The following is a 72089-nucleotide window of genomic DNA, read 5'->3' on the forward strand; positions in this document are numbered from 1 at the left end:
TGCCTAAAGATATAATGCTACCAAATGCATGGACAATTACCCATTCTGCATACACAAATTCAGGTTCTAAACAATGTTCTTGACGCATTGAATTCTTATGGGTTAGTTCAATAGGATCTAACATACACAAATAACGTCTCTAGAGCTTTTTGAGAATTCTCTAGGGCTTTTTTTCTATTCCACAGTTCAAGGCATCTTTGGGAAATTAATTTCCTCTAAATTTGGATTGACTTGTCAAGTGTCCATTAAAGAAGAACGAATACAATGATTCCATCATAACCCTTCTTTTATGTACTTTCATAAGGAAGCTTTGCACTTAATTAGCTACTTATGATGGAGAGAATGCTGCATTTTGAGAAATGAAAGCACAGGATATGTAAACACTTACTGAAATGAGCAATTCACTTCAGATATGAAAAATTATTGCCTTTCACTTAAGATCTTGAAGGGCACTCAATTATTATTCTACATGGCATTAATGTACTTATTGGTATAGCAAAAAATGCACTTTACTATTATTTAGATTAAACCCTTTTTCCTCTTTCTGCATGTATTTCTAGTTTTTCAGGATGTTATGAAGTCTTTTTAATGTATAAGCTCCTTCCTTAATTGTTTGTTTGAGTCTTTCAAGTCCTCACGACAGAAAAGAGAAGAAAGGAATATGAGACCAAAGCCTTAAAATACATAAGGTAAAAGCTGGAATTGAATCATTATGGTCTCTTCTGTAGTGGTTGTAGGCTGTTTAATTACTATTATTATTGACTAGTTTCCAAGTACATGCCTTTAAATGACATCTTTTTCCTTCATCATTGTATGGTAAGCAAAATTGTGGCCAAGAAAATGCACCATTGGTTATTTGTGTCACTCCCATGGATTTTAGCTGCAGTTTAGGGCAGTCTGGGCTCTGAAATTGGGACTGAAAATCCAGGCTCAAATAAGCACACTAAGAAGATGAAAAAGGATGAAGGAGATACTATTAACAGAAAAGGTTTGAGATGACTCTTCAAACGAGAACTCTCCTTGGGATCAGAAGATTTAATTCCTTTCACTGCATTTCAGTCTTTGAATGTTGGAGATGGGTGTTGATGGAAGAAGTGACTCTGAATTGTATGGGTTACATCTTTATGTCAAATGGAAAAAGTGATTGAAAGAGTAAGGAGGTGGTGGGGAAGAGGCATGTATTTGACCAATGTTCACTGTGCCCTTAACAGTGTTTCACAGGAAAATAACAGAAATTAAAAGGTAGAGGTGAATATCCACCAGCCCAGGAAAAATTCCGGATCTCTGATAGTCTTGTACTTTTTTTCATTACAGTGTTAGACCACACTATATTATATTCACAGTTTTTAGCATCTGAGACAGCTAGACAGAAGCTCATGCAATTGTTTGACTCCAGTTTTAAATTAAAACTCTTTTTGACAAGCATCACCTAAATTGTTTTTGAAAAATCTCAATCTGCAGTATTAAACAATAACTAAACCCAGTCTCCACTTGAGTTCAGTTTGATAGATATTGGATTACGCCCTTAAGATGCAGCTCTGCAGCCTCTACTTAGTTCATTAAGGGCACGATCCAATGCCCAGTGACATCAATAAGAGTTTTGGTATTGATTTCACTAGTTTTTTGATTGCACTGTAAATCCCCGATCCAAGCAAAGCTCTTAAGCCTGTGCTTAAATTCATTGCTGGATCCAGTCACTGATAAATGCCTGTTCTAGTTCTCTAGATTCTTTGTGCAGTTTGTCTTTTATTGCTGTGATTAAAATGGTGAATGAGGACAATACTTTTACAAACTCTCTGAGGTGTATAGAGATGAAAGTTACTTCCCCAACTGTTTTCCTGCAGGAAAGAGCACAGGATGGATCGTGGCAGATCTATGGACTCTCCAAGCTCAGAAAAATGTATCACAAAATATTTCATTAAGGCTGAATGTTATTTCATTTTGACTGTTTTCAGACCCCTAAATTGTTAAAAGAATTGAGGACTATATTGCACAAACTGAAAGGAAAAGAAAAAAAAATCACCACTAACCCACAAGTTGAAGAGAAGTTAGCTCAGGAAGGAAAAGCTTTAGATCTTAGGTTACAATAGAGCTGCAAATGCTGACAAATGACAAAGCATGAACTCTGAGCAGTGTTAGACTCGTCTAATTTTATAGATTTTAACATAATTATCAATGCTTTCCTTTCAGCTATTATGCCATTTTAATTGCATGCAGCTTATTTCTATGGTTTATAGAGCTATATTTGCAACAAGGAAATGAAAGAAGGAAAATGAAAATGGAAGAATTATGCTAAAGAATCTACTGAGTTCTGAATCAGTGCCTTTTACTTTATCTGTGATTCATTTTTTCTGTTTTTGACTTTATACTGATGGCTATTATAGGTCAATGAGTGTCTAGGTGTTTTTTTCTGCTGAAGAAGTCACTTTGCAAAATTTTCAAGCTTCAAAACTTCTGAAATGTCACTTGTTAAAGTTATATTTTCTGTTTCTTCATTTTTTAAAATTTGTCTAAATAAGCAAGGAAACTTTTCCATTGTCTTCTGTGTCCCTTTCATTCATGCCATGGTTTTGTGGCCACTCCCTACTCCAGATAGATGTTCAGCACTCCCCCAGGAAACTGAGAAATTTCTGAGGCCCTCTAGAAACCACCTCACTCAATGCATTTGTCTCCATTTTTTCCCCCATGCAGTAAAGTTAATTCATTTTGTTTTGCTCTATGGGAATATATTTCAAAGCAGCTGCATCTCTATTCATTTTAGTTTTGGCGTCACTGATGCTGGGGTTTACTTCTTGGGTGGAGTTCTTCCTCTCCTCTTGACTTGACACTTCAGCAGCCGACGAGCTTCATCGTAATTCATGTTATTACAAAGAGGCCAAAAGGAATTATTAATTATTTATTATTGTTTATTGCCAAACTCTGTAGGGCAAAACCATGGCCCACAATGAGTGTGCAAAGAGGAGCTCACCTTTGTCTGTCCAGGCACTACAGGGGATATACCGAATGCTATGTTACCTAACCACAATACGTGCCAGAATTTGTTCTGCCCTTGCTCCAAGCCATGCAGTTGCTGTTGAGCTATGAGCCAAAAATAATAAGCTCTGGTGGGAGGGAGGCTGAATTATCTTGGGCTGCACAACACAGAAAATCCACCACACAGCTTTTAAATTGGTGCTCGCTCGTGCCTCACGCCGCGGTCAGAACTGTCTCATACCTGCCCCAGATCAGCGAGGCAGATTGATCTTGGTACATACATAACTGTTAATAATAATGGTCTGTTTCAGTGCTTTTATTGCAACAATGTTATATTTACCCTCCAGGAGCTGCTATCAGAATCTTGTCCCCTGTTTATATGTACATGTATAAATATACTGACTGCCAGCAGGTGTGCTGAAGAAAAATAGTAGGGTTAGAAAATGTCTTGCAGATAAGAATTTCTTTTTAAATGTTAATTTTTAAGACTTCTCCCCCTCTTCCCCCAGTATATCTGACTGTAAACTTCATCTTTAAACTTTTTTTTATTGTTATTATCACTATCATAGCTACAGCACATACAGGCAGAACATCAGTTTAGTGTGACCTTTCTGAAATCATAAGCAATTCTTTCTCTTTGTCATAGTGATAATAGAATGGATCAGATACTTCCTGAAGACATTATAATAGAGTTCAGCTGTCTAAGCTGTACACTAATGAAAAATGTAAAATCCATCTCTTCTCTACAGTGGTCTCTAGTAGAACAGAAGCGCTGTCTTGCAGAGAGCTTTCCATATGGTACATTAGGAACTCTGATATTCTTGTACTGTATGGCAGATTTCACCATGGGCAGGACATTCTTTTTTCTTTCCATTCTGTATGCCACTTCTATAAAGACATGAATGTATTAACTAACAAGCTTTTATCTACCTTATCCATTCTTTGCTAACTTCCTTTGCAATAGCAAACTACAGTGGGATACATGAGACAGCAGAGGAATGTGATAAATGTGTAATTCCTTTGACTTTTCATACTAATCTAATCCTTCAGCAGGTGTAAATCAGTGAAGCTCCACTTACTTCACTACACTTCTTCAGCCACAACAGTTGAACACCTATTGTTTACTGCTTAAGGAGATTATTGGTTTGGTTTTATATTTATGTGGGGGAAAAAACAAAGGAAAGAATGTTAAACATTATGAATTAAATTTTTCGTAGGAAAAAAAAAATAAGGCCTTATATTGAAATTTCTGTAAACAAGGCTCTTTTTCCATTATTTCAACAAAGATAATATTGCTAGTAAAGATGGTTGATTTTCAAGTATTCAAGGCCAGAATGAATGGGGCTTGGAGCAAGCTGGTGTAGTGGAAGGTGTTTCTGCCCACGGCAAGGGGCTGGAACTAGAGAATCTATAGAATCCCTTTCAATTAAAATCATTCCATATATATAAGATTTTCCTCTATCTACTTAAACAAAACAAACAACAAAACAAAAAACCCACAAACAATCAAACAAACAAAGAGCATGTTCTTTCTTTTCTTTTGTCTTTCTTTTTCTTTTTAACAGAATGCCATCAATGTAGTTTCCTTCTTTTCTTTTTCACCTTTCAGTTTAGTGATTACCCAGGAAAAGAAGATAGTAAAAGATGAAGGAATATACTGTTTTAACTAAGAATTTTATTAAATAAAAATGACCAATAAGCTTTTGCATTTGGATTGAAAATAATACATTTTGTTTCATAATCTGTCCACACAGGCAGATTTTTAAAAGTTTTTCCTTCTATAATGTTCTCATTAGTTTGAATAGTTTTTGTGATTCCAAGCAGAGACTTAAAAAATACTGTTTCTTACTGGACACTCTATTTTTAGGGCAGTTCTAATTTCTGTGCTAATCTCTGGTAAAACTGCCAATAAGACTGCTGATTAGTGTCCATTTTGATGTGTTATTTCTTATCTATATCTTGATGTATTAGCTTTAAAAAAAAAGGAAAGGACACTGTTCCTGGTACACTTGTGCATATCTCACATTTCTGGAATAGCATTTAAGCAACTATTTTGTACAGCACTTCTTAGAATGTGCTTAATTATGAAAGGTGCAATGTCAAACTGGATTTTGAGATTGGATTCTCCACCTCTGCCACTAGTTTCATGTTTTATTTTGCTTGTTTCAATGGGCTTATTTTCTTTTATACCTAGTTTTTAAATTCAGCTTGTGTATCAAAAAACATCACATCAACTATGATAATACCTGGCCACTGTGGTTTCCATCTGGATTTTCTCTGTTGCTTCCTCTGAAGGCTCAGCTCTGGTTGGGCAGCATTTCTGTGATTTTGGCCAGACATTATGAGAAAAGAATATGATTGAGATCTGGTTACTGACCCTGCATGAGATAAAAGTGATCAATCTGTTACAGTCGTTTGCATGGCTAGTCAGAAAAATAACAACTCTTTTTGCAAGTCAAAGGAGCTAATGTTAGGGTAGCTGAAAAATAAGATTTTGTTTTGTGAAAAATGCAATCATATACATAGTTCAATGTGTCATTAGCTATTTCAGATTTTACACTAAAATTCCAAAATTCCCTTCAATGGTTTTGTAAAGCTCTTTCAGTTATGCTATTCATGAGACACACATTCAGAAAAAAAACCCTAAAAAATCTGGAATAAGAATTTTGTTACATGTCCACCAAAAATAAATGTCATAATGAATGTCATGATCCAGAATAACAAGTGTTCTAAAGGTCAAAAGAGTGAATTATGCCAATGAAGGCATCAGCTCACACTCCAAACCATATGGCCCTGATTTCATCTATCCAGTGAACTGCTAGAGAAACTGGACTGCTGATGGAGTGAGGAAAACTTGATAATTGCTAGTCTGTTTAATCACACATGGAAAGTCATTAATTCTCAACCAGCTCAAGTCTTAGAATCATAGAATAATAGAATAAGTGGTGTTGAGAAGGATCTACTGGAGTCACTGAGCCAAAATCCTGGCCCTGCACAGACACTCCAAGAGTCTGAGTTCAAGAAGTGTTTAGACAGTGTTCTCAGCCCGTGATGTGATTCCTGGGGTGTCCTGCATACGGCCAGGTGTTGCACTCCATTATCCTGATGGGTCCCTTCCAACTCAGTCTATTCTGTTCTATTCTATTCTATTCTATTCTATTCTATTCTATTCTATTCTATTCTATTCTATTCTATTCTATTCTATTCTATTCCCACCATGTGCCTGAGAGCATTTTCCAAACATTGCTTGAACTCTGTCAGGTTTTGTGCTGTGACCAGTGCTCTGAGGAGCCTTTTCCAGCACCCAGCCACCCTCTGGGGGAAGAACCTTCTGCTGAAATCCAAATAAAACCTCTCCTGACTCCTCTCCATCCCATTTCCTTATGTCCTGTTGTTGGTCATCACAGAGAAGCAATCAGTCTGCCTCTGCACTTTTCCTCATTTTGAAGACCCTAATGAGGTCTCCCCTCAGTCTTGTCTTCTCCAGGCTGAGCAGACCAAGTGATCTGAGCCATTCCCCAGGAATCCTCACCTCCAGGCCCTTCCCCATCCTTGTAGCCCTCCTTTGGACACTCTCCAATGGCTTAATATATTTTTTTAATATTTTGTCACCCAAAACTATCCCAGCACTTGAGGTAAGGCAGCTCCAGCCCAGAGCAGAGTGGGACAATCCCCTCCCTTGTCCCAGCTGGCAATTCTGGGTCCAATGCTCCCCCAGGACAGGGATGTCCCTCCTTGCTGCCAGGGCACTGTTGACTCATACCCAGGACTGCCACTGATCAGGACCCCCAGGTCCATTTCCAAAGCTCTGCTCCTCAGTCCCTTGTTTCCCAGTTTGCACACATAACCAAAGTTTCCCCAGGCACAGGATCTGGCACTTGCCAAATTCTTAAACTTCACATGGTTGCTGAGGCCCCATTGATCAAGGTTTCTGCCCTCAGTAGTGAACATCTCCTCACAATTTAGTGTTATTGGCAAACTTAATTAGTATTTCTTCAGGCCTCCAAGTTCCTAATGAAGATGTTGAAATGAAATGGGTTGAGGATGGAGCCCTGAGGAACCCCACCAGTGACAGGTCACCAGTCTGATGTCACCCTGTTCGCTATGACCCTTTGTGCCCAACCCATGAGCCAGCTGCTCACCCATTGTTTAACATAATTATCCAGCCATGTGCTGGATATGTCCCAGTGACAATCAGTATCAAAAACTTTACTGAAATCTAAAATATTGCATGTGCTGCTTTTCCTAGATCATTTGGATGGGTTGCCCTGTCACAGAACAAAATCAGATCTGGCAAGAAGGACTTTCCCCTCACAAAGCTGTGCTGGATGTGATCCACGCCTGTGCTGTGCTCCAGGTGTTTTTCAACACCTCCTAGAGTGAGACAGGCCAACCAAAATCATGTGAAGAAAACATGGGAAGGATTCACCCCAGCTGCTGTTTGGAGTGGAGAAGAGGTCAGTTTGTGTCCTTGTTGCCTAAATGTGCGTCATAAAGACCTTTACTTGTTTCACACACTTTTAGTAAGAAAAGACAACAGAAAAAATCACCATCAACACTAAAATTCTTACACAGGTCTCCATTGACTTGTTTTGAAAAAAAAACCAAAAAAAAAAAAAACCAAAAACAAACCAAAAACCATCAACAACAACAAAAACCAAACCAAGCAAAAAAAACCCAAAGAAAAACAAAAAAAAAACCCACCCCAAAAAAACCCCAAAAACCAAACAATAAAACAACGTTAAAAAAACTCAAAATAACCCCTAAACATAAAAAGGTCTATGTGCTTTCTGCATTGCTGCTGTTTCAGGAAAGGAAAGGAAGTCTGAATGCCCTCCTTTGCATCTGAAAAATACTGCAGGAATGAAGCATGAGAAGAAAATAAAAAATTAATTTTCTCCAGACAAAGGCAAGAGAGCATTTTTGTACTATGGAACTTTCAAAAGATAAGTCTTTATTTGCTTTTTGTTACTCCTAAGCTGCAGTAAATTCTAGGAGTAATTAAAAAGCATATCCCTCTCAGTCTGAGAAATTAATTTTGATACCATTTCCACACCTTTTATATTCTCTTTAGATAATGGTCTGATTTACAGTATCATTGATGATAGGGATTGTCACAGGGCATCTTGTCTTCCCCTCTCCCTTAAAATGGGATCAACAGCTGTGTAGATGTCTGCTTAGCTTTGCACTTACTGACTTGCATGGACCTTCTTAGAGAATCTGAGTAAAATCTGTTAGAGTGCAATATATTTCTTGTGCAAAACATGGAAAGCAAGTTTTATATTTACCTTTAAATTCACATTTTCTGTACATATTCAAAGTGTGTCTTCTCATTTTCTTTCTACAATAAACAATAGCAATTTTTTTCCCCTGATTTATTTTTTCTAGGCATCTAACAAGTCGTCTCTTCTGGGACTTGATTCATTTGTTTCTTCAAATTTGAGACTTCTACCCAGTTGAAATACTTTGGTTGGAAAACTGCCAATAACGAGAAAAACAGAAAGATTATCTGTGCATCTTGCATGTGGTAGTTTTGCGTATACATGATAATATTCTGGGCTTTTTTGGCTCAGTTTTTTAACTAAATCTGGAACTGTTGAGTCATGCAAGGAATGCGACTCACAAAAAAAGCATCAAATCTATTTTATTCAGAAATTTTACCTGATCACTGGTTCCTCAACTTGTATTTGTGCAGTTAGTTATTTTTAAATGCATATGTCCTTTTTAAACTGCATCATATTTTTCCAGACCATTTATCCAATTTGTTAAGATCATTTTACATTCTAATCCTGTACTTTAAAGTGCTTGCAGATCCTCTGCGTATTTAATAACCATAATCTCTCTTCCATTATTCAACCCTTTATTATTTCTTAAAGGACCAAGTACTGAAATTACTCTAAATTACATCTCAAAATTACAATATCTCCCAAACATCCATGTATTTACCAAAAAAAAAAAAAAAAAAAACATAAAACAACAACTTTCCATTAACTCTGAGACAATTTAGCAAAATATTACTCGTTATTAAACCACAAAAACTCCTCTTTGTCTAAAACAAACGTGTGATTACTAAAATTAACTGTTGATGCAGTTATTATTATATGTATTGAAGAAAAAATGCCTGAGTTTGAAGAATTTAAGTGGCTGAATAATTATTATCACCTCACATGTTTTGCACTATGGTAAAATCATGTGATAATTTATTAATACCATGGCAAGGAATAAAAGACAATGGGCAAACATGATCCAAGAGGCATGGTGTTGGTTTATTTGTTTAGCCTTTTTTCCTATTGTTACAATTGTAATCTTCATTTTAAATATAATAAGGACCTAAACAGTTTCAAGAGTGCAGCTAAAAAGAACGAATATCTCATACGTACATACATATATACATATATATATATATATATATATACACTGAAATTCTTCCACTTTTGCTAAGTTCTTTTTGTGTACCTGCAGTAATGACCTTCAGTTATCTTTACAGCTCAGATGTCTTTTGGTTTGCTTTAGATATTGAGCAGCTAACTAACCCTAACCCTACAGTAGTTCTGGCACTGGTGCTCTCAGGTTGATGTTTTTTTAACCTTGAAGATTTTTTTTTTCCCCCCCAGTTCGTATATTTTTCCCCTTAGAATGTAGAAAAAGAAAACTGTAGCAAGCAATCTTTCACACTTAAAGTAAATAAACCAATCTGTACTTCTTTGTTCAGGGAAGAAAAATATATCCATGAGCTGTGTGAAATTCTCTCTCCTCTAGAAAAGGATTTTCCTTGGCTTTTTAGAGTATTTTTTATTTCATAGGTAAAATTCCATGCATGGTTTCTCTTTTTTTATTTTTTTGGTATGGTTTTTTTTTTCTGCTCAATGAAGTTGGCACTATGAAAAAAAATATAATAAATAGCTTAGGGATTGTTATTGCAGAGATAGGAAAGAAAAAGAAAACATAAGCTACTGTACTAGGACAATTGCAGTACATGTTTTAATTTCTCAAATTGTGAATATTAGAATAGAAAAGCATTAGATACTGCGTCAGCCATTGTTGAGGGTGAGCCAGGCAGAAAGCAGCTTGACAACAAAAAATGCCAGTTCTTGGTGGGAAACAAGCTGAGCATAAGTCAGCAATTCTCCTTGCAGCAAAAGGGTCAGACCCATCCTGAGCAGCACGACCAACAACACAACCAACATCTCCTGGGAAATGTTTCTTTTCCCTCTATTTGACCCACCTGAAACCTCATAAAGATGTTTACAATGTCCAGCTTTGTGAACTCCAGAAAAGCAAGATGTGGAGAAACTGAAGCAGGCCCAGGGTGGGCCAGAGGCTGGAGCTCACCGTGTACACCATGCTTGGTTATTCAGTGTTCACCAGGGAATTTCACTGGGGAGACCTCACTGGAGGGAAAGGCAAAAATGAAAACAAGCCCATTCTAGAAAGTGCACAACACAAGGGGAAAACCCAACCTCTCATAACGAAGGTCCACTTAGATACAAGTGCGTAATTTATTATTATTTTCTTCTCCTTCACCTGAAGATAGTCAAATGCTGGATCAGGAGGGCTCAGAGAAGGGGTAGAACTACATCCTTGAGAGACACCTAGGAATCATCTGGATCATGCCTGAAAACTCTGCTCTGACTGGCTCAGATTTGAGCAGGATTTTGGGCTACAGGATGTGCCTACAAAAGTACAGGATTCAGTAGTATTTTTGTTTTATACTTTGTTCTTATTTTGGGTGTACTACAAGTGAGAAAAGTCAACAGAAACCTGGGAGAGCCTATACAATACTAAGAATTGTGTAAGACAGTGGCAAAATTGTTTTACAGAGTTGATCAATGTTGGAAAAAAATTCTGAAAACATTGCCACGCTAATAGAAAGTTGTTTCCATGAGTAGGAAATAAAGCTTTCATTCATTAATCTTTTTGAGAAGATATTGCTCCTCCTACACAATGCCTTATAATTTCTGGGCTGTAAGTTATATAGAGTGGCTAAATAAGAAAATTTCTGTGTACCAAGTACTAATATTCTGTGTGGAAAAAAAAAATCCCGTTCTTTTGTTTTTTGTTTTGTTTTGTTTTGTTTTAGTTTGTTGTTTTGTGGTTTTTTTGGGTTTTGTTGTTTTTTTTTTTTTTTTTGTTTGTTTGGGTTTTTTGGTGGTTTTTTTTTTTGTTTGGTTGGTTGGATTTTTTCTTTATTTTTGTTTTGTTTTGTCTTGGGTTTTTTTGTTCTTTTTTTTTTTTTTTTTTTTTTTCTGTGATGATTCCAGGGCAATATCATTGCAGTATCTCATTCCTAGGAAAAAAAAATTCCCTATGTGTTGGGCCTCCCATGTGTATTTTTTCATCTTTAGTCTACCTATGGTACAAATAAGAATGAAGTTTCTAACTTACTTCCTAATTAAGTTAGAAAAAAAAATTAAGAGAAAAGGAACTTGAAATTCCAAAATCAATAAATACTACTTGCACGTTACTCAAGGTGTTCCTAAGTCCTGCAAACTGCAATGATCAATATTTAGGCACCATGCAAAGAAACTCCCTGGATTTGGCCTGAGGCACTTCAGCAAATGGTATCCAATTCCCTGGCACATTTTATACTAGGATCCCACCTATAAACAGTTTACAAAGAACTAAAACATGATTGCTAGAAGCTACAGATGTAAGAAATCTTGTTATGGATGGCTGGAGGGACATGAGCGAAATGTGTTATAGATTGTTATGAGCCAACTATTGACCTTTTAGCCTCCAAAACCTACTCTAACCATTTATCAAAATCTCTATTAATCATTTATTAACCATTTAGAAGCTATAAAAGAAACCATAATACAAACTGTGGCTTCTGTGTTTCTACATCTTCTGCCAGGGGGGACATAGTGGCAACAAAAAAGACATATTGACCATGGCAAGGATTCCTGTTTCCTGAATAATAAATATGTGTTCTAAGCCCTTAGCTGGGATTTAGGACAAAAAAGATACATTTTTCTTTTGCTGTTCTCTATTCAGAAGTCCATTCTGTCCTCAGTTGCAATTTGGAAATGTATTGAAAACTGGCAGTTTTCTTTCTGAGAAGAGGGGAAACAAATTGATGTCACGTTAAATATAAAACTAGAAAAAATCATGCAGTTCTCACATGAGCTTCTCAGAGAACAGGGCTTTAGCTGTGAGTTCTGTATCCAGCCAGAATGTGAAGGCGCAGCAGCAGAAACATGCTGTGGTTTTGCTCTTTTTGTGGCTCTAGTAGGGATGCCAGGTACCAGCAGCCTGACGAGGGTTGTGGCAGGCCGGTGACACTCTGGTGCAGCTGAGGGTGATCAGATGGGATCTCACTGGGGTGAAACTCCAACTAAAGTGAAGTCTGTGTTCTCAAAATCTGTGAATATATCATAAATGTTAATGTAGTAAAGCTGGGAACATTGCTGCCAGGTGAGGGGATGCTCCCATACAGGTATTTCAGATTTGGGAGCTGATATTAAAAATAACAGGAAGAATCAAAGCCACCTGCCCATACAGCTGTGACACCTAAGTGTAAAAACTGTGAAACCTAACAGTTTTGATCAGTGTCATATTGTCAGTGAGTAGGGCTGACAAAGTCAGGGATCTTAGATGAATGTGCACATATTTCCTTAACTAGGTATGGTTGTTTCATTCTGCACCATTTATCTCTCCTTTGAACGCAGACACAACTAATGAACATAAGGAGTATGATGTAAACGTTTTACTAGTCTCGAGGTTTGACATCAGACCATCCTTCCTTCTCCTCACATATAGGAACAGTGAGAAAATTGTGCTATTAAACCATTATCAGGATATTTTCATGTCTTAAGAGTCTCCCTTAGTTACATTTGCTGCCATGTGGAGTAAGTCTTTTTCAGTCAGGTGAAATTATTGCCATTTAGGTCTTGGGAGCTAGCATAAAACAAAAATGTGATAAATAAATATGTAAGATAAAACAAGATACTAGTGAAAAAGAAAACAACAAAAAACTCCCATGTTATAAATCAATATTTCAACTCCAAATGGAGTTCAACTCCATTTGACTTGAGCTTATTCCAGACTTTGCATTTCCTTGTGTTGGTCATTTGAGATCCATTGCTTTTTTAATGATTTAATGATTTCAAGGGATAGAATTAATGCCATATATGAGTTACTTCATATCAAAAGAGATCCAAAAATTGATCAGCTTCCATTGGAAATACATATTAAAAGTACATTACTTTAAATCACTTCCATGAGTCTGTTGGAGCCTTCCAATAGGTAGGAAAAAATAAGTAAAATAATGTCTTCTGATTTGCAGTGAAGTAGCTTTAAAAGTAGGCAATTGTTGTTGTGTCTCTGCTGAAAGGTTATACCTTTTAAATAGTATTTGATTTCATGACTTCTAAAGTTTTTGTCAGATACACATAATTTTCTTTCTCTTATTTCCATCTGTAACAGGTGTAATAAAAGTAACTTAAGAAATAGCTAGTAAAAAAAATCTGTTTTTTTTCCAAATAACATTTGGATACAAGAAGATGGAAAGCTGCAATGATTCAAAATAGAACAGCCATACAACAGAGCTGGCAACAAAACCAGAGCCTCCAGCTTCCCAATCAATACCATATCAAAAAGAGGGTATTTCCTACAAAAATAATTTATGTCCAAGCTTTTTCTCCGAAAAAAAGTTCTTTCTGAGACCAAAGCTGTGAAGGGAAAGGATGAGAAGCAAAGAAAATCATAAATGTAATGCTGACTTAAACATCATGCCTTATTTATCTTTCCTGTAAAAACTTTAAACGACTCAATGATATTTTATCTAAACTTTTGTATCCGAAACCTTGATAGCCCTGCAATAGATAGAAATAATACATGTTAAATTTAAAATAGGGTAATTAAAAAAAATTAAACCCAACCAAACCTGAATGTAGCATCTGTGAAAATTTGTTGAATTTAACTATATGTGTATTAGAACACTTCCAATGTTGGAAGGTGCCAATGCATATATTCCCAATAAAAAGAATGAAGGTGCTTCTTAAACTGATATTTCTTCGAAGGTGGATGGAGCAACACCTCTAAATTTGAAATCCAGAACCTTTACGTCTCTTCATAACTCTATGAGCAGACCATTTGAGAACTCTTCATTTCAAATTTAGCCACTCCTTTCCCTACATGCGTTTGTGAAACTGGAAGGTTCTTTCTGGGCCATTAAAATCAAGCTGTCTCCTCCTGTAGGCAGCCATAGTGCATAATCTCATTTACGAATTTATCAAGCTCCGTTTTTAAACTTGTTATGCTGTTTGATTTCTCTACTCCCATTGAAGGACTGTTCCAGAACTCTGCTCCTCTGATGGTAAAAAGCTCTTTCTAATTTCAAGGCTAAATTTATTCATGAGCTGTTTATATCCACTTGTTCTTGTGCCAGTATTGGCCTTTAGCTTAAAAAGCTCTTCTCTCTCCCTGATGTATATTGAACTGTTAAAATATCTGTTAAGCTGGAAATATATTAGACACTGGGTGAAAATCCACCCTTTCAAAGATTAATAAATGTCAAAGACAACAGAATTGCAATTCATAGTTGTATCTTTAACCTATAAGCTCTTCTACTGTAGGGACCAATGAAGCTTGTTTATTTTTATCCTTTCCTCTGGACCAAACCAATGCACAGTATAGTGCTGTGTCCTTGTAGAACCATATTAATAATAAATGCCAATGGTATGTCAGTTTTTCGTCATGAGAATCAAGAGATCCTGCTGGTAATTCCTTTCTTTAGCCCTATGAGTCCAGATTTAAAATTTTGATCTTACAGTTGTGCTTTAATAAAAACATAATCATGCATAATTCCCTGATGTGCACATACCTATTGTCTTCAGTGGGAATTGGCTCAGGACCTTGTTCAGTTTTAATCAGCATGATTTTCTTCTCCACACAGACTTTTGGAACTAAAACTCATTAACTGATATGGAAAATAACTTTCCTTTTTCTTTCTCTTAATTTTTTTTCCCCTTTCCTTCCTTTTTATATTTTTTTTTCTTAATAGGAGCTATTGCATTGTGTTTCCTTAATTGCACCATGTCATGTCACATTGCAATGTAAAATGACATGGTGTAACACTTTGTGACATGTGATAACTATGATGAATTACATTCAGAACAAAAACCTGCTTTGAAAGGATATATCTGATCAGGGAGAGAGCAGGTATTTCAAGCACTCCATGGATATTTTGGATTAACGGATAATTCCCCATCACATATCACAAATGTTTAATAATAAGATTATGAACATGCTGGCAGAGGATTTTTCCTGGCTTTTATCCTAACATATAAATTTTTTTATTTACTGTAGCAAATTAATAACTTATATACTTACAGTGTTTATATATATATATATATATTAAAAAATATATATATGTATGTAAAGCTAACTACTTTCAAAGAGATAATGTTCCTGTTCAATTTCTTGGAATAATCATATTAAGAAATTAAATTAATGTCAGACAGAGAAGAGAGACGAGTTTACCATAGCAGAAATATTTTCTTCAACAGAAAATATTAGGATGATTTTACTAATATATTAATAAAAAAATAACAAACAAAAATAAAGCAAGACTATCTTAATACAGACAAAAAATTAAGAAACCAAACCATCACTTGTAATTTTTTTCAGATGTCATTCAAAGTTAAGCATGAATTCTCTTCAACAGTAGTTTTAAACTAAAAAAAAGAAAAAAAAAGATATCAGAGAAATGTCTAGAAAGTGCCATTTTTAGAATCTCACAGTGACTTTCAGATCAAATGTGCCTGATTCATATCAAAACACAATTTTAATTTTTTTTTTTCCCCTTGACTGTCAGTAGTACAGCTGCAAGTTGGGATATGAAAATCAAGCCATGTTCTTCTGTCATTGAGCCATTGCCAGAAAAGAGGATCTTGCAAAGCAACCTTAGCTACTGACAATTTTGTTGGTGATGCATGAGACAGAGAAGAACCCAGCACTCTTGTCCAGGCTGGTATTGATTCTACAATGAGAATTTTATTTAAAAGGCCTTTTATTCTTGGGTTTTTTTTCTCTTTCTTCTCATTTTTTCCCCTTTCCTTCTTTTTATATACCCATTCTTTTTGGTGTTTGTTTGTTTGAGTTTGGGTTTTTTACTTTATTGAGTTTTTTTCCTCTGTTGGGTTTTTTTTCCTGAAGATGACAGATATAACTGGAAAACCAACAGAATGCAATGAGAGAACAAGTAGCTAAGTTTCCTGTACATGTTTCTCTAGTTTCAGACGTATTTTTTATTTATTTTTTGAAAAATCATTAAAGAGCTTGGTTGTATTACTTTTTTTTTTTTTTTTTTTATTGAACTTTTTATGGTTTAAGGGTAAACTGTTTTAATATCTCAATGTTATGAAATCTAGCCTATTCAAAATGAAATAAGGCTGTTATACCCTCTAACCCTCTTCAAAAGTTTTCAAAAATGTCCTTGTAAAAAAAACCAGAAAATTAATAAAAATGAAAAATAAAATGGCTATGAGAAAATTATTCTCCTGTTATGTTGATGGAAGCTCAGATGTCCTCAGATGTCTGAGACCCATTTACTTGTTAAAAGCATCACAGTCTATCAAGTGGAACATGTGGCTGAAGACATGCTCTTCTCAGATCCTTCTTCTTCCTGGAATCCTACCAGACTTTGAATCTATATAAAATCCATATGCTTCATCAGGCTGGAATTTGCTGCGTCTCCAATGAAACATTTCAATGCTCTGACACTTGGTGTTTTAGAGGTGGGATTGCACCCTAGCATTTAGATCAGCTGCCTCTCAGAAGAGCTTTTTGGTTTGGGTTGTTTTGTGTATTTTTTCTGGGCATGTTTAAGACTCAAAATGATTACTCCATTTTTGAATACTTTCCCATTTACCTCACTCGAATCACAATTCCTCCAACTTGTAGGTAGAAACGAAATTTTGGAGAAATAAGTTATCAAAAGATGTCTTCAGTTCTCTGTAAAAGAATGTGCAGAAAGAGCAAGAAAATAAGTAGCAGGTTGCTAACACGTGTGGTGGCAGCAATTAGGTGACAACCAGAGGCAAGCTGATGTCATAGAAACCAAGTTATACTCACACTCCTGCCAAAGAAGCAGCGGGAAAACCATGGGGCTTTTTTTCCACTGTTCCTTGCAATTTATTGCACAGAACAAGTATCTGCTTGGCTTAAGATATGAGATGACCTTAAGCATTGAAATCTTGAATGTGTTCCTTGCCAAAGAACCACCCACGGGCATGAGTGAGCAATCTGCTGTGGTGGAAGGGGTCCCCGCCCAAGGCAGGGCCTTGGAACTTGATCATCCTTAAGTTCCCTTCCAGACCAAGCCATTCTGTGGTTCTCTGTTAAGACATTGAAGTCATCCTCCCCCTCATGGCAAAGTCACCTCTAATCAAGACATTTCTCACAGCCCTCTTTAACTACTCCTGAAATATTCTTAGACACCTCTCAGGATGGGCACCTAACAACTTGTCCCTTTGATCTTGTCTGTCTCACAGGAGTTGGGTTCTGTTGACTAAAAAAAAAAAAGAAAAAAACAACCCAAACCTCATTAAAAAAAAAAAAAACAAACAAAAAAACAAAAAAAAAAAAACCAAACCCACAAAAACCCACTAAACCCAACACAACAAAAACTTTTAGAAATGTGCCTTGCTAATTTTGCAGAGCTGATTTAGAAGGGACTCTAACCATTTCTGAAAGATAATAAATTACACATTCTCGAGGCAGATGTACGGGAAAGGCTGCTGGACATGCTGCTCCTTTTCCACATGGGGAATTATTATAACAGAGCGCCAGCTCTGATTAACTAGAGGGGAAGATGAAAGACAGTGAGGATAATATAATCGTGTTTGCTGAACAGTGGACCCGAATGTGCTTAAGGTCAAGCATTGCTAATATGCAGTCCCTTAATAAGAAAAACTCACAACATTTTTTGGATGGAGAAACATTGTCATTATACCTGTTATGAAGAATATAATGGAATAAGGGTGGTTGGATAAATTAATAAATTAGAGGAGAGAGACATTAGGGAAGGAGGGAGGAAAAGAGGAGGAAGAAAAGAAGAGTTAGGCCGAAATCATGAAACACAACTGCAGTTCCTGGGTGCTGTTGACAGCCTCTGGGAATTATCTATTTTCCAGCTGAATTCAGTAAAGCTGTATTAAGTGGAGGAGAGATTAGCTGGAGAAGCAAAGCTGATTTGCTTTTGTAATCTGGGGATCTGTGAATCCCAGCTTTTCCTACACCCCGTGAGTATGCTAAACCTCTACTTGAAAGGATGTGGTCTGCTGAGTCATGCCAAAGCCAAAAAAATTAAGTCTTTCCTTCCTGCAGGGAAAGTCAGCAGTGAAAGGAGAAACAGGACTCATGCAGAGGTTTCATGATGTCCATACAGACACACCATGCCAGACACAAGAGGGGTAGTTGAATCCTGGGGATTTGTGCAGAGCTTTGGGCAGAGCAAGTGGGGAAAACTTGTTTTCAAACCCTACACAGAAAATGCCAGATATTTCTAGCAGAAAAAAAGATTTCATATCCCATCCTCCCCTGTGCATTTCCTGTTCCCTCAAAGTTCTTCACTATTCAAAAAGGCAGAGAATAAGTCTGTGTGCTGTGAGAGTATTGGGTCATTGCTCAAGGAGGGAAGAATTAAGGTCGGATTGACATGTACCTTAACGCTTCATTACTTGGTCTTCAGAAGATTAATTTTAGGCACTCTGTCCATTCTGGAAGGCCATTAGGTACTACTGGGCCACCTTAGCTCTATAGTAATGAAGTCTGGGTCACTTCCTTTATTTTTTTTTTCACCTGAAACAGAATAAAAGTTGTGACTTCTACGGTGTCCCTTTGGATTTCAATGATGTTATGGGGGTCAGAATAGGAACCCCTACAAAGAATAGGTGAAAACACACCACTAATGAATACTCAGAGCTTTAATTGAATCAGGATTTAATTCAATGAGCCTTATCCTGTGAGCTGTTAATTGCTGACGCCTGGTGAAGCACCTTTAAAGATATAGGTATGTTTTTTGTTATCCTGATAGAGAGTTTTGTTTGAACAGACCCAGTTTTAAACATTTCTACCTGCTACATGCATTATAAAAGACCACTGACAGCCAAGTCCTTTCTCAGTAGGATTTCCAGCTTTAGGACAGATGAGCAGTATTCCTCAATTCCACAGATTTACTTACAGCTGAAGAAACAGGGCTGAAGATTTCATACAAATTCAAAATACAGAACACACTCACACAGTAGTTTTACCATTACAGGTACAAATTAGCACCTCTCTAGTGGAGAATACCCCACATCAGTTCCTTTTATGGTACAAGTAGAATGAATATAAACAGTTCACATTGTACACAGCTGTCTACTTCCCATCCCTAAATATTTGTGAAAGGTGTATCAATATATCAATACACAACTACATACAAAATTGCAGAAGAAATTAAAATATTTGAAAGATGAGATATAGCAAAAAATTAGAAAAAAAATCTCCCCTACAAGCAGAGAAAAAATTATGACTACTATGGTATAAAATTTTTCTGTTGGTATCTGGAATTTACCGATGATCTTGTACGCTTTGAAAGTTGAGGGTTTTTCTTTTTTTTTACTTTGAGGGATTTTTTGAACAAATGTCTTCACATTAAAGAAAATGTGCAGCTGTTCCTTTAACATTTTATAATTATAAGACAGACAGAAAGTGTTGGAACAGGGAAGTGTGTGTGAATGGGGGTTAGCATGCTGAGACATTGTATTTCAGCTGTGAAAATCAATACTTGCTCCAGAGATAGGGCACTTGATCAGAAAGGATATTGCAAGATACAAAAGAGCAGATATGAAATACCATTCCTGTGAAGTTCATTTCTTGCTCTTATTACATCAGTTCAACAGAAAACATGGTGTGCATGAAACTGTGGCAGTGCCAGCAATTTATTATTGTTCTTCCAAGATTTTTTTGAAGATTTGGATGATATTTCAGCAGAATTGTGTGTTGTGCTCATTCTTTAACAATAATTAAAACCCTGGAGATCTAGATGATGCATTTGGGAAGGTTTGCTTGTATACCAGGATCTTTTTTGCCTGTTGCCATTTAACACAACTGTAGTTTGGTATGATTCTGCCCAGAAAAATAACAAACAATATTTCATCAAAAAAGAAGAAATTTTCAGGATTTTTTATTTAATTTCTACTTTTAAGGAGACTTTTTATTAGGTTTTTTAGGAGGACAAAAAAAGAAAGAGATGCAGAGTATGAAATTGACTGTTGGAAATACATTAGATTGGGATACTGTTATCACACTGGTGTTTGTAAATGGATGAGTCCCATTAATGTCTCTCATATTCTTGTTTCCGGAAGTAATTTTATCCTGAGTTTGAGAAAATATCAGAAAGTCACCATTAGACAGACAGATATAGATATAAAAAAACCCAAGATTTTAGGTGGTTTCCAACCAAAGAAGATGCTTGCTGTGGAAAAAGGATGACCCCTGGAACAGAAAAGAAGGAAATATATTTACACCAACATAAAGCATTTCACCTCTAGGTTTCCTCCTCTTGGATTGCTGTAAGGACCAGTTTCATGAGAAGGGTTACGTCTGAACTTGGCCAGTCAAACACTGTGCAACCTGGGAAGATTTTGTCCCTAGCTGCATAAATTCATTTAAATAATTTCACATTTCCATTGGCATTTTATTATTATTCTTTTCATGACGATAAAAAAGGTTTACAATAAATATGAAGTTACTTGAATTGTATGAAGAAAGCACTCTGTGTATCAAGTTGGGCTAGTTGTCTTTAAAAAAATGGAGTAGTAGCCAAGCTAAACTTAATTTTGATGTTTGTGAAAAAAATATACCTTAAGTATTGCCATAGAGAAGATTTAGCCAGGATTTTATTTGGCTTGGGTGGGTTTTTTTGGGGTAGGAAATTTACTAGTTTTCACAAACTTGTTTAGACACCTGAATTTTAACTGTAGGTCATAAATAGAAATACATTAAGATCAGTGAAGATCAGTGAGACATTGCACTGGATGTCCAAAGAAGCTGTGGATGCCCCATCCCTGGAAGAATTAATCAAATTCAATGAAGTTCTGACCAATCTGGTCCAGTGGAAGGTGTGTCCTTAGGAGGGAAAGGTTGGAACTGGGTGATCTTTAGGGTCCTTTCCAATTATTCATGAGATTCTGTGAAAATCTGGTAAATGTTTAATACCTTCAGAGCCCTGCATATTAACCCACAGACGCCTACAACACTGTACCACATTGTTCTTTCGTAGGAAATTAATCACTCTCAACTTCATCACAGGAGTGGAGCAAAATGGATAGGGGCCAAAACCCCCTGTTTCAACTTTTGATGTTCTAACTGTGCCTCATCTGGGCTATTTTCCTTGCAGTCTTTCACCAAACAAGTTCAGACATACCCCTGCTCACAAAACTGGTCCTTGCAGCAATGTAAGAGGTGAAGCCTCAGGGGTGAAATTCTTTCTGCTGTTAAAAGTGCATTTCCCTTCTTTTCCCCCATTTGTGGGTAAAACAGCATCTCTGACTCTCCTTCTCTGACAGGGCTGTGCTGGCAGAAGGCTGTGTCCTCGGCAGTTTTCAAATTGCAGCTGGTTGCTAGCCCACTCCTGCAGCAGAGCTGTGACACTGACACTTCCATGCAGCTCACAGCAAAAGATATATTTAATTTAGAATAATATCCCAGAGAGAAGGTGGAAAAGACAAGTGAAATGGCCTGTTCTGGCAATCATTCCAAAGCTGGTGTTAATGTCTTTGGATTGCAAAGTGGAGAAAAATAAATAGCTGAAGTGCTTTACCGATTAATTCAAAGCAAATAACTCTCAACAGCCAGGGTCAATGACTGTCACTGTTGCAGCTGTGATCATCACACAAACTGCCCTCACTTCATTCCTGTAATGTCCTACACCTGCATGCTGGCTGTAAAGAGTCCCCAAAGTGCCTGCTGAGTCACAACAAATGACCCTGGAATGGGAGGAGACATATCAGTTTAACTGCCCAGATAGCCATGCTTGTTGGGGCACATTTGGGTGACATCCAGAGGGCACTGACAAAAGTTTTTTGTCACCAATGCCATCGCCGCAGCTTCTCCCTTCTCACCCATCACAGGTTTCTCTAAGAGGGAAAATAAATAGCTCACTGAATTAAACCTAACAAATGGGACATTTGCCTTTTTTTTTTTTTATGCTTGTCAATAACAATATACTTTTCATGTTTCTGTTTGAGCATAATCCTAGAGATTAGTAATTAGGAGGAAATAATAGGGCCTGATCTTATGCGATATGGAAAGTGTTATTGTTAGCGCTATATAGATGGAGAGAAAATTGGAAGGGGTTCAGAAAAAGGGCTAAAAGGATAAGTCATGCCTTCTAAACATGGCTCATAGGCAGCTCTGACTACCTAGTTTATTAAAGAAAAGGCTAAGATGTGATTTGATTGTAGTCAATACATGTGGAAAATTTCTCACAGAGACTTTAGTTAGCTAGAAATCGTTTCACAAAAGCTTCAGGGGCTGGAAGACCTTCCTGGTATAAAGCACATATATAACAGAAAAGCTAAAATAACTTTGAGTCATGATGGACTCACTCATTTCATCAACATTTTATTTCCCCCCACCCCATGAAGGTCATGCTATAATTCATCCACGAGATAAGTGTTTGCTGTACAAGCTAATGAGCAAAATTCATTGGTTAAACACTATCATGGCAATACTTCTTATGTTCTTATAAATCTATCTGCACCTCACAAATGAGTTTTTCTCCCGTTTTTGTCTCTCCACCATTGATGCATTTGTTACCAAGCTCTTCTTTCAGAATATACTGAAGTTTAAGAATTTTAAAATCCCAGGTTTTAAAGTAGCCACATAAAAGGTTTTGCATGCATGCCTGACCAAGGAAGGAGAGAGATGAAAAGTATTCTGTCACCTCCAGCCATAGTTTAGACTTCTAACAGCAATTCTCTGAAGTGAGAAGCTCTGCAGTATTTTCTACTGTAAAGTCTAATATGATTTTTAGATGATAAACAAGTTAAAATGTTGGTGAAATAAAGATAAAACAGAGATAAGCCTGAGCTTACTGCCATTTAATTTTGGAGGTTATCTGCCGCCCATCTGTGTGTTACAAGACACAATATAGGGGGGAAAAAGCTTTTTTTTTTTTTTGCTTAAGCTGCAACATCTTTTGCTTTTATTGGGAACTGGAAGTTCCTGGTTCGGACGTCAGTGTCTTGGCCGAGATAGCATCTATCACATTTAGATACAGAGGCTTAATTCAGTGCATGGCCAGTCAACCATGAAGTTCATATTTGGTTCTGGATATTAAGTTCCCAGGCATTCAAGGAGGTTTGTGTCTGTGGAGTTGCTCTGGGCCCATGTCTAGTGCAATGTGAAAGAGAATAAAGCACGTTGGTGCTTGTCAGGAGCCTTCAGGCTGCCAGTCTGGCCCTTGCTGCTCACAGTTGCGTGCCACAAGCCAAAGAGGGTGCCGAACCATGAGCACCAAGAGGGAATGACAGCGAGAAATGTGGCTAGCACACAAATACCGTGAATTTCCACAGCAAACCAGCATCATGCTACTTAGCACAGGTTTTCTGTAATTGTGGTACAGTGAGAAAAATCACAGTGTTCAATGGCCCTTAAACTCTCCCTTCCATCTCTGTGATGGGGTCATCTTGCTGCTGATATGTAAGGTGCATGGGGCTGTAATACAAAGCGTACAGAAATAATGGATGGCCCAGGATCTCTTAGAGAACCTTTTTGTTTCCAATGCTGTTACTGCTTCACCTGTTTGCCCGGGTCTTTGCTGCAGCATTTATGGAAAGGAGCAGCTCCTTTGCCACTCCTGCTGTGCTACCACCAACCATTAATTTCCTTTGAGATCTGTGAAACATGGGGGTGCACCTGGCCCATTCAGCACTGCAGGATGTTGCAATGCACTGGGGCATGCTCATGCCAGGCAAATCATTAAACCTCCATGAAAAGTCTGAGAAATTTTGCATTAACTTCTGTTATGTCTGAAGAGATGAGAACAAGATTGATAGATGCTCGCTGGGAAAAGGAAAATACCCAAAGTTTTCTACTAGGCAATTTTCAGAAATCATGAGGAAAAAAGAAGTGGTTAAGAATGTGAAAATTTAGGTCAAAGCCAGCTATGAAAATGGAAAAAAGTTTTAGGCAGCCCATTTTACTGCCAAGAGAAAATAGGATTATAAAATACAGAGGGAGAAGTGGACAATGTCAGTAGAATGAACTCAGTATCTGAAAAAAAAGAGTCCAGAGAGTAAGAAGTTATGAGTACTGTTCATAACAGGCAAAGCTGGGTAGTATTTCAGTGAAAATCATAGGGCAAAAAGCACAGTTGTAAAGGGCAGAGAGAAATTGAAAATGTCAAACAGACTACGTCAATTTCTACATAAAGAAAAGATAATGAGTTTTATTCAAGAGAGATTCATGGGATGGAAGCTAGTTGGCACCTGACCTGCTCCTGAGACATGGTTCCCTAAACATTGTGCCTCTAAATCCTGCATAAATTCAAACTCACACCAAACTTTTTAGCATTTTGTTTGTGTTGCCTGGAGCACTGGAAAGATTTGCACCAGGAACCTGCATATATTCTGCTAAAACCTCTGTGATACTCTTCTTGATTATTAACATGTAATAAAATTTCTCTAATCATGAAACACCACCCTCTATCATCGCCACTGAGGTTTGAAACACGAGTGTCTGTCATAATTTTTGATGAGAGATGCTTTTTCCTAACCTTGATCTTGCCCCTGACACTTTGGATTCCTGACCGCTGTCCTGTTCTTCCCCAGAAGTCTTCAAACAAATCTGAGTTATTTCAGCCACTTTCTGGGTTCTTTTCTGTCTTTAGAGCACACCGTGGGATGTTCACAGAGCGTGTCGTGGCCACAGGACAAAATTTTGGATGTGTTTCTGTTCTCCATTACTAAGAAACTCAGAGAACTCAGCTCTCAGTTTGAAAGCACAGTGCTCTGATGAACAGCTAGAAATTACAGACATGTATGCACTTGAGGACATTGTTATGGCCTAGTTAAAGTGAAATAAATTGCACACTTCTAGACTTGCAACTTTTCTACTGGGAATACTTCACTGTAGAAGCATGTTCTAAATATTGGCCTAAATGGGAGAGTAGGACCCAAGTGAAAACCATTGATCAGCTTTGGAATGAAACATTGTTCTTTAAATATGAATGGGTTTGCAAATGAGAATTCTACAACGTGGAGCACCATTTTAGTTTTATTATTATAATAATAAGCAAACAAACAAACAAACAAACAAACCTACTGAGCACAGTAATTGAAGTATACTTCATCCTGATCTGCAAATTAATCAGAATAAGGTACAAGACACTGAATGGGGAAGTACATTTATCATTTAAAGAGACATCTACAAATGCTTCAGCAATCTGAAACTGATGTTCAACAGTCTGAAAGGGGTGAAGCGTCATTCTTGGATATGAACATACAGTTACAAGACATACTGACATAACTATCAATGTTTTGGTAAATATTACCTTTTCTGTGATAAAAACAAATTTATTTAATATATGCAGGGGTTTGTGTTTGTTCTTGTTTTTTACACAGAACTATAAAAGAAAAAGATTAAATTTTCCATTTGGGAATTTAAGAACTTGTTTTAAGCTGCAGATCCCATTTTTATCTAGCAGTTTCCAAGTGAGTTTTGCTTGTTACTGGGGAAGAGGAGAACAAACAAGTTGAAATTTCCTTCTTTTCACTCTCAATATTTTCTATCAAAAATACTGATAGAAATCTATTAAAAACACGATCCCTGTTGTAACTTTACACACACACATATTGATATGAACCACAAGAGTACACAAGTAAATTCTGTATTAACTGTACCTTTATTTTTTATTTTATTTTGTTATTCAGCTTACATAGAAAAAGTGGTCTAAAAAACAGATCTTGGGTGATAGTTGTGACCCTCAGGTTTAAAGGATTTACTCAGGGTAGTGAGTACTGATCTTTCAGTATTTAATGGTGAAAAAAATAAAGTCACAGCCACATAATAATTCAGTCAACCCATGAAAAGGGAAACAACATCCCACTCCTTATCCTTGTGCACAGGACTAAACAGATAGGTACCACACTGAATAAGGAACAAAAAAAAGGCAGCAGAAATGTTTAATAGTCACCTGAAATTCGGAACAGCTCCCCCTTAGCTGCGTTCTCCGGCTGTTGAGATTTCGTCGTTCATTTCCTTGCTGCTGGAGAAAACCAGCTGCTAACAGGTTAATCCCCCAGCACAGCATCACACCTGCAATTGCTCTGCTCTGCCCAGCTCCCACCAGACAGTCTGCAGCTCCGCTGATGTAATGCTGTTTGGCTGCGCTTTAACTTTCCTCTTTGTGCTCTCCGTATGTACCCACTTTATTACAAGGGAGAAAGATAACCCATTTCCAATCCATCTATCCCAATACCATAAGAAGCTGAGGCAATAACAATTATCTCTATCCTTACGTTTTCTCTGTTCTCTGAATAGGTCTTGTACAGTAATGAATTGTAACAGCTCCTTCACACAGATTTCTCTCCCATATAATTAATGTCCTAAGATATTCTATTTACTGGTGAAGCAGTTTGAATCAAAAAGTGATTACTTTTGAAGTAAACAGAGCTGCTAACCACATTTCACAAAGACGACAGCAGTTTCCCTTAAAAAAAAAAAAAAACAACACAAAAAAACCCCAACCAACCAAAAAACAACAACAAAATACACATCAAAAACAAAAGCACAGACAAAAGGAAAAGAAAATGGATCTTTGAAAAATCAGGCTGCGCACTGGGATATTTTTCCTTCATAAACACCCTTTACAACAACCAAAACCACAACAACCATGGGGTTTTTTTTTTTTCCTGTCGTATTTTTTATTCTACAGTTAGAACACGGAGTGTCCCAAACAGCAGGCTGGTTTTGAACTCTGGATATTCACAGGTTGAATTAGAATATGTTACTTTCCTGCAGATCAAAATGTAGCCAGATCCACAAAACATCTGAAAAACCAGTTTTCCTGAAAGACAGTTTCCCAAAAAAAAAACATCAGAGTGAACGTTTTCGGCCCTGAATGTTGTGATAATGTAGTTATGTAACTGTAGATACAAAATGAGCATGCACACAAAGTGAGATAACTGGTGATGACTGACCCTGGATTGGTAGTCCAGAACATCCCTTATAGCTCAGCACCTACAGCATAAGCAAGGGCAGAGGAGGCTCTCCATTGTATAGAGGGATTGCCTCTAAAAGCTTTGCTTGTTTTCCTGCCCAACCTAATTCCCGTCTCCTGGTTTTGAATCTCCTATAAAGGGATATGAATGTGTGTGAACGGATGTAGTAGAATTGGATAGCTGACACTTCCCATTGCAAGGGAGACACAAAAATCTCCTGTTTTGTTCCACAGATTTACAGCATAAAGTGTAATCATGCTGCTCTTTAGATGCACAAAGCCCTATCCAGATCTTTGAAAAGTTAAAGGAAATGCTCCCTTCTAGCATTTACTTTGGTAAAAGTATTTCCCTAAGAAATGTGAGCAGATCATCCATGACTCTTTTTTCTCCCTGTCAGGAATTGAAGTGTTTCATATTTTAGGCCAGCACAACCACAAGCACCAGGCCGCTGCAGTGTAAGTCATAACCTGCAGCATAAATTCTGTCATTAACTTGAACAATCGGAACTGGTCTGAATCCTGAAAGTATTACAGTGACTAAAACTCCCCACTCACTGTCCCTGAGCCTATGCTACTGCTGACAATAATTATGGTAACTTAGGAAAATTCAGTCAGCCAAGAGGAATGCTGATGTTCCTACATAGATAATAAGGGAGACATTTCACCAGCTCACCATGAATTCCACCTTCAGAGGAACCAAACATGCTCTGCCTGTGATACATACACCCTGTGCATCAAGTTTACACTCAGCATTTCAGATGCTGAGAAATCTAAATTAGGCTTCTGAAATAAACCACCAAGGTGTGGTCTGGGCATTCTAACAGGAATGGTGCTTGCTTTCTGAGACTCTACAAACTCCTGCAGAGGATCCTGCGTTAGTCCCTTCAAACACAGACTGAGGTCACAACATGGAGCTGAATCTGAAATGCCCACATTGTCATTAACTGTATTTGCTCTCTGTTTTGAGCTCTTTACATTTTCTAGGTCATATTTAATCATTTTCAATTCACCGATGGATCTCCTCAGTAAGGACATGTGCCTGTAGCAGAGGACATCATTTCACATTTATGAGAAACAAAGCACCTAGTAAGTCTTATAACATCAATAGACACTTGTGGCATTGCATCTTCCTAATCTCCTTCCCACCCCATACCCTTCACTGTCTTTCCCTACTTTGTTTACCTTTGAGGTGTTTGGAAATCCTTGACATTCACATTTAATATTCATCTCCACAGTTTAGTGTAGGGTCTACTTGTTCCAGCAGCTGATTTAAAAGGGAAAGACAACTAAAAGGAGTAACTAATAAACAGGATATCCCTACAGAGTAAGGGAAATTGAGTTGCAGCAATAATTTTAGTAAAGGTTTGCTAATAGCAAATAGATTACTTTTGCAAGTTCCCTGTGTGTTACTCAGACCTGTGCATAAGGGTCCAGTCATTTGCTCTGGATTCTCAGTTGTGAAGGTTCAACAACTGAAAAGTAGAACAAGCCTTAACAAGTGTCAGTTTTTGGACTAATGGAAGGATGTGGCCTCACAGGTTCATAAGAATATTTCTCCTTTCAAATCACTTGGGCTGGACAACACCCAACCTATGAAATTATAGTTTTATTTAAATATAGTGAAAGTCTTACAGGTGGTAGAGGTAGGAGACCCATATGTTTCCTTGCTCACACAGATGGAATGTGTAATAGACACTGAACAGCTGAGAAAGTGAAATATGGACTCCTCTCCCCCTCAATCTTTTGCAAATGCTTGCACCGTTCCACTGGCAAAAAATGTAGCGGCAACTTTGATCCAGCCTTCATCAAAATATAAATGCTAATTATGTCTCCTTTCTAACAGCCAAGTCAGACCATTATTACAGCACCAATTATCTGCTCATCCAGTATCCATGCAGTCTCAAAAATATTTACTCTTTGAAAATAATTATGTTTTCCTCTTTCTGGTGTCTATTTAAAGCTTCAGTACATAACTGGGTTTGTGTTGCATCAAGTTCAGCATAGCTTTCTTGCTCATAAGATTCATCACTATGATAAAAAAATCATCCTATTATTTTGCAACAATATCAGCTATTTATGTATTTTCAAAAGAATGACGAACAACACCGCAATTTTTTAATCATTTGTAATTGCCATTTTTTTGTAAATAATTATTCCTCCCCACAAGAATAGAAGAGTAAGAATACAAAATTATTCTTAACTACCTTTCCAGCATACTTCTCTATCAGCAGCCTTTTAAAATTATTTCTTGTACAAGGTGCATATAAAGCCATATTTGTTGTGCAAATTATACTTTTGTACAGACTCTGCTCGAGTACTGCTCTGTCTATCTCTGATAATCATGAAAAACTGGATAAAATATCTGTCTTTGTTCCAATTGCCTCTAAATAGTTTGGTACACCAGATATGATCTAGATGTTTCAAAAAATAATTTTAAAAAGTTTTTCAACATTCAGATGGCATCCGTTATTCTTAATTTTAAAGTCTATGGAGGTTTATTTTTTTATTTTTTTTTCGTCTAATGCATGGAGATTAGCTCCTCTTATTGCATGGGATATTGTATTTTCTCTTGTAAATTGTGGGGAACAGCTTTCTTGGGAGGTAAAAAAAATGAAAAAATAAGATACATAACATTGCAAGCTGTTGGAATCCAAAAAGAAGGTAAGATTTTTTTTTTTTTCAGAAGATTTTTGAATATGGAATAGTTTTATTTCCTTTCTGAATGATAGAACAATCCATTTCTGCCATGGGATGTGATTGTTAATAAATGTATGAGGCTTGTATGGAATTTGTTTGTGTTCCTATTTACTCATTTTCATTTAGAGAACACCGTAGTTCAAAGTTCAGTTAAGAGATTAGAAAGCAGGAGCACATCTGTGTACTTTTCTTTAATTTGCAATCAAATTCTTCTTCTTTTTTTTTCCCAAGGGTCCATATTGCACAATCTTAAATTAATCATAAACAAATAAGTGCATGTAAAAAGGGGAACAACATAAGTGACACTTAATGCTGGAGGCCTGTGTTCAACTTTATACAGAATATATCCTATTAAAGAAAAAACATTATGTGTCTTACCATTTGCTTACTGAAATATATTTTAAGTGCCCACAGTGCAAAAGTGCATGCAAACCTATACAATGCATTTAATCAGGGACGAGTCTGGATGAAATAAACATAAAATACTGATTTCTGTAAAACCTGTGTGAAGAATGGTGAATTGAGGAAGGACAATATAGGGTGAAGCTTCATAACTTCCCTGATTTCCTGCCCTAAGGAGAAACCTCTTCACAAAAGAAGCATTTTTCTGTCTGACCTTTAGTTTCCTAGTGGCAAATAAATTATATTATTTTGTCATTTCCCTCACTGTCATTAAATTGAGAAATTTTTCAGACTCTGACTGCCTCAATAAACGTTTATATGATGCTTAAGAATTTGGGACTGTGGTGTTCCTTGGACAGTTATTTGCACTGTAAAACAAATGAAGAATAAAGAGCAAAGCCTACTCTCAAACTTGTGGCTAGGGAAAACCTGCTCTGCAGAATCTTGCCAATATAGCCAGGAGCCATAGGTTCACTACTAACCTGTTGAGACATCCATGCACTGACCTCAGTGACAAACTCTCTGAAAATCTTGCATGATTTTAAGCTATGTGATTCACATATTTTGTCTGTGATGCATGCTTTTATCTAGTCTAGGGCAAGGTGTGCACAAAAAGACCCCAAACAAACCAAAACCAAACAAACACAACCAAACAAACAAACAAACTAAACCAAGAAACACTTCATTTTATTTTCTTTTTTAAACTGTAGCAGAGTCTTCTCTTTTTATTTTGAGATGGGGAGGGATTTATATTTTATTTTAATACTGTTCTTCTGTCCAAAAAGGAGCATCACTCCAGCTGGAGGAAGAGAACAGGAAAACACACCTGGTGCTGGAAGTCCCATCATTGTATGTCCTAAGTGTGTTTAGTGTTTCAGGTTTATGCTAGAATCTGTATTGCATTTTGATGTCAAACAAGTTGATGCTAATTTTTTTTTTTCCACTGCACTGCATTTTTTGGTCATATTTTTTTTTTAATTGTGTGAGTTCAGACTCTGAAAATCCTTTCTGACACAACCAGCCATCAAGCAGATTATGCTAAGAGACAAGGCAATTGACACAGTCTTTATCCTTAAGCTCTTTGGCTTCTCGTTCAGATTAGGTTGAGCACTTTGAGTTAGATACAAAAGATCTTTAAAAGCCATGAACTTGTTTCCTGTGAAAGACAATGTAGAGAAGAGAGACCAGTTCTGGTTTTTTTCATAGTACTAGTGGAGCTAGGGCTGAGCAAGTACACTGTGCTGGTTTTTGTGCTTGTCAGACTCCTTTGAAAGCAAACAAGAGTGTTTTTAGAATGGACATATTTACTTTTGTAAATGAAGCTGCAGGCAACTGTTCTACCAAATGATGCTAATTCTACCACCTTGGAAGGGTTTATAGCCAGCCATCAGTGGAATTGTTCAGATTTATTGACACATACAAGTTTTTCCTCCAAGAGGAGCCCAGCAGTCATCTTAGACTCAGTTTTTCATCCATAAGTATTCTACAAACACCTGACACAAATCTGCAGGTAAGATTTTCGTACCTGGAAGTTTTGTAAACTACCTTTGCTACAGCTATTTCCTGAGAAATACAAGGGTCAATTTATCCTGTTTAGGAATTCCTCCTGTGCATGGACTGTGTCAGATTAAAATGGGCTATAATCCTGCACAGGAAACAAGAACTGCAAATGCACAACACCAAAACTAAACATAAAATAAAGTTAAAATGAATTTGATTTTTCTAATTGAATGTTTTCTATTATATGTCATCAGTCAACTTGGTACTTAGGCACTAAAGCAAACCCACTGAATTAGAAGAACCCTCTGCCTTGTAGCTTTCTAGTTCAATCAATGGGACGAGTAAACACCAGATCAAGAGGAGCTTTATCCAAAACAAAGAAATACTTGCACACTTCTGCAGCCAGGCCTCTGCTCATTGCTAAAGAAAAACTTCCAATCCAGATCCCTGGATCTTTCCAAAGGGCTCTTCAAGGCATGCCATGTGGGACCCTTCTTTGGTCGTGCCAGCAAGCACCACGCTGGTGCTGCCTCAGCTGGAAGCCCCCCTCAGCACACATTGCAGCGCTGCAGCTGTGTTAATAATATTTGGTGACTCCTTTGTTTCCAATTTGAATCTAAAATGTGCAATCTGTACGGGATATGAGCTTATTTCTAAATCCCGATGGATGAATGTTCTGTATCTTAATAAATTATTTGTGGAATATAAAACCTAGTTGTAAATTAAGGCGTCTGTTCTGATGTGAGTTTATCTTGGATAATGCTGACACTTGCTGGAGGGCTCAGATAGTTGGTAATCTGTACTGGATTTGTCTCTTCCCCCCTCTAAACAGAGCAGACAAAAATTGGCATATTTGGTATTGACAGTCTGAAAGAACCATCAAAACACTCACAGTCTAGGTGATGAAGAAAAAAAATAAGGTTTAGTTCCTAAATTATTTTTTTTTTTAAATACAGAACATATGACTCAGGGAAACTGTGATCCAGCTTGTTTGCAAAATATGGTATGAAAAGGAATAGTTCAAAGGGATATAATTTCATTTTGTTGATGCTCAGTAAGGATAGGTGCTGCAGCAAGAGCCAGCACAGCTCTTGCTTTCTGATTCAAAATTTACCGAATTTCAAAATATTTTACTTACCATTTGAAAATATTCTGGATCAGATTAACTTTGGCCATAAGGGTTTGTCTACATGTCAGGGGAAGAAAATGTGATCATAGAACCAATGTTAGAGGAGGAGACAGGAACACCATCACAGGGTCGTTGAAGTTAGACAAAAGAAATCATGGGAGAGGTGCCATAGTATTTATTAATTGTGCAATTGCTGAAGTGTTCCTTATTCTCTGTAGGATCCTGGGGACATGTAACCAGGGATGGAGCAGCAAAGTGTGGAGGGAGCTGTGATTTCAAACACTCCTGGAGTTGTGTTTCCTCCAGTGAGATTAGGAAAAGGATGCAATAAGATAGGTATTTGTTTGATGATGTTTCTTGGGGTTAAAATGTTTATAAGGGCAATGTCTTGTGGTCAGCACTTTCACCAAGAGGTATTATTCTAACAAAAGAAAATAATTTATTTTATTTGGCAGAAAATCGTTCCTTCGTGTCTCATTGGATCCTCTCCATCACACTGTGAAAAACAAGCACTTCCTGCAGATTCTTTATTTTTCATTACCTTGACTTTTAAAATATTTTGTCTTTAATGTGTAAAATTTTCATTAAAAAGTTTTGTTTAACATATCCCACCTCAGTACATTTGGGGAGCTCATGCCTCAGTCTGTGTCACAATTCAAAACTCAGAGCTGCACCATGCCTTTACAAAGAACATTTGCCACAGTAGAAATAATACTACAAGAACGGAATGCCATCTTTTGTGCTGGAAGGTGCCAGCTGACCTTATAGTTTGGCCTGAAGTGGAATATTTACAACAGTTACAACAGAAACTTTTATAAAAGCATATTCAGGTAACATCTGGATGTTAACAAAATAAAAGAAAATAGTTTTCAGTTTTCTCAAGAAGATTTCCTGTGGGAATAAGAAGCAGGGGGAAAAAAACACATCATCCCTATTTATTACTATTATTTTTAGTAGCAGTTTTAATGTCCAGCACATTGTTTCTCACAGGATTTGGGAGTATCCCATCCTGTCCTGCTTGAGATCTTTAAATGCAAATGTAGTCTATAAAATGGGCAAGAAACAATAAAGCACCCATTACAGCAAGCTTTTTAGCTACTGAAATGAGATATTGATATTACAGTTTATATGCAAATGGCCTTATTGGCATCTGAAACATAACATTTGACCAGGCTCAGCAACCTGTATTTAGGCTTCAAATCTTCTCACCTTCTGGTGTTTACAAGCGCAACTGGAAATGTAGATATAAATATTGAATAGCATCTAAATGTTCAGAAAAATAAAAGGCTTAGGGGAGAGCTTTAACTATTCACACTTCATGGGAAAGATGATTTTATCAATAGAATTATAGGCTTCTGTGAGAACTGCGTCTAGGATACCCTTAATGTTTACTTTAATATTACTCAAGTGGTAATATCTAGGGATGAATTTTGAAGTGATGTATCTTGCAAGGCTGGGATTCATACCATATAGCTCTTACCACCCACTAATGAGTTGACTATTTTGTCTCTATAGATAACAAAGAAAATTTCTGAAAACTTATCCATCTCATCCTACAACTAATTTAGAATGGACAGACACATTCCAGATGAATGAAGAAAACAGATGGTTTCAAGGGTCAAAAATGGTCATAAATAAATTAAATTGTTTTACTTCATAACTACATAATATAAAGGAGATGTAAAGACAACATGTTTCAACACATTGCTGTTTTGTTCCTTAGTTATGTTTAGGAGCAATATTTAAAATATTTATTATTTATACTTTTGTTGAATTTCAGGGGTCCAGAACCCTCACTTTCCATCCCCACAGAGGCAACCACAGCCCTGATTTCAGGGTATCACTGCAGTTTGCACTTAACACAGCTGGCACTGAGCAAATTCTGGTGCTGCTATGGCTCTCAAGAAAGCAGGAGGGAGGAGGAAAGCTGTTTTTTCACACATATCCCAAGCTGTTCTTTTCCACAGACAGAGCTTTATCCATGCATTACCCTGCACTGCCTCAACCGTTCTCAAGACAGCAGGGTTGTCCCATGAATTGAGAAGTCATGTAAAAAGTCAAAATCACTTCCACAGATCCATCACTTTCCAGAGTGACCTGGAGGGAGGGAATGTCCAAGCCCCTGCCTTATTATGGCCTCTACAGTTACCCAACCAATTTTTCTCCTTCCAGATGACCAGAGATGCTTAGCAGGGGATGCTGGTGCCAGAACAAACACTTTCTTGGCAACCTAGGGCTTCTACCACAAGAAAGTTTTTCTGTTAAGGGCTCCTGTTTGAATGGAGAGCCACCTCCAATTAACAATGCTCAGCACTCAAGAATGCTCTTCCTCCTCTTCCAATCTCCTAATCATGAAAAAATGGAGGGGTCAGGGAAATGACAGTGATAGAATGTGTTGCATCCACATGGTGCTGTCATTTTAAGACCAGAGAACTCACACACCACGATTGTGGGTTATGCAGATATGCATCACAAGCATGTAACTTCACTTTTATCCAAGGTAGCATGTTGACATTAATTAAAAGGTTGAATAACTCATAACTGATAACTCATAACTCATACCTCATTCCCAAAATATTAGTCTTCATAGCTCATTCCCTTTTGCATCCATGTGCTCAGCTGTATTCAAGCTTTTATCTAAATAAGATATTTATTTATATAATGATATATCACATAAAATAATAATTGTGGTAATATAATATTTAATATATAATGTGCAATATTATATATAACACAATATACAATAAGAAATACACAAAAAATAGAATTAGATTAGGTATGTATCTTTGAACACACAGATAATGAAAGATATTATAAAAATAATAACTATAAACTGGCTGGCATGCAACTATAATGTGAGTAGAAGTAAAATTCCATGTGGGAAGGCTGACTTTTGGCTTATTGCAGCTTTTCAGATATCTTTGTCTGAGCGCTCTGGTATTTGACATTTTTAGACTAAGAACTGTAGACAAAGAAGGGCTTTAAAAGCCATAACTCTGGCCCTTATGTTCCTGTAACCCACCAATGCAAGAATTTCTCATTTCCTTCAAATAAATTGTATCTCAATGGCGAAAAGAAAAAGCACCCAATCAGTGAAGGAGGAAGTATATGGATTCATGATAATTTTTCATTTATTGAAGACACAGATGTTAATTTTATACCCAGTTTCTTTGCCTTTATGGACTCTTGTCCTGTTGCCTGTATGCTGTTTGCAAGGAAAGAAAAATGTGCAGTGTTTTCTTCTGCACTCTCCTGAAGGAATAAAATTAAGTTTAAAAGTAAATTCTTTTATAAGCAAAATAAATTATAAGTGAGTGTTGTGGAGAGGTGCATGGTAAATTGATTTCTGTGTACAAATTGTCCTTTTTTGTGATTTGTTGATAAAATTTTAATGTTAGACATGTTAGAACTGTTAAACACTTCATGAGGACATGGGAAATGTTTTCACTGAACTGTGAGTTTATATTTTTTATCCTTTCATCACTTTATTTTTAAAAGCAGTTTCTAACACAATATTGGAAATTTTGCACTTCAGGTAAGCAGAAAATAGAATCTTAGTCATTATGAAAAATACATTACAGCACAATGCAAACTTTCATATCTCAGCTATTGCAGGCTTGGATATCTGGCTATCTCACGATCAGGAGGTATAGAATTTAAAATTAGTACTAAAGCTAGAAGAGAATATTAATAGGAAAAACAACCAAACCAATACAAAGAAAAAAACCCAAAACAATAAACCAAAAAATGAACCAAACACCAAACCAGTCCTTTACGTACTGTCTCACATCTGCATGGTAAAAAATTGACTCTTAAATTGTTTTTTAAAAAGTCCCAATAGATGGGACATATTCAAACCTTCAAATATCTATGCAGGAATATAAAGAATGAATTAGGGATGTTTAATAGAATATGGAATTGAAGGTTCCTAGGAAAGTTTAGTAAAGATTTAGTAAAGTTTGAGAAAAGTAGAAGAAGGAGAAAGTAGTTCCAAATCAAAACCTACTTGTAGTAATGAGGAATACTCAAAAGACTAAACACATATAATAGCTCATTCTAGGGTTGAGTCACTGAATGAACACTTGACAAAATGAAGGCTCTTTTCTTATTTCTCAATTTGAAGTACAATTGTACCACACAGTCTGAAAGAAATTTCTGAGATCCAATGTACAGATTATTGTGGCATTTTAGTTCTAGTGGAATCAGGACAGCTGATGCACAAAAGATAAGAACGCCAGAAAATGTCTGTGCAAAAAAATTATGAAAAAAATAAAAGAGAAAAGAGAAAACAAAAAAAAAGGGATTGATCATCTTGAAAAGTTTAGAATTTTTTCTTTCTCAGTCTTTTTTCTTTTTCATTTTTAATGTCTTCCTTTCTTCCTCTCTTCCTTTCTTCTCTTCTTCTCTCTTGTCTCTTTCTCTCCTATTCTTTCTTTCTCTTTCTTTTCTTTCTTTCTTTCTTTCTTTCTTTCTTTCTTTCTTTCTTTCTTTCTTTCTTTCTTTCTTTCTTTCTTTCTTTCTTTCTTTCTTTCTTTCTTTCTTTCTTTCTTTCTTTCTTTCTTTCTTTCTTTCTTTCTTTCTTTCTTTCTTTCTTTCTTTCTTTCTTTCTTTCTTTCTTTCTTTCTTTTCTTTTCTTTCTTTCTTTCTTTTTTCCGCCACTTCCTTCCTTCCACCAATTCCTTCCGCCACTTCCTTCCTTTTTTCTTTCTCTCTTTCTTTCTCATTCAATGATCAATAAGCTTCAAAAAACTTACTCTGGATGTGATGATTTCTATAGTGTCAAACAGATTGAAAAAAGAAGGACTTCAGTGTCAAACTTTCCTTCTGACAATGAATATTCATTCACCTGTGTACTGTTCTCACAGTTTTTAAACAGGTCAAGATTCCATCTTTGTCCTTGGGATGGCTATTAAACAGAGTAGAACATATTCCCATAATAAAAGTTTTTTTTGTAGTCAGCCAATTTTTAAAATTTTACTTCATTACTTGAACAGAACACCAGTAATACTCTTCTAACCCTAATGTTTTTCATATTAAATTTTTCTCATTCTATGTCCTTATATCGGAGACAATTGTATCAGCTTAATGTTACTTCAAACCTCTCCCCTCAAATTTCTTTTTTTAGACCAGAGATAGGCTGAAAATCAAATTTCCAAAGCCAGCACAATGAAAAAGATCCTTTTCAATATCATCTGAATTTTGAATGTGGTGGATGTTAAGAAAGAGAAGAACAGTGCCTACAACAAGAGAAACAAGGACTGAACACGTAAAGAAGGAAAAGTAGAGAGAATACATTAGTGAAGGAAGGACAAGAAAAGCAAACAGCTAAGAAATCCTTTATTCCAGGTTTGTAACATCTTTCAGAGACACACTGGGTTGATTTCATTTCTACTGACCAATCCTTAATGCTTTGTTGAACTTAACTTGAAATTTCTCAAGCAGCAGGGCTTTTATTTGTTAAATTTCTTCCTTTTTTTCTTTGTTCTCCCTTGAACCACCATAAAGTATTTCTGTCTCTTTTTTGCTCCACTTTTCAAATGCCCTTGGAAATATATCTTGCTCTCCCATTCCTAGGTCCCTGTTTACTCAGGCTAAACAAATCCCAGTCTTTACATCTGAATGTCTGAATGTGAAAGAGGGGGGATGGTGACTCCAGAATTGCTTAATTCAGGGAGCAAGGTTAAAAATATATTTCTGTCTGAGTATCTTGTTCTATTAATAGTGTTTAATTGATCATGGTGAAAATGCTGTTATAGTCAAGTGGAGGAGGGTGTTACCTTCCAAAACATTTTCCAGCAAATTTACTTAATTGTTTCTGTTTACTGAATACCCATTAGTGCTCTGTCACGCATTAAAAGCAATGGGCAGGATTAATAACAGCCTGCTCACCCCCAAAACATCAGAGCTACTTTATGTATTGATGGCAAGCGATTCATTAAGTTAAAATGCATATAAGCTATAATTTTCATCACATTCTTGTATTTTTTTTTTGTTGTGAAACTCAATATAACTCTGATGGTTTAATACCTTATAGAAGTGAGGAAGATCAGAAGATTTGCCAACTCTATTTGTGAGGAAGAATGAATGCTTGGTGATACTAACACATAACACAACAACAGTTAATTAACATCTTTAACATCTTTGCTGCATTTCTATTTTACGGATTACACAGCACTTTCTGAAAGAGAATAAACACTGTCTAATAGAGGCAGTAAGAAGAACAATGTTCTCTGTTTTTTGAAGGCGTTGAAGAGCACAGAAAATTGCTTCTGCTCTGGAAAATCTACCTGCTGCTTCAGACTTGAAGTAAATAAGTTCCTACAAATCTCTGATGAAAATAAAGGGCTCAGAGAGGTCTGTAACAATCTGTACTTTGAATAACTTACATATTTTATAATAGCAAGCAAATTCTCCATGTCTGACCAAATATTCCTTTTTTCTAATGGAGAAAGTCAAGTACTGCAGAGCCAATTCATGCACCCCATCTCCCTGGTTTTCACTGATCATGGAATAAAAACCAATAGAATTACATTGTTACACACAAAAGCTTTTGTTTTTTAACTTTTTTCTTACAAGAGGAGAAATTTAGATAACTGTGTAACAGTTCCCTAGCTGGAACTGGTCTCGAGCTACATTTCTTGAATCTTCCTTGGAATCTGAAATTTGAAGATACTTCTCAAGATGTGAAGGCCTGGTTTTGACTCTTTAAAAATCTTGAAATCAGATTCAGGCTAATACTCAGGTTTTTGAAAATAATGGCTTCCAGCACAAGGTGCTTCCAGCACTGCAGGATTTTCTGAAGTCTGTATGGAGAACTTCCAAAAAAAAGCAACCTTGGAAAATGAGACTCTTCCCATACAAGTTAGTGACTATTTCAGCACTAGTAACTGAACGAGTTTTCGTAATGAACACAGATATCACTTATTCTAAAATGTTTGAGTGCCATGCAGAAAAAGCAATAGTTTAAAAGCCCAGTGGGGTTAGTTACATGTAAGATATGTGCAGTGATTAAGTGAGCCCTGTGTTGTTCTTCTGTCACTGATTAAGGGTAAAAGAAGTCACAAGACTTAATCCACTGTCTGTGCTCCATTCATCAGTAGCCCTGAATATTTCTGCTTAAAGCCTGACTTTCTTATATATCGCACTTAAATATCTGTGTCTGGTGTCCAGCTCAGAGGGGTTCTGCTTTCTTAAATGGGGTTAATCCTACTGTAATTTGATGCAACAAAAGCGAATACAGTATATATTAATATGTAGCTACACACAGAGTTATGGTCAGCAACACATTTCAACTCTTTTAGTGTAGAAACATGACTGAAAATCCTGCTTCATTCTGATTTTTCTTTCTGTTCCCATTTTTGCAAGGTGTATTTGTTTCTAGTGCAAGACTGCAAAATGTATCTGCTCATAGTGAAGCAACAGATTTCTATTTATCATCTGCTTAAGTCAGATAAGATCCTCGTTGTATATGTAATTTCTCTTTATCTGAAGATGCCTTGTGCCTCTCATTTTTCCTTTCATTTTAATGACTTTATTTTCAACTTTGATTTAATTCTCAGTATCTTTCTTAGTTATTGGATCTTTGGGACTCTCTACCCCTTAGAAAGCTAGATGATTAATTTTAAGACTCACAGAGGCAGATTCTGAAATTCATTTTATTCTGGTCACCATTCTTCAAGTTTTATGTTTTCAGCAAAATTGATAACAGAAGAAATAGCAATGGTACCAAAACAATGATATCTTTTTAGGATTTAATGTAATACCCATTGAAGCTCCTGAAGCTCTTCCCAATAATTTGATTAAAAGTAATTTTGCAGACCCAAATGGGAGAAAGATAAACACCTTTTTTTTTCCTTTTCTTTTCTTTTTTTGCTAGTGATTGTGTGCCAAAGGTCTAATTGCAGTGCTTTATCTTGCAAATTTTTAATACAAAATATTTGTTAAAGAGTTTAAGGTTATAGGAATGTTGACCTTCAGGCTTAGTAGCAAATATCCATACAAAGGAACAATACTCCTTGAGGTTTTTTTTATAAGTTAGTTCCAATTTACAGGAGTAGCTGCCTTTCAAAACATGTGTCCTTCATGTGTGCGTCCCTCTGGGCTCACAACCACATGTGTGCAATTACATACTGAGTAGTTGTGCTACTTCATAGCCCTTAGGATGAAACAGGTGTATTTGTGAGCACAGCTGATGGAGACATTGATCTAGAATTTTGTTCATTTTCAAATCACCCACTTGGTTGAAAGAATCTCCAATAAAATATGCATAAAAAATAGGAATAATAAGAAATGCAACCACAATATAGGTGCAACTCCAGTAAATGTTGAAAGGTAAAATTCTCAGCAACTTATCTAATAGAAACAAAAACACACTAAATTTCTTTGTAATTGGTTCATCTCATACTTTAAGTGATGTGAGCGAGTGTGTTAATTTAAAATTTTAAAAAATTTAAAAATTTTAAAAAAATCTAAAACATAAACAAAACAGTTGCTATAGGTCCTCTTAGACAATAAACAAACTTTTATGTACTTATTGGATTCTTTCTGAACCAGTGGTGACTGCTGTGGGGTTTTCCAACTGTGTGCTGTTACAACTTTTCTTGTAGGAGTTACTGAAAGTGTTCTTGTGTCCACATAACAGTTCTTATATTTGTGAATGTCCTGCAACACCCATTTAGCACCATGCAAGCTCTAATTTACATCCCTTATCTCTTCCTTTCAATCTGTTTTTTTATTTGTTGACACAAGGAATTATACAGGAATATATTCCATGTGAAAAATATGGCTAGCAGCACCTGGATGTGAGTTAAGCTGGTTTTGGAGTTAAACTGGTTCTCTATTTCCTAAAGAAATTTTTCATTTACCTAATTCCAGTGACACTATTCAGTAGCCCATGTCTGTAGACTGGCACCTTCCTGGAGGTTGCAGAATGGGGTTTCATTGGAATCCTTTAAAATAGTTATGAACAATCACACCCAGAGTCTTATATCAGAACACATTGTCTATACAGACTATGACTTAAGATTTAAGAATGCAAGCAAATATAGAGAAGAGGGGAATCTTTTGAGGCAACACCCTTAAACATGATGATGTGGTCTGTCTTGAGTCCAATCAGTGCTCATTACAACCTATTGGGATTTTTATTCCTCACTGCATTCTGAAATAGGCCTTCAAAAGACTTTTGCAACTAATATTAAAAATCACTTTTGAACACAAAAAAGAAATTCTCTAAGATCTTAAAATGCAAGAAATTGCTTTTGATTAATATAAACTAAGCTTCCTTACTATAGTAATTTATGAATCATAGGATTAGATTTATCTAACCGATGTCAATCTTGCTCCAGATAACTGTGAAGTTTCTCTTCTGACTCAATTCATAATTAAAAATCAAAATAATAAGATTTATGTTCATTTGTTTATTCGTTTTGTAAATCTATAGGCCATTTTGCTGGCAAAGTTTCGAGTAGAAAGATCCAAGAAATATTGATTTTCCTCCTCTTCATGACTATTTAATTGGTTAAAGTGTGCCCCATTCGCACAAGCCAGCAAGTTGATGCTGGTTACATTTTAATAAATGTACTCCTCACCCGATCAATACATCCTTGGGAAAAGAAGTGCTGCTCCATCATAAGTTAATGGGAAGAAAATCTTTTTACTATAGTCAGTCATCATGACAAACAAGAATATGAAAAGTGTTAATGAAATGACCAGTTGTCTATAAAATGAGAGACTCGCAAGACAGTTTCTTTTCTTCTTTTAACTCAATGAAATAAAATGGAAAATTACACTGGAGCTTGTTGAACAGGAGGTAATGTTCACGGTTGGAAATCAAATGCCATAAAGAAAGTCAGAACTGAACTTAATGTGCCCATGATCCAGAGAATTGAATTCACTATAGCCATGTTGACATAGAATATATTCAAATGTTCATAATAGAGCAATTCAAGCCCAGTCCCAAAGAAGGATTTTAGAGTTCTGGCTCCTATTCAGGTTTCAAGCTGCCCATTGATTTAATTGATTTCAGGGAATCAATCTGAGGTTAGGGGAGTTCTAAGCAGAATCTGAGAGCCTAAACATGTTGATAGATGTTATAATTAGAACCATATTTTTTTTCCTTTATCATTTTTACCTCATTAATATTTCCAATGCAGGCAGTGGGACAAGCTGTGTAACTTATTATGAACTTAACCTAAATATACCAAATGTCATTTAGATTTCACAGATTTAGGATTTTTAACACCACTAGAACCATTAAATAATCTAGTCTGATATCACAAACTTCTGGTATTTATCAGTTGATCCTGTTGAGTTACGTTTGCCTAATCAGATCTCCAGCAGCTGCAAAAAGAACAATTTATATTTTTTTTATTACTATTATTATTAGTTATGCATTCGCCATGCAAGTTCTATAATCCTGTTTGATTACCAAATCAAGTACACTTTTAAGGCAACAAAGCCTTAAAATCTGAATTCATATTGAAGATTAGACACAAAAAAGTATTTAGACATCTCATAACTTGAAATGAGCTGGCCAGTTCCCTGAAGTTATTTTAACTTCTAGCTTACAACGAGAAAAAAGGGTATAGGCAAGGGAGGTAAAGAATCTACAGCAGCTGATATACTGAGCATGGAAAGATGTCTATGAGGCAATAATAATCAACAAAGAGAGAGGGCTTGAAGCTTTATTTATTTTTGTGGTTCAGCCACTTGTAACAAAGGTGGTTAGGTGACCACCTTAAAGGGAGTGTTGGAAATAAAGAAACTCTTAAACATCAGGGGCCTGAATCAATCATTTAAGAACATGGAAAAGAACTGCTGGATTTTTTGTTGTGAAGCATTATTCAGGAGGTGAAAAAGATGTCTTTAATACCTTTTGTAATTTATTTCTGAAATAGGTGTTCAAGATTCTAGACCATTACGCTGAAGAGTATTTCCTTGGGGATGCAGGTAAGAATGGGAAGAAAATTCTGCAGATTGTTAACAGTTGAAACTGAGATTTCTGTTTTTTTGGTTTTATTTTCATTTTAGAGGTACTGTCTGTATTGTTGAAATGTTTGCTACCTTTCAGTTCAATGGAGAAACCCCATGTTGTTCTTCCCTTTGGTGGTTGTTCTTCTGCTCTCGTGATTTTTTTTCACGTCTCATCTAACAGCAGCCTATAATGTGTGATAGAGAGAATGTGGAGGTACACCAGCATGCCCTCAACTCAGTTCTGAGTGAATAGTACCTCTGCATCTTCCAAGTAATCTGGAATTCTTTCTCCCAGATCACAAGATGTACGACCATTTTCTTCCTTTAGAGTCACTTTTATTTGAATATTATTCTGTCAATAGTTATTCCCCCACTCCCTCAAAAAAGAAAACCAAACAAAAAACAACAACAACAAAAAAAAGAACAAAACAGATTGGGAGGATGGAACAGAATGGGGAAAATAGGAGAAAGGATTTGCTTTTAAGATCTTGAAGAACCTTCCTTCAAGCTTCTTTTAAACAACAGAAAATTTCCTACATAAAAAAATCTGAGTTTTGACTGAAAACATTATTTTTTGAAAACAGCATTAAGCACAATGAAGTCTACCCTAAGTGTAGCAAGAATCTTGACTCTATTTTTATAATAAATGTTGCCTTTATAAGAATGTGTCCTTGTGTTTCTGCTAAAATCTTTTGTTTTGTTTGTTTTTAAGGATAAAACTCTCAAAAATCTGAAAAATCTTCTCACAAAAAACCACTCTGAACAAACAAACCAAAACTCCATGCAGTCAGGTTTGACTGGCTGACATAAGAAACTGCATACAATGGCTGAATCTTTCTCTGTGCTGCTTACTTTGTCCCATTCTTTTATAACTTCTATGATCTTAACAGATGAATGCACCAATAGCTCATTTTGGTCCTAACTCAGCTCTGCCTGTCTGGTTTACTGCCATCAATATTGCAGATACAATATTGCATCTAGAACTTAAACTCAGTGAAAGCCTTCAACATTGCTCAGGTCTTGAACCAATTCTTAATGAAAAGAATCACTGAATGTGAATCTTCCCTTTGATTTCAATAGGCTCATCAGGGTCTAACTGATATGGTACATCAGAGATTACTCACCAAATTCAGTTTTAAATTCATACTGTGTGTTAGTTTATAATTCTTAACAAAAGGACATGGATAAGGAGTGTTTGTGCTCATGAAAGTGCAAAAGAAAGAAAAAAAGCTGTCTAAACAAGCAATCGTGAAATATAATAAACCAGAATATTTAAATATTCACCTGACTGAGGACTTCAAGAAGTTGATTTAGAGGACAAAAATCAATGGGGACCCACAGAGAACACAGTTTTCTGTGAGATGTTTTTGAAAACATATTTAAACTTATTTAAGTCAGGATCCTTATACACTTTATTATACACTCTGAGAAGATAGCTGTGTAAAATAGGTTCTTCCTTAATTGTCTTATTATTGCTTTTGTTTCCCTCTTTCTCTCTCCTTTACCTTTCTTTTTTTTTTTTTTTTTTTTTTTTATTTTTTCCTCTAACTGCTGCAACTTTTCAAGGAGCTCCATGGGGACTGCAGAATGCAAAACCACCTGAAAACCTCAAGAGTATCTTTAGTCCTTAAGTGATCCTTTAACCACAAGAGACATACGGGCAATTTTTTTCCACCTCTGGCAAGTGAACACAACGGAAGAACAAACCTAAAGATTGTAGCCTAAAGAGGTGGTAATTAATGAAAACAGAAAAAAAAAAGTGTCTTGGTATGTTGTGGTAAATGTGGATGTATTGGTATGGTGTGATGAATGTGGATCTTTTGGGAATTTGTCCTACTATGTGAAAGAATGGATTCCTCATTATTTTTTTCAGGAGCGCCACGATTATTTTGCAAGGCGCTGCGCGTTGGTTGGGGCAGTCCCAAGCACAAATAGAGGCTGGCTGGTAAATGGATTGAGAGCAGCTCTGAATAGAAGGACTTGGGGGTGAAAAACTGGGCAAGCACCAGCACTGTGCGTGTCCAGGCCAGAAACCAACTGAGTCTTGGGCTGCATCCAGAGAGGAGTGGGCAGCCAGTGGAGAGAGGGATCTGCCCCATTCCTCTGCCCTGGTGAGACAGACCCACATGGAGAGCCATGAACAGCTCTGGGACCACAACATGAGGAGGACCTGGCTCTCCTGGAGGGATTCTAGAGGAGGAACACAAAGGTGACCCAAGGGCTGGAGCTCCTTGCCACAGTGACAGGTTGTGGCCAGGCATTGTTCAGTCTGGAGAAGAGAAGGGTTTGGGGAGAACTTGGAGCACCTTCCTAAACAGGTACAATAGAGAGACTTTTGACAGGGTCATGGAGTGGTAGAACAAGGAATAATGGCTTCAAAGCAAAAGAAGTTAGGTTTAGATGCCGTATTTGGAAAAAATTCTGGTCTATGAGGGTGATGAGACACTGGAACAGGTTGTTAAATTATTATAGGCTGTGAAGTCAGAGAAAGTTTGGAATGAGGACATTAAAAACATCATAAAGATATGAAAGGTGAGATTAGAAAGTGACACTATGCATTATGATATCAAACTCCTTCATTCTTCCCTTTTTCTATTTTTTTTTTGCAAAGACAAACCATCAAACTGCATACAATTTTGTGCAGGGAAAAGGAGAAATGCTAAAGTGTGGAAACATATCCTGCTTGAATTTATTGTATTTAAAGTATTTAAAGTCACTTTTTTGGGAAAAATATAGACAGACTTTTTTCAATACTAATTTATTTTTTAAAAACTTTTAATATAAACTGCAGAGAGTGAGGTTTCACTATTAAGTAATTTTCTCTATTGAAAAAAAGACCTTGAGATTCTGCATCAAGAAAGAGCCTCTGAATAAGTACAGGATGTACTGAAGAATCTGTAATAATAGGCAGACATAAGAGAAAAGGAAAATTGTCTCTGCATGTTTCATCATAAAGATCATCTGGGATTTCATGTGGGAAATTCAGCACCAATGTCCCTCTATTCTGATCTAAGCTTAAAGAGAACCACAGCACCTTTTCTTTTTTTCTTTTCTCTTTTGTTTTTTGTCTTTTTAGAAGAAGACATTGTCCAGAACACCAAAATTAGGTGTATTAGAGGCAAAATGTGGGAAATACAGCTTCTTGATCTTAAAGTCTTTACGTTTTCCAGGTTAGCTAGTTAGTCTGGGAATTCTTTTTCCACAAACCAATAGTGAAATTAACTCTTTCTGACACTGGTAACTGGGTAGTAGACTCCTAAAACTTAGTGAGGGTCCCTGTAAAGGGTGATTTTTCTGTATGATTCAAGACATCCATGACAGAATCCATTACTTGCCTTCTGGATGGGTCTTTGCCTGCTCATGGAAGTAGAAGGGCTGTGGTTAAGCCACACTTAAGGGGTGATGCAGAGCTTATTGAAATGGTGTGTGATGTTCGTGCACAAATATGAGGCGCATTGGATGAGTCAGCTGGACCTGAAGGTCAGTCAACACTCTCCTTCCATGAACACTTTGTAGTGACTTTCTGTAAAATTGTCCAAATACTACATTTGCCACTTAACAAAAAGAGTCAAACAGACATTTCTTTCCAGAAAATGCTCATATCCAGAGAAATAAACTAATTGAAAGAGATCAACTTTATTCTTTAAAAAGGACAAAAAAGAAAAAAAAAATATGTTTTGAGGCCCTCAGGGTTTTTTTGTCTGTTTTGTTTATTTGTTTGCTTGTTTGATTTATTTTGTTGTTGTTCCTTTGTTGGTTGGCTGGTTTTGGCTTTTCCTCGGGGTTGTGTTGATTTGGTTTGGTTTTGGTTTTGGTTTTGTCTATTTTCTGGTTGGTTGGTTGGTTGGTTGGCTACTTTGCTGGATTGAGGGTTTTTGGTGTTTTTTAGGATTTAGGTGTTTTTTGAGTTTTGAAATTGGTTCTTAGGTCTTTCATTTTTTGGTTGATTCTGTTTTGTCTTCTTCATCAAGAACAAAATATCCACATAAATATGAGATTTTTCAGTAGCAAACAAGAAAAAAACTAGTTGACTTTTTTTTTTCTTCCCTTAGTAGAGAAAAAGTAAAAGAGAGAAATTAAGTTTCAATGAGATCTTCTATAAGATAATGACAAAAGTGATGATTTTGTTTGTTTCCATTGCATTTTCTTTAAAAATCATCATAACTAAAAGATTTCAATCTAATTAGACAGAGTTGATAGCTTGCTGCAGGTAGATTGCTTAAAAGGATCTATATAATATTATTAGCCTAATAGACAGCCAAGACTAAGGAAGAAATTATCTATTTTGTAGTTGAAGTATTATATCAGTGTGTCCCGTTGTTTACTTGTCAGCTGATAGTGTATAAAACCTGTCCTTCAGCCTTTGTGCATCTTGTAATAAGTATTTTTTCTGAATGAATCTTTATCCTGTAGTATAAATAAATTCAACTGTATAAATAAGTTAAATCCTGTTTTTGAAAGATGCATTTATTTACATCTATTCTTTTACAGCACATCACTTGGAAGTATTTAATTTGATTTGAGAAGGAGAGAGCAGACTGACTGCAAAAAACAGAATTAACGCACAGTAGCATTCTCATAAAAAGCTATCTTTTTTTGCAAATACTTGTGCATTTGTGGGAGTGCTCTGTGCAGCCAGGAAATGTCACTGCAGATGAATTTTAAATAAAGTGTTCATATTTCTTTGGGGACTTTCAGATCAGAAAAGGAAATGGAATATTTACCATTTGGTGCATAATTCATTTACTGTGGGTAACTACCAGTTTTATTTCCACCCCTAGACTCAATGCATTGAAACCTTGTTAAAAAATAAAAATCTTAAATATTCAGCTATAAATATGAAGGCTAGGTGGTAGTCGTGGTAATAATAGTAACAACTATAATTACATTAATTATTTTTCTATTTATATAGAAAAAGGAAGGAATATAAAAGGAAGGAATAGAAATCTCAACAGACGTCTTCTATAATTATTTAAGGAAGAAATACACTTAAGCAGAACGCTGCCACTTTGACATTCGTCTAGTGTACATTTTGTATAATTCTAGCTTGCATGCCTCTTATCCTAGTAAAAATTTTGCCTTGTCCTGGTACCACTGACTTCAATGGAGCTGCCTCAACTTTTCATTTGTGTAACTGAGTCACCATTGGCCATTCCACCATGGCATTCTTTGCACTGGATAGAAACAGTCTTTTTTGTGAGTTGAAGGTACAAAACTCAGTCAGCAGAGCCCTGATTTCTGGCCTCTATCCTACCTCAGCAATGATAATGCACTAATAATTAAATACCATCATATTTATACAGTTGGTTTTTTTTTGAGATGAAAGAGGAAGGGTGTGGTGTTTATGCAGAATATTCACATATTTTGTTTTCTGCTTTGGCGGGGGAAAGGTCGAGCAAAGGCCACCTCATCTCATGGCTAACCTGATGTGCAGCAGATAAAAAGTTTCAGTGTGATTTCATGCCCATCTTAGTCCCTGTATCACATTGCATTTATGGAGTATTTCAAAATTGCATTCATTTCTATCCCAGTCAGATCTCAGAGAGGGCTTTGCACTTGATAACAGAATGAGACTGCCAAGTTCCTTATAAAAGAGGAAATGGCAGGAGTGAATTTAACCTACTTTGAACAAATTGCATTGGCTGACAGTCAAATATCATATTGATTTTAGCATTTCTCACTTTATAATTTGCTCCATGGTCCTAAGTCCAGCATATCCTATTGACCTTCTCATCCCCCTGCATTTCAGGCAGCTTCAAGTTTGCTGAGGTATATTTCTAACTTTTTTTTTGGGCTTTTTTTTTTTTAATGAAGGAACGTACACTGCCCACTGCTGAAAGGCCACCAAAAAAAATTTCTCTTCTTTTTCACACCAAACTTTCAAACTTTCTTTCTTCAGACTCTGTTGTCACAAGTATTGGACATATGAATGATTTTGGCCTAAGCTTTAGTGATGCAGATAGCTCATTATCCCTTTTAGGAGTGTGAAATGTTATACCAAATAAGTTTTTGGCCTTTCAAAAAGCCTTACCACATACTTCTGAATTTGTCTCCAATGGCAAACAAATCTTGTACCTTAGTTTCACTGAGTGATCATGCTGTTAGAAGAAGTTGAAAAAGTCTTTCAGGTAATGGCTGTCTTTTGGAATGGGCTATCAAAGTACATTTGGAGATATTAATCTTGCCTAATTTCAGTCTGACCTACCAAAATAGGCTCCAACTTTAGCCTGTGCAGGTAAATCAAGGTTCTAGCAAGCCATTTATCCCTTCTCACAAGCTATCTTAGAATGACATAATTTGTGCTCTCTGCCTGCATCTCCCTCACTTACTAGATTTGTAAAAGTTATGGGAATGAGCTTAAAAGAAATTATTTTTGCCTTTAAAGCTCTCCAATAACCAAATGGAAACCAGTCCATATCTTTCAAATTAAACTGTAGAGCTTCTTGCAATATTTTGTTCTTATATTTTTTTTTTTTGATCTGATATTTTTGAGGGTTGTATTTTTTCAAAAGCTACTCTCAGTTAATGAATTTTTAAAATTGAATATGGATACATAGAATGTCAGCATACATTTTTGATTTTACTGAAAAACGACACAAAAGATAGTCCATCTCCCAAATCAGAAACTACAGTGAAACAAGTGAAGTTTTCTGGAAAACTTCACCTGTTCTAACTGCAGCTCCTTTCCTCTTTCCCTTCTCCCAGCAGACAGCGTAAAAATTGAGCACAGAGAACTTTATTCTTCTACTCTGTGATCAGAAACTCCTCTCTCTTGGACTACTTATTTGCCCTTTTTTAAACACACTGTACAGAATATCCCTTTGCATTACTAGTAGGTTAACCTCTCAGGCCTTTTTTACCTCTAACTTCTTGTCTTCCACTCTGCCAATAAAGTCACCTTTAGGAGGCTGATGGAAACTGCTGACTTGGAGCACTAAATAATATTAATCGATGACTGATCTAAGATGAGGAAGGTGCTGAGGTTTCTCCACATCACCTGTTGCATGCCTTCACTTATCAGATACCTGTGTAATCTGGCACATTTCTCTTGGGCAGATATTTTTAGGGTGACATATTACCATATTGGCGGTTAATTATGGAACAATATCCGGCGCGTTTAGCTAATTTTTCTTACCTTATACAAATTCTAAAAGGAAGAAATCTGTGGATAGTTTCAAGTACTGTTTACAGAGCCCACCTTCTGTTGGGGCACATACCTCTGAAAAGAATCCTGCTGCTTTCTGCTAGTCCTGTCTTTATTCCAAGTATTTGCCATTTGTTTGATTAAAATAACCATTTCTATTCACAGAAATCAGTACAGGCTGCTCAAGGGAGGTATTTGTGATATACAGAAAGGTCTTGTCTCATAGGCTCACCAGTGTTTCCTCCTGGCTTTTTTTTATGGTACCAGTTTTGTCTGAATTTATCTTTTTTTTCTTTTCCTTTCTCTTGGTTTACATTTTTGTGGTGCTGTTTTAGGTCAGAGCTTGCCTTTTGATCTCTGTTCAAACAGCACAAGGAAATTCCAGTTCATAGGAGCTCTTCTTATGTATTGCCACAACTACATCTGGGAAGGCAACGTGGCCATATCAATAGTGCTTAAATCAGAGAAATTATTATCCTAGGCTCCCCCTCTATTTGTGCTGAGAGACATATCTTAGAGTCCCAGAATCTCAAAAGGTTTGGGTTGCGAGGGACCTTGGGGACCACTTCTTTCCAAGCCTTTGCCATGGGCAGGGACAATTTCCACCAGACCCCTTCCAACATGGACTCGACTTTATGTTTAATAAACATAGAATAAGGGGCAGCACGGTGCAGAATATTCTAACTTAAAATTGCAATGGGCAGAAATTTAATCCTGAACAGTAAAAGTAATAGGAAAAATTATGACCCATCTTATGTGGAAGCTCTTGGATGGTTCTAGAAGAAGAATTGTCTTAATAGCAGACAGATTGGGAAGAATAGCCTTATTCTTGACATACGTAAAAGGTTAAATCAATAAAATCAAATTTTTTTTTTTTGTATTTGCACCAGGGAAAGTATTTGGTGTCTCGTCTTCTTCAGTAGATTTAAAGTCTCTTATCTAAATGCTAAATTCCTAGGGTGCTTTCAGGACTTAGTAGGAATTTCTGTAATCAGACAAAACTGATCTTTTTTTATTTTTTGTATTTTGAAGGAGGATTTGGGTTTGGTTTTTATTTGTATGTTGGGTTTTTTTTAGGGCAAGATCTGAGTGTAAGTCATTGACTTCAATTATTTTTAAAAAAATGTTTTGCTTTAATATTTATTGTGGAGGCTATATATTTGTTGTTGACTCATAAAAATTTTGTGAAAAATAGAGTCAGAGAAAGAAAAACATATTGTAATTTTATTTTGGGACTTTAAACATTTTTCATGTGTTTTTGAGAACTGTCTTTTTAATTTTTGTCCCAAATAAAAAGCTTTACAATTAAAATACAAAAGTAAACTATATTTTCAACATATTTATGCAAACACACTGAGTTTGAATTACTGCTACAGTACTTTGACAACCAGAGAAAGAAAATTTCTTAGCAATTAAATCACAGTTGCCAGCTATTCTAAAGATATTTTTAAATTATCACACTCTCCCACTTAAATCCTAACAAAGCAAATCTGTTTAGAAAATCTCCAATGATAACTCCTCATTTATCACGGCCTTCAAGTAGGTTTTTCATTTAAAGAAGCCTAAAACTTATGTCTAATTCTTTACCTGAAACAGGGCCTTATTCATGGCTCACACCATTTCTTTCCCTACCTGCACCAGCAGTGAAACATCAACCATATTTCTACTGACAATTCTTTGTGACACCATCAACACATGAACAAGATCTCTGCAGCTATTTCTTTTTCCCCTCACCTGCAAATAGTTTTCACCTAAAAGGCAAAATCAAATAACTATCTAAAATAATGCAGATATTTGTTTATCTTACCCTAAGAAGAAATAAAACACACATTTATACACTCTGGGAGACACACACAGCTGTGCTTAAGGGATGAAGCACTGCCTTCATTGCAAATGACAAAGAAACCAAATGGATTGCTAAAAGCAATAGAGCTCCTTCCCGCTCTGCCAGGGAAAAATGGCTGCAGCTCCTGCGCCTTAACTGTCGAGAAAAAACTTTATTATGCTTTCTCTCTCTTGCTCTTCCCTCTCCTCCCTCCCTCCCTTCTCCTTCTCGGTGTATCAGCTCATCACATAGCAAACACGACTTCTCCTCAATATATCTCTCTTTCAGATTTCATTGACCTATGACCTGTAATGTCCCAATTTGCTTCAAGTACCTTTATTTATGCCATTCCTAGGACCTATACATTTTGATCTAAGGAACGGTATTCTCTCCTCAGTGCCTATGGAGCACACTTTGCAGGTACCATCAGTTCAGAAAAAGCAGTCACCCAATATATGAGATTGTGACAAGGTATAATGTAATGGTAGTTATGTGAACCTCCAATAAACTAGTGGTACTTCACAGATTACTTGGAGAGAAAGTCTTTTAGCGTGCTTGAAGAAGTATGAAATGAATTTCATTTCCTTCTCATTTGCCTTGCTTTTGAAAGGTTTCATGCAAGATATGTGACCAACTATTATAGTACTAATCCATCCATGACAGAGCTCAATTTTCCCTGAGAATTTACTTCTGAATGGGCTGCAGAAAAACTTGAAAGCTGAAAATTAAAGTAACTGAACAGAGCAACCACTGAGCTGTGGGCAGCTGTCTGTCAAGAAAACCAGTCGGAACAAAAATGTAAATTAGATTTTATTTTTATTTATGATTTAAAGCAATCTGCAGAGGTAAAGTTTTACAGCCCTGTGTGTAAACAAGAGCAATGAGATGGAAGTGATGACAAGCTGCTGTTGTTGTGAGTTATTCTCATTAAAGTAAATATAAAAAAAAAAAGACCATGGTTTGTTGACAGTTTTAAAACAGAGTGCTGTTCTGTATTTAGTCACCCATTATGAGCAGAAACCCTGTGGTAATTCAGGCACTCATTTTATTTTATTTTTTTTTTCCCCTTCGTGTCACTAAACCAGATAACTTCAGCGGGTTATAGCCACAGCTCTTGAACAGGGTCCTGAGAGTGGCTGAAATGGATTTTAAAATGCGCAGCACAATTGAAGATAATGCTATATAAATAGAGTGCTCAAGTGAGCGCAGTAAGCCGGGCACAGACACGGCGCAGACAAGGCTGTGATGGAGCAGGGATGTGGCACCCACCCACCCAACCAACCCCGTGATGGAGACGGCTCTGCCACCCTGCATAGTGCAGGAACCCTCCCTCTGCTGCTCCAGGCCAGGGCAGCAGGGATGGGAAGGGACAGGGGTGGGATGTCTGCCAGGGAAAGGGACCTGCAGCCCCTCCAGCGCCAGGGAAGATGCCCCAGAACAGGATCTTAAATGTGACAGCTGTAATTGGTACCAAAAACATCAAATACTCTGGGAGCAAGGCAAATGGGAGGCTGGCTTCAGACATCTGCCCACCTGGACAATTTTTACTGGTATGGCCATATCTTTTCTTGTTCCTGACTATGGGCACTAGAATAAAAACGTTTCAATCTGAGATAGTCACAATTTCCTGGGCAAGGGAAAAAACCTGACCCTTTGAGAGCATATTTCATTGGACCCATCTAATATACGGGCCTGAGCTTAATATTGTCCCAAAAGTTCCCACCTTTTTTCCACTGGATGTGAAGGAGTTTGAGTGAGCAGCTCAGTTGGAAATGTCTACACGTAGGCAGAGCATTCTGACATGTTTCCTTACATTAACAATATAACAATTCTCTCTCTGCAACTCCCTGTACATAAGGGCTAATTTCTCCAGAAATATTGACAAATTTAATCTTGGCCTAAAAAGCTCTCTAGTATGACTGCGAAAAGAACTATTTTTGTGGCACATATGATTATATTCTACCTCTGCCCTGCAGCAAAGCTGCAAACATTTGTGAATTTGCCTGAGGCAAAAAGTTACATGTTGTCTTCAACATCTGATAATCATTGCCCTGGAGAATGAAAGGTGAAATGGAAGGATATTTGGTGAAACCAGAAAAACATGAGATTCCCTCTCTCTGAACAGAATTCCAAGTAATATGACAGATCAGTCGAGATGCAGCAATTTATGCCATTGGAGAATGTGACCCAAGCCCATTTCTTTAAATGCAATCTCTTTTTTTTCCCAACAACTGTTAGAGCTAATGTAAGCTAGAAGAGGAAAAAAGTCCATTGCCCTGCCACTGTATGAAACTGAAGAAATATTCCTGAAAATATTTTCCACTGTTTTGACAAGTACATGTTCTTGATCCCTATAGGAAGTTTTCAAGGTGTTGGGCCCCTGGAAGCTCATGACAGCTATGAAATTTTATTGATAAAAGTGACCAATAACGCTAGAACTTCATTAGATTGAGTGGAATTTCTTTGAAGGTGGCATTTGATGTGTACTGGGCCTATACAACTTTCTCACAATCAGGTTGGAATAATTGCTGGCAGTCCCATCATTGATCTCAAAATTTTTAGTTGGATTCATGACCATGCTTTTGTCTTACACAAATTACTTACATGGTGTCCTTACTTACACTGTTAAAATTTTCTATATTAAATTCTAGATATTCTTCTGTATCTAATTTCATCCTATTGTAGTTTCACCCATATACGTAGTGGCATTATTTAATTTCTTGCTTTCTTTTATTTTATCTGTTTTAATTAAAGCAAGAAAGAAAAGGGAAAATATGAAAAGCTTTTAATTAAAGAGGAAAGGTGTTTTTTACAAAAATTTCCCATTCTTTACAAATTAAGTATTTTCACAAAGATACCATCCACTTGTATTTAGAAAACTTAAGTTGTCATGAAAGTTATCAATAAATTATTGGAGAGACCAGATGTCAAAAATCCCACTTGCAAGAGTCAGAAGTCCTGGGAAAAATATTCTGTCTCCTCTTATTTGCAGAGAGATTGCATCCCTGGCAGTAAAGAATTGCTTTGTCATATGGTAAAGCATGACTTAAAGGAGGCACAGCTTGCTTGAAAAATACCATCCCTGTCTCAAAATCTTCTCTCTCCTTGCAGGACATTCTGGTCCTTTCCCTTTTAGGATGCTTTGCATTTACCTTTGCATTTTAAGTGTTGCAGGATCTCAGCTAAGAGCGCCTGTCAGTTGTCAGGGGTTTTGCTGTGAGGGAAGAGCACTGCCAGGATTTCAGGAACAACCACGTGTTCATTTTTGGGAATTGCCATGCTGGAACTCTGCTGGTACATCCAGCCCGGAGTCCTGCCTTCGTCAGTGGTTTCTGCCCGGGGCTCCAAGTGTGGTGCAAGTCCCACTGCCCTGGAAAGGGTTTCTCTGCAGTAAAAACCCTTCTGATTTCCCAAGATCTCTACTGGAAGTTTCCAGAATGACAAATTTGAATATTTCCCCCTCTTTTCTATTTATAATACAGATTGTGAAATTTCATCCTGCAGTTTTTGCTTTCGGTGCTTTTGAGGACCTGCAGACAGAGGAGAAAGGAGCTATCTTAAAAAATAACAAATACAGTAAATAATGATTCATATTTATTATTACATTAAAATAAAGCAAACACAAGTTTATACATTATGTACATTATGTTCTGGATTGTTTTACTTTTTTTTTTTTTTCACTGAAATATATTTCCATAAGGAAAGAAAAAGTAAAAGCTTAGAAATATACTGTGAGTCGGGGGGGAGGGGAATCAGAAAAACATCTATCAACTATTATGTGATTTTTGTTTGGCATTATACTATTGGATAATTATTTTGGTATGTTTGGTGGTTGGGATGAAAAATAATGGCACACAGCCCACTCAGGTATGCAGATTGCTGAGATGTTTCAAGGAAAAAAAAATCACTTGCACATGTGAGTGTCTTTGAAAATTTAGTTCTTTAATGTTTTTCTGTGTCCTGTAAAATTTCTTTGTGACCTGTAAAATGATAATTTTGTCTCTCTTGGCTTTACATGGTAACTGAGTTATTTCTGTGTTTAAGCAGCAGTTAGGACATGAGACTCTGGATTTAAGACTTGAGCTACTACTGTGATGAAAATGATTTGTAAGTAAATCCAAGTGAGAATCTGCTATAGCCATTTTCTGTCTCTTTACCTTTGATTCAACTGAAGAAGCAGATTATTTATCTTCCAGCAGGAATTTTGGGGATTCTTTTCTGCAATTTTATTTTTTTATATTTTTGCTCATACATACAAACCATGACCAGTATATTTGAACTAATCATAACAATTCCTTGAGGTCTTCTAATACTAAACATATAGCAAAAAGCAGTTATTTTGCTTGCGGGTGTTTTTTTTCTTTTTTTTCTTTTCTTTTCTTTTTTTTTCAGAAGCATTGTACAAGTGGCTAAAACTCCCAGCATGGGAAAAACAGATATTTATTGAAACATAATTTCTATGTTTGTATTGTATTTCTTATGAACTTTTAACTTTGAATCCCATATTTGTGTTTTGTCCAGAAATCTATTGGTAACCATCCATTGAAATGAGGTTAAAAAGAGAAAGAAGAACATACAAATAAATATGACAGAAACAGGGAGGTGGAAAGAGGGAGAAAACTACAAATTATCCATATAAAAATCAGCAAAAAAGAGAAAGGGCCACAGGAAATAGGCAGCTCATAGGAACTCATGCTGGGGCTTTTGTTACAGAAGGAAGAGCCTGGAAAACAAACAGAACCATAAAGTTTGTGCTCAGTATGTGCCTTTAAGCCATTGGCATTAATTAAGATTCTATGGCTTACAAACAATTATGACATAATTAAAGTGAGATTCTTTCTACAGTAAAACAATAAGAAATGACTTTTAGAAACCGTGGGAACTATTAAAATGGCACATCAGTACCAAAATGAGCAATATTTACTAGTATTAACACTATTAAAATGCCTTTTGAAGACAAACTTAGGCAATTATTACTCAGAAAAAGCTCACAGTTCGAGATATAGAACAGTGATAATTAAATCCCTTTCTCTATATATCTCTCTTTTTTGGTGTTTGACAGAATGGAGTCTTTAAGAGAATCTATTTTAATGGTCTTGAATTAGCAAGATTTTCAAACACAGAGAGTGCACTTAGCAGGAGGTTGATATCTACTGAAAGCTTCATTATTGATATTATTATATAGATTAGGGAGCTGTTTTAAGGGCCCAGCCTACAGAGGCATACACCCGTGATGTCTAAGTGCTGTAATGTCTAACAAAGTTTCAGCAATTGGGTATTGCGTGTTTAGACCCAGGTCTCACTTATTTCAGGAATTTTGGAGCACTATATGAATTCTTTTTATATTTATGAAATTAGGATTATGAGGAGAAATATTTTACCCCTATCTTTAAATAAAATCTTATTTTGCTTGGCATCACAGGCATCAAAAAAGAAAAGAAACTGCTGCAATATTGGTGAAATAAAATTTTGGGAAAGGAGAAAAATCCAAGAAAACAAACAGATAACAAAAAAAGTATTTCTTGGTCATTATCCTTTTCATTGTCCTTTACACCATGATGTTCAGCTTTGGAATGTAGTTGAATTAGAAGAGAGAAAATATTTTTCTTCATCCATTTGGAAACAACACAGAAGTTTTTTAGAAGAGCTTGGAAAGGCAACAGAGTGATCCTTTTCTGTGATTGACAGCAGATGAACATTTCTATTGCACATATTATTACAGGGGATTTGACACCTGGTGTCGTGGCCTGGTCTCTTTACAATAAAATTCAGTCCTTGGTGCTGTTTATTCATTCTGCATCAATTTAATTAAAGAGATGTGCAATAACATTTAAGCAGGGGGATGCAAATTTGGGTTATATAGAAGAGAAAAAGGTCAAAGTTTTGTATGAATAGTAATTTTTTATTATATTTAGGCATAAATGAGAATGAAAAATGTAGATAGGGATAATTTTAATAATAATTAAAAATACAAAAACGTGCTTCTGAAGTTAAACTTGATGGAATTCCTCTAGCAAAATATTTAATATGCATCACTTAAGAAAAATAATAATAAAAAAATGTTCATAAGCAAGTCTTTGGTAACACTGATTTGAATGTCCCCGTTTTTCTGAACAAAGATGAAATTATTAATTTTGTACCAGTTCAAAGTCAGAAATTACTAATCTCAGCTGCCCTGGAAACAGCTGTTGTAAAGTTCTTAAAATCTTAAAATTTTGGATGGGCTAGCATCTCCTGCTGAATTTTACATCCCATTCTGACCCTGTAGTCCCAATCATAGAATATTTACACCAGATACAGATCCAAGCCATGGTGGATACATAATGCTGAAACTTCCATTAACAATTACATTGAGTCAGGTGGGTTCTGATAAATTTTGAATTTTATATGTTTCTAAGTATTTTAAAGTTTTGACACTTCCTTTAACACAGGAACAGATATGAATACAATGAACAAAAAATGTGATTCTCAGTTTTTTTATAGTCTGCACTGTTTCAGGAAAGATATCTTTGTCATGAGAACGCCATTCTACTCAGATCAGAAGAGTGCAAGATGATGCCCTTAATCCTGTAATGGTTTTGAACTCTAATTCTGAGTGTTGTCTGGCAGAAATAGCTGTCTGAAACCCATGGAATTTAATCAAAAAGTCCTACTTCTTCAGAAAAAGCAAGATTTGCTGTGCATAAACTTCATTTGAGAGGGCTGCCCAAAACACTACAGCTCTTTCACTGCAACCCAGCAGGGCCAAGAAAATCTCTCTTTGAATTTCATGGCTAGATAACCTCAGTATTAATAAGCATCACATTGTTTGATAAGAGTTATCTCAAGCACTCGTTGATCTAGCTGGATCCCTGTGTTTGGATCCTCTAGCCATTAATGCAATACACTGGTATTACTTTCTCAAGTCAGCCCTGTCTTTCCTTAGGCACCATAGGCTCCTGAGAGCTTGTCTAGCACCAGAAATTATGTGTTTGTCTTTTCTAGATCCGAAAATTTCCATTTCAGCTCTTTTCCAGTAGAAGGTGTCTGTGTCCCTGGCATGGAGTGAGACGTCCTTTAAGGTCCCTTTGGAATGAGACATTCTTTAAGCTCCCTTCCAACCCAAACTACTGTACAATTCTGAGTTTCCATGTCTGTGAAACATGGAGTGCCCTTACTCTACCCAATAACACGGTTATACTGACATTTTCTTATTTACCACTAGGTCTCACTTATTCATTGTAACTCCTTCTAAGTGGAAATGTTAATGTGGAATAAGTAGGGGATTTAGCGTTCCTGTATTCTTTTTATTAAGAAATTTTGTAAAGTGAGCAAAAATAGTGTTCCTTGTATGAAAATTGGTCTAAAGACTACCATATGGCTTCATAGTCTTCATAATCTTATCAGCGAACTAAAAAATGTATTCTTCTTAGTTGATTTTCAATTTTTTTTCTTTCTGGCTGAAGGAACAAAGTCCAGGAACTTTCTGTAGATGGTTGCATAATTTCCCAGGTAGAGGTCTTTCCTATTGTAAAAGAGGAAAGAAAATAAAAATATTTTACAGGGTGTTCTTTAAAAAGTAGAGTTCTTTCCTATTGTAAAAGAGGAAGGAAAATGAAAACATTTTACAGGGTGTTCTTTAAAAAGTAGAATATTTATTAAAAAAAAAAACAACAAAAACATCATTCTTGTGAAGACGATCATCCAGCTAGTGACAGTGGATAGTGTCTGTATCTAAAATATGTTAATTTACAAAATCAGGCACTGGCTGTTTCTAAGGCAATGGTCATTTTTAGTAGATCACACATAGATCCTTCTCTGAAATACAGGCTTCCATTAATGGGTTGCCATTAATTAGGTATACCATAAATGTAAGTCTAAGGATCACATTTACTAAAATGTATTAAGGTTTGCTCTTCATAGCAAGACTATTCACTCTTTTCTTCTACCTAATACAATATTTTTTCAACATTTGTCTTAAGATGTATTTAATCGTGAAAAAAATCATGGTATCTCAAAGAAAGTTGGTCTTGTAAATAGAACAGGACATAAACACAATTGAGGTCTTTCCAAAACATCCCAAAAAACCCAACAAAAAGCCTTCAGCCTTTCCTTTTCACAGAATCACAGAATCACAGAAATTCTAGGTTGGAAGAAACCTTTAAGATCATCAAGTCCAACTCATGTTCTAACACCTCAACTAGATCATGGCACCAAGTGCCACATCCAGGCTTTTTTTAAACTCTTTGAGGGATGGTGACTCCACCACCTCCCTGGGTAGATGATTCCAGTATTTGACCACTCTTTCTGTGAAATACTTCCTCCTTAATTCTAATGGCAATTTACAAGAGCATAGGAGCCAGGACTTTGACACTAACAGTATTATGCAGAACAAGAGTCACATCTAGGTACAGTTTTCCCCCTTTATTTCTCTGTTCATATTTTGTATTTGAACTCTACTCGCCAAGAAGATGACTCCTCCACTCCAAGTCATTGGAAGTGTCCCATTCAGTCCCACAGATGAGTAAAAGTGAAAATGAACCATGCTGAAATTCTTCCTACAATTCTCCATTTATTTGGTGCCTAGAAAATAATTCTCTGGGGAATTTCTGCCCTTGGCTTCTGAACTTTATTCAGTACCTGGCTCATCATTCTTGTAAAGGAGTATATTAGCACATACAGAACAGGAGTACATTAGCAATCATAATTTCTTTCAGGTACTAAAGGTAGTTCATTTTGTTGGTGCAAAAAGCCTCAGGTGTAAAGTAGGTAGTATAAGAGCTGGAAAAAGAACCCATAAATAATTTAAAAAAATAATTAGGCATAGCTACATGGAGGTTTAGCAGTGATTTCTATAAATGGACACCTTGCATATTGGGTTAGCTGATGTGACTTTTTTTCCTGTGATAAACCATAAAACCTCAGATTCAACCATTTTCACAGCTAATGTTTTGCATATCCTGTAATGTAATGTATTTTTTTTAAATCACTACAGATGGGGAAATGCAATGGCTCATGAAATTGATGAGGGAATATAAGGTCTTTGGATCAAATCTGCTCTTACACAAGTATGAGCTTGTAGCTATAAGACTGAAAACTCCAATCCTCTGGAACGAGGCAAACCTTAAACCTTGCAAGAAGGTCAGTGGAAAAAAAAAAATGAAAGAAGGAATGCTCTTTCTGTCTATCCTCTCTGCATTGGAAAGCAGCAGAGCCTCAGATATTTCCAGCACAAAGCTTGGTGAGAGGTCTCTTTAGGTGGTCTGAAAAAGATGAGTCTCAGCACTAAAAGAAGCTGCTTGAAGATAGTAAAATTCCTTGTTATTTGTCCATGTACAGTGAGATTAAGATTTGGGCAAATAAGTTGGTAAGTTTGGCATGGCTGGTATTTAGATCATTAGCTTTAGGCTGAGTTAGATTGATCAGGAGTCAGACTCAATGCTTTTTTTTAGTCCCTCCCAAATCAGGATATCTCATGATCCCATGATTACCTCCAACACCCTGCAAAGGGTCACAAATACTGCAAGCCAGGAAACATGGGAAACAGATTTTCTTAATGCTGGGCTGCACCTGTATATAACTGGGTTTGCTATCATAAGAGGGAAAAGTTTTAGCTGGTTTTAAGGAAAAAAGTTGAGAGTGGACACCACGGGGGTTTTTTCGTTTTTTTTTTTCAAAACACTGCATTTCATCTGGTATTTTAGGGGTTTTTAATATTTTTTTTATCATGAGATCTAACAGAACTTCCTTCCTGCAAGAATCCCTTCATTACCAGAATTAAAGCTATGTATAAAGGCCAAATATTAATTTAAATAACCTAATAGTGTCTACTAAGTGGCCTTTATGAAATCCTTTTCACAGTCCTTTGGCTTGCAGGCAAATACTCATGTTCAAAAAATACATGCGTCTGTAATTAAATATAATTGGAGTCCTCTAACAACATGGACCTGACTGGGTCTCTTTGAAGCCAAAGGGAGTCAGAGGAACTCCAAATTCAGAGATCATGTTGTAGATCAACAGAAAATTCAGTCTGCAAGCCTTTCCATGCAGTGGTTTGCAGGACTTCCATTCCTCATGTCTGGAAACTTGTCCACCCACCCTGAGGAAAGGAGGAAACAAGCAAGTAGGTAAGTAAGAAGAGTGAGAAAGGATTAATAGAAGTAAGGTGGAGGTAATGCTGGGAAACACCAATGCACTGGTTCTCACCCATCTGAAAACAGTCTTACCTCTTCATAAAGAACATCTTGACAAGCCCACCTGAAAAAAATAAAATAAAAATAAAATTTAAAATAAATTAAAAACTAGGAGAGCAAAAGAAATAGTCTTCCTCACTTCACCTCTAAACTGGGCAATGTCCTTTGCAGTTTGGGGAAAATTTTTACATGAAGAAAAGTCTAAAAAGTTACTCCAGTGGCCCTAGACTGGACCACTGGACAAACTTATTTTTTTTTCCGCCACATTTCAGTAACATGCAGTTCAGCATCATGCAGATATCAGTAATGCACTGTTTAGAATCTTCCATTTGGTGAAGAAAAGAAAAATATAGTGGTATAGAAGTTCATTTGTCATTCCAAAGGAATTGGTTTTTTGAAATGGGGAGAGAAGTTTCCTGTTGGAGAAAAGTCACAGGAGACTTCCTCCAGCTCTGCAGATCACCATGAACCTTTCTACTGCAGAAACAGGCATTCAACACATGCTTAAAAAATAAACAAGGGGAAAAAACCAAACATATCTTAAAAGCAAAGCAAATCAGTCTAGAAGATGTTGGTCATTGTCACCAATTTGATGCATATACAACAATGCAACAGCTCATGAGATAACTGTAATTCTTTTCATTAACTCCTTTCATATATGCAGGGAAAACAGGAGATTTTCCTCTGAGAAATGCATATGCACTAATGCACACAAAAACAAGTTAACAAGACCTTAATCTGACCACAGATATTCTATTGTGACTGGTTAGGAAGAAGCTGAAGGATCAGTCTCATAATTTAGTTAAAGTAATAAGGTATAAAAACCAATTAAAATAAAATAAAATAAAATAAAATAAAATAAAATAAAATAAAATAAAATAAAATAAAATAAAATAAAATAAAATAAAATAAAATAAAATAAAATAAAATAAAATAAAATAAAATGACAGGGAAGTAGAAAGAAGAAGCTTTATTTATCCTGGTTTTAGTTGAATAAACAGGCATTGTACAAGACCATGGGATCCATGCTGTAGTCCTACACAATGCTAGGGATTGTTTCTTGAGCATCTCCATCCATCTTCAGGTGGCTGGAGGATGCTTGATATCTTACACGAGTTTTCCAGTTCCCATTTCCCCAAATGCTCAAGTCAGGTTCTACCAGCTGATGAAACCTATGAAACTACTGATGATTTTTATGGAATTGTGAGAGATCTTAGTTCAGTTTCTGCAAGCTCTGCAAGTGTCCCGGCACCAAAGCAGTGCAAACTCTGAAGTCCCTTTTGTGTCTGAATGCATATATAGTAACACAGCCTAGCCCACAACTAAGCTTCAGCAGCACAGTCAAGTCTGAAGTTTGCAGATATAAAGTCAATTTATGCTTTGGGTAGCTATATGACTGCAGGTTCATTCCCAAACTGTTTTGTCGATGTACAGCTGAACAAAGAGTGAAAAGGTGACTCTGGGTTCATGCAAAACCAAGTGCATTTCCAGCTGCACAGTGAGCTGTAAGAAAGCTGTAAGGTGCCTGACAGGGTCCAGAGCACAGCCTAACATCACCCACCTCACTGCCCTCAGTCACCCTCAGCCACACCTTGAGGCAGGCAGAGATCATAAAGTTCTCTAGTGTGGTTTCATTCTGCTTATGTTGGCCACTAAATTAATTCAGCCAGGCTGCTGGACATTTGTGAAATCTAAAATCCTACTTGGCATCCCAAAAGTGACTTCAAATGTGATGCATTTTAGCGTCGAAAAGTAAGGTTTGGCCACATTCTTGCAAAATATATGTATGGCATGTGTATGCACACTGACATAGAGACAAACAATTATAGACAGATTTAAAAATGTGAGGAATAAAGGAAGGGGGAAGATACAGCCTCAACATCTCATTTGTCTAGGAAGTAGAGGATGCATATTTTCATCCCCTTCCCCAGTACTGACTGGCTTGCTAGAAATGGTTGAATTTAGTATTATCCCATGCAGATGACAACCCATTTTTGGTGCCCCTTCACTTGTTTTCCTCAGTATCACTGCTTTAGCAAAATGAGCCTAGCTTCTAAACTTAACTTTATGTTTTCATTAGAACAAAGACCCAACTGACTGTCAGTATGAGACCACGGGATGATTGTAATCTTTAAAATGTTTGCTTTCTTAACTTAGGGAAATGAATGCACACGTGCCCCTTCACCCTTCCTCCTCTGCCTCTCTCCCTCACACAGATAGAAACCCAAAATCCTATGTTGTTAAAATAACATCATTAAGGTTGCAAAGTCAAGCCTGCAGAAATTAGAGAATGTGAAAATTAAGTTTTCCTCTGAACCTTAATTAGCTGAAGGTGGCAGGCACCCTGTGGAAAAAATAGCATGTGATCATGTAATTAAAGACTGTGCCATAATGCCCCCACACAAGGGTGCCAAATTAATGTTGCGCGGGCAAACTTAATTCAAGCATCCCCTAACTTGTTTTGAGTGCTTGACTTTGCAACCTCAGTAATGTCCCTTTAATGCAGTTTCGTGTGTGTAATTTTAGGCAGAACTATCGTAAAGAAGCTTTTGGTCTGAGATATTACTGTCACTGAATCTTATTTAGACTCTTATTATATTATCATGATTTCATGGCATTTTAATTTATATTGCATTATTGGGCTGTTAACTTACTTCCACTACTCAATTAGGTTGACAATATTGTTTCACTTCTAATATGCTTCTCTTGCTATTCAACATATTATAATTATTAGAAGGCTATTTATATTTACCTACTGCCAGTTAAATAAGGTTCTCATGAGTGTCACCATGTTAGCTACAGACCCTGATAGGAAAATCATCTTGATACAGTCATATAAACATGTTTATAAACTTTTCAAGCTCATATTAAGAATATAATAATATAAAATTACAATAGTAAGTGCAGAGTAGAACTACATTTAACATAAATAGAGTCCTGCATTGATTAGATCTTTGATTATTTAATGGCATACAGTTGAGAATATTGCATGCATGTTTTTATCAGTATCCTTATAACATCCCATAATGCCATTAACATTTAATAGAGCCTTGTCTTGAATATTTTTTATAATAAATAATATTATAATTATATGTTTTGCTAACATCTTGTTGTTTGAAGCAACACTTCTAAATTCAGAAAGCTTCACACATCAGAACTCTGTGATACATAAACTCAGAAATCTGTACTTGCATTAATGGATGTGTTTTTTTTGAAATGCTGTGAGTGGAGATATTTAAAACAACCTACACTGGCATATGCTTTTTAAAATGCTTTCTTCTATCTATTGATTACATAGGATACCAATACAATATGTTAGGTAGTAATTACTGCTGGGATCCAATCAGATCAGTCTTCTTCTGAAGATTGATTTCTAATGGACCTCATTCATTAAAAGAAGATAGTTGGGACAGCCCTATCCCATTTAATCTTTATTTAATGATTTAGACAGTGAGCAGGTCTGTCGCTAACTTTTTTTTTTTTTTTTTTTTTTTTCATCCTGGGTGAAGAATTCAAGCAATAACATGTCAAAAAAAAAAAAAAAAAAAAAAAGAAAAAATGGTTCTTTAATCTTGAATGGCTGTCTCATGACCTCAGCAGATTTAGGCAGCCTGGAACAAAGCTGAGTTCTTAACAGCAGAAAAGTGAAGAACTTTCTAGAGTGATCTCCTCCGGCTCTCCGTATTTGAAAATAATTAAGTACCTGGAAATATAATTTTCAGCTAAACCCAATTCAAATGCAGTTAGATTCATGTAAGAACAACATTTCAACATTTTATAGGATTTAGACCAAAGATTCCATGCCATGCTGTCTCAGCATCCAACGGTTTCCTTTTTAAATATTAATTTTAGTAGTGCCTCGGGATCCAAAAAGTTATTCAGTCCCTCCCTGGAGTTTAAAACCCAGAATGCATATATAGGTAGTAATATCAGGTGCCTTCCTCAGCAATCAATTAGCAAAGCTGGACCTATGTGTGGAGGTGTGTGAGAGGGAGCTTAACACACCTAATTTTGCAGAGCAAGTTAATAGCTTTCTTCCTCTAATTAATTTTGCTGCTAGTCTGAGCTCACTGTAATTGGTATATCCAAAAGCAAGGATTAGCAGAGTGAGCCAGACCACTGGCCTGTTTGCTTCAGCTGCTTGCTACCGACACAGGACATTAACAGGAATTCAGAAAGATGTTACATGAAACCCTGCAACAGACAGCTGCCATGTAATTTCCTTTAAAGCTCATATCTTCCTTAAGCTTTTTGTGTTTGCTTGCATAACATTTTGCAAGCAAGAGAGAGCTTGGATTTGCAGCAGTCCAAACACAACCAGCTCTTCACAGGAATCCAAATAAACACCTTTTTTGCAGATTATACAGCTTGAATGTGCACCTGTGCTACACATGGCTACACAGCTGATCTTTCAAAACTGGGTAATTTAAACGGAATTATTTAAGTTTGAGATAGTGTTTGCTTGGTTCTCCTTGGGAAATCCTACAGATAGGCACTCTGCTATTGCCCAGTAATTTTGTGTGATACACAAGCTTCCCAGTAGCTCCTCAATAGTGAGGTGCTAGATGGAAGCACAGGAGGGGGGATAAATGTCATTTGGGGTGCAGATTGTCCATTTACATGACAAGAGGCAATCTGTGACTGCTGTGTGTCAATATCACAAAAGGATCAGAAAGTGAATGGCTGAGGCATGTTTTATCACCTCCTTCCCACTGATAGCCATTATTTTCTGTGCTCCATCACCATTTACACTGAGAAACACCCCTTGTGATTCTTCTCATCCCATTTCCGACTTTACCTTCTGACACCTGTGTTTGACCTGAGTTTGACAAGAACTGCCAAACCTATATTTTCAGAGGTCTTCAGCAGCCTAAAGAGCAGGTATGAACACTCAGGAAAAGAAGCAAGTTGAAGGAAGATCCATAGCTCCTGACTTATAGAGCAAGCTCCTGATTTACAGGATGTTTTTTCATTCAGTCTTACTGCAGCCCTCCTCCCAGCCCCTTCCCATGGTGTCAATAAAGGAAGTTTTTCATTCCTTCCCACTAATCACCTCTGACATGAACTTGGAAATCTTGTCTAAGAGAATCAGCCTGTTATATTCTAGGACTCACGGAGGAAAATGTAGATACAGCGCCTTTGAATAGTAAGAACAAAAAGACTTGGGGGTTTTCGTTTTGTTTTAGTTTGTTTTGCTTTTTTTTTTTTTAATGTTGTTTTTATTTGCTATTTTCTTAATAGAGAAAGAATGAAGGCCAAAATCAGTGGATAAGAAAGATAATTTAGGGCACACTGATCCTTAATAAGAAAAAAAAAAAATCCTCTGTTATTTCTTAACAGTAGGAGGGAGTCTCAGCTTAAAGTTATGTGCTTCTTTACATGACAGAGCTCTCATCAGCATTCTGTAAACTGCTGGACCAAATTCTCCACTGTGATTTCACTGGGGCTGTAAGAAAGGAGAATTTAGCTCCCTGTTGATAGATGGCTGGCTGTGTACGTGGGAGGGGGCTGAGGGGAAGGCTGTTAATTAAATTTGAAGGCGAGATTCTGCTCTTTGCAGCTGAATTAAAAATAAAATACCAATTGAAGTTTAATTACTGTCTTTGCTTACTTGTGCATTCAAACTTGAAAGATGACTTCACACTCTGTTTTTAAGCTCCTGTGGCTCAGAGATGATTATGGAGTTTGAGTGCTATGTGACACACAGTCTTATCAAATACCCCATGCTACCACAGAGGCATTTATGCTGCTGATAAGGTAGTGAGCAAGTGAAGCCTCAGGGCCAAATTGAGAGGGATGTTACCCTGCAGCATGCAAATAGGAAGGGGGCCTGCTTTAGGAAACCCCAGGCTTCCCTCGGCCTCAGTTGAGGTAATGATTACTCATTAACCAGTAGCAGTTATTCATTACTGGTTAACTATGAGATAACTATTGCTGTCCTGCAGTGGGAGAAAAGATTTAATTAAGACTAAATAACAGGAAGGAAACCTGAAAGGGCTTGTGTAACACTGCCTTCTGCCCCTTCTGTCCGTGAAGCAGGGATATTTTTCATGGTAAGGACTGAAAGACTGCAGAGGAGATCAGTGCTGTTTCTATTAGGAAGAGGAGGATGTGAAAGAGCATAATTAAATGCTTTTATATTAACATTTGCCAGGTAGTTGCATTTTTGTATTTTTCTTCACTTTTGTATTCCCTGTCCTGAATCCCAAAACAGAAGACTTGTGCTACTTTTAATATCACTGAGCATTATTCCAGAATTATCCTATATAGCAATAAACAATAAAAAAAAAAAAGAATAAAGCCTTTTTTTTTTGATAAGTGTGATGAATTAAGCCAGCCCTAATTCCAAGTACCCACCAAAGAAATTCTGTCAGTCCACTTCTTATCTGGACAAGGGAGAGGAAAGAAAACAAAGTCCTGTGGCTTGAGATAAGGACAGGCAGGAATCACTCACCAGATACAGTCTCATGCAAAACAAACTCAGCTGGGGGAAATTAGTTTAATTTATTACCAATCAAATTAGAGTAGGGTAATGAGACGGAAAACCAAATCTTAAAACACCTCCACCTCTTCCTGATTTTTCCTCTGGATTTTCTTCACCTCCTCTCCCACAGTGTCAGACGGGGATGGGGAACAGGACTGTGGTCAGTTCATCAAATACTGTCCTGCAGCTTCTTCCTCCTCAGGGCTTGCACTGCACTCATCCTTCCCCATGGTTTTTTTTGGACATGGGGAGTTTCCAGCAGCTTCTCAGAGAGGCCGCCCCTGCAGCCCCTCTGTTACCAAAACCTTGCCACAACGGATGGATACAGACAATCTTACAGAGTTTTAAGCTCTCATATAAGGAGGAAAAATAGAAAAAAAAAAAAAAAAAAAAAAAAAGAGCACTAAACCCCTCCGAGTTTATTTTATGAGCACCCTACCCGAGGGTGCTGCGGTGTTTGAGTAAGGATGTCAGAGCCAGCACCACACACTTCCTTACTCCCCTGCTGCCTCTCTGCCTCTCCTTTTCAGCAATTCATTGGAAGCTTAGGTGGAGTTGGTGGCCCATAGCTATAGTAAATCAAACTAATTACATTTGCACTAAAGCTGAAAATGTCTGCAGTGCATATTTTTTCCTTTTTTTTTTTTAATTTAAAGTACAGACTATTAATATGTCTTTACTAAGTCTAAATTATACCTTTAATGTAAAGCTAAACTGAAGCAACCAGTGTTGTTCAACTGCAGCAACTGCAAAGTCCAAACCCCATTTGAAATGCTGAATTGTAAGATTACCTGTTCATCCAAGACCATAAAAATGGGGCCTGATGTCAAGCAAATGATCCTTAAAAACCTGATTCAGGAAATCTGTATCCTTCTAGAAAACCTACTAAATGCAAGGCAAGATCCACTGGGGCGTCTAAATATATGAATCATGAGGACTATTCAGTTTATCCTAAAGATCACATACATTCAGCAAGCAGAGGAGCTTTCCTGCTTTCAAAAGGAATAATTTCAAATTTTTTGAAATCATTGAAATAAAAATTCTATATTTATTGAATTATAAATATAATTTCTATTATATACACCTGCCAGGGCTGATGCAGCTGTGCACAGACAGATGTTTTGCACTACTTCAGATGTGATGTGCTGTTCTGCCTGTCCTCGGCTGGCAGTCCAGGAAATCACAGTCCTGGCGTTGTAGATGTGCCACACATCTACAGATCTACAGATCCTCTGCCAGCTGCTTGGGCAGCCTGTGCTCTCTGGGATGCTCCTTGCCAGGGCCAGGCACCCACCTGGGCAGCTGGGCTCAGCTCACCCCACACTGCTTCAGTGCTGTGGAAAACACTCAAGCGTAAAATCCCAGATCTGGAATATTTTAACTTTTGAGTTCAACCTCACCCCTCATCTGCAGAGGAATTCCTTGGCCATATTTTGGCCAGTGGACAGTCTGCTGAAAAAAACTCAAAGCGCATTCATAGAACCTGAGTTAGTGTCGACATGTTGGTAACTATTTATTATTTGCTGCCTCTGCGGAAACAACCTATTCCTGAAGTTGGCATTCTCATGTTCAAGAGATTTTGGGGGTCTGCCACCGACATCTTTTCATAAAAATATTTTCTTTAAGATTTTTCCTTCTGGGAAGCTGAGGCCCCAGAAAAAGAATGTAAACAATGGTTGTCTGCTGCTGTGGAATGCAACAGGTGGATGCATGATTGGTCTTGGGTGAATGTTTGGATTTACTGACCACTCACGGCAGAGCTGGGACTCACTCTGTGCTGAGACACAGACCTTTGTTATTCATTCCTTCTCTATTCTTAGCTTTGCTAGCTTCTGAGAACTTGTCTCTCTATTCTTTTTGTATAGTAATAATGTAATATATATAATGAAATAATAAATCAAGCCTTCTGAACATGAAGTCAACATTCTCACCTCTCTCTTCGCCCTGCAACCCTTACAAGCCCTGTGACAGGGGTCCCCTTTTTAGAGTAAAAGCACACCTTGTATATTCGATATTCATTTCCAGGATGAGAAATATATTCTTCATACAGTCATCTTGTGGGTTTGCACAAGAAGTGATGACATTAATTGGAAAAAGGAAAGGATGAAACTCAGTTTTTCCAATACTTTCATTATTATTCAAGGGGGCTGTTTAATTGTCAAAATTAGCGGATAATTGCTGGATAATTTGAGGGTAAACACAGTCCTTTCAGTGTATCAGATTAATCAAATCCAAAAATTTCTGCCTTTCTGTGAAATGGTTAATGTTTGGAGCAGAGTAGATAATGCAAATGAAAACTATTATGCGGAGTTAGTTTAACGATACGTAATTTAAAACTGTAGCAATTGTTTTTGGTCAGTTTCTTGCAATCTGCAAGGTAATTTCTTTCAATTTATTCGGAATTAATCAAGTGCAGTGTTGAAAAGGCAGACTGAATTGATGTTAAATAGTTTTTGGAAGATGTAATTGTCTGATGATTTGTAAATAGCCAAGCTTATCAAAAAAGTAATTTAAATGTTATGCTGACAATTTTGTTCAGTTTGGTGTACTCTGTAAACTTGTGAATCCAATTTTTAGCCCT

This window comes from Ammospiza caudacuta, chromosome Z (genome assembly GCF_027887145.1).
Source record: "Ammospiza caudacuta isolate bAmmCau1 chromosome Z, bAmmCau1.pri, whole genome shotgun sequence".
NCBI lineage: Eukaryota > Metazoa > Chordata > Aves > Passeriformes > Passerellidae > Ammospiza > Ammospiza caudacuta.